General features: G+C 46.9%; 3 protein-coding genes across 3 annotated transcripts; 1 reads left to right on the forward strand and 2 right to left on the reverse strand.

The window, feature by feature from the left end:
* Positions 1-27,902: 27,902 nt before the first annotated feature.
* Positions 27,903-30,112, forward strand: LOC125533610 (galactose mutarotase-like). Its single transcript, XM_048696993.1, has 5 exons — positions 27,903-28,077; positions 28,918-28,967; positions 29,084-29,207; positions 29,279-29,386; positions 29,472-30,112. The coding sequence occupies exons 1-5, from the start codon at positions 27,903-27,905 to the stop codon at positions 30,095-30,097; spliced, it is 1,083 nt and encodes a 360-aa protein (XP_048552950.1). The 3' UTR covers positions 30,098-30,112.
* Positions 30,113-31,013: 901 nt separating this feature from the next.
* On the reverse strand, positions 31,014-32,422 carry LOC125533611. The gene is made up of 3 exons (XM_048696995.1): positions 32,201-32,422; positions 31,485-31,547; positions 31,014-31,362 (listed from the first exon to the last, which is right to left on the reverse strand). The coding sequence occupies exons 1-3, from the start codon at positions 32,324-32,326 to the stop codon at positions 31,225-31,227; spliced, it is 327 nt and encodes a 108-aa protein (XP_048552952.1). The 5' UTR covers positions 32,327-32,422; the 3' UTR covers positions 31,014-31,224.
* Positions 32,423-32,874: 452 nt separating this feature from the next.
* Positions 32,875-34,896, reverse strand: LOC125533612 (pectinesterase-like). The gene is made up of 2 exons (XM_048696996.1): positions 33,900-34,896; positions 32,875-33,781 (listed from the first exon to the last, which is right to left on the reverse strand). The coding sequence occupies exons 1-2, from the start codon at positions 34,894-34,896 to the stop codon at positions 33,087-33,089; spliced, it is 1,692 nt and encodes a 563-aa protein (XP_048552953.1). The 3' UTR covers positions 32,875-33,086.
* Positions 34,897-71,918: the final 37,022 nt, after the last annotated feature.

Raw genomic sequence — 71,918 nt, forward strand, 5'->3', positions numbered from 1 at the left:
TGTCGAGGGCACCACGCCCTCGTACTCCGACCTGACGGCCTTGTCGCCAGCCCTCTTCCCCTTCCGCAGCCTCCCTACGCCAGCCGCCCAAGGAGACGCCCCCGGGGAGTTCAAGGAGCCGGCGACACGGATGATGGGGTCGCCGGTGCCGCGCGGAGCGGCGCCCGACACCTAGTCGGACCCGCCATCCCGCCGCCCGCCACCCTCATCGTCGCTGTCGCTCCCCTCCTCGTCACTCTAGCTCGAGGGGGAGCCTTCGCTATCGGAGGAGCTGTCTACGCAGCACTTCGCCCGAGTGCCGAAGCACCCGAAGGCCTTGACGGAGAGGAGATCGCCCTCCATCAGCTTGAAATGGAGGGTAAACCCCTCCATCAGGCTGTGGATCCGGGCGAACGTCTTCCACCCTCGGTCAAGATACATCACATTAGGGGCTGGGAATGCAACGCGGACTCGCGTGCCGCTGATCCCACAGCCCCTCATGTGCAGCCTCAGTTTCTCGGGCGGGTCCAACTCCATCGCGCTCGCGAACGGAGCTGGGAGCCGGAGGCGACGACGAGGCGCCCGGCGCAGCCTGACGAAGAACTCGCAAGGGTTGTCCCCTATATGGACCGCCGCGGGGAGAGGAACCGCTGGCGGAGGCGAAGCTGGCGCGCCGCCCCGTCCGCCTCTTCCCCGAGCGCCTCAACCTCGTCCTCGACCTCGTCCACGACCTCGCCCCCTCCCTCTTCCCCTTATGGCTGGTTCCGCCACCACGGGCGCGGGAGAGGGAGAGGTGCGCTATCTGGCGGCGACCCTTGCCGCCACCGACGATGGGCCAGGGTTCCCTTTCTCCATGGCGGATAAGAGAAAGGGGAGCAGAAGCTGAAGAAAGGAGGAAATGGGAGAGTGCGGGTTCCTGTGCTCCCCTCCCGCTCTTTTAAAGGAGCGAGGTGGGGGCTCGGCCGCCCCGCTCAGCGAATCAAGGCACGGGAAGGGCAAGGAGTCAGGCCCGACCCGCTGCCTCTGCTCGCGACGGCCCAGTTCCCCACTTCCACCGTCCGCGACTCCAAGCGCATGGGAGCCGCGTGGCAGGGATGCAGAACCAAGGCGACGGATGAGGCGGCCTCGAAAAGCCGCGCACCGGCCCCGTCCAGTAAATGCGCCACGCCCCCACGCCTACCTCCATTTAAGGAGGAGGGCGTGAACCGTCCCCTTCATCATGCGCGTCACCCACGACGCCGCGTTTGACGCGCGCCGTCCTGGGCGTGCGCGGTGGAAGCGGAGAGATATGCAGCGTGACCTAGGCCGCGCGTGCTCGTGCACTGTTTTGGGCCTGGCCCAACAGCGCTCGGCACCGTGTCTGGCCCAGGCCCGGGGGCTCCTGTCGGTGTACTAGAGTAGGGGTACCCTAGTACCCCGAACTTGTGCACGGGCAGTCGCAGCACCCCCGCGGCAAGGCTTGCCGGGCGACCGCCAAGACCCTCCGCGGCTACTTCGAAGACCATTCAAGAACAAAGTACTCAAGACAAGACCCCGGAAAGAGGAGCTTGCCGGGAAGGCTATCAGAAGCGTCACAAGGCCCCGACAAGAGGAGCTTGCCGGGAAGGCCAACCAAGGCATACCAAGAAAACTTGCCGCGACGCGCTACGCGCCCCGGCAAGACCTGGTGAGCGACAAGCTCCCGGGCGCGACAAGACAACAACTGCGGCAAGGCGCTTGCCGCGGCGAACTGCCTCTCCGAGCCCGCGCTCCAGCACACCCGCCCACGTGTCGCTCTCCCGAGCACACGTGGCGGGAGGCCGTGCAGCTAGGGGTGCGTGGTGGCGAGCAGGCGCTGACAAGATCACCATCGTGGCAAACGGTGCCGTCCCTAGCGGTCCCTTTCGGTACTGTTTAGGCGACATAGACGGGCATTTAATGCCCTTGTCCCCTGCCGTCAGGGTTAGGTTCGATAACACTGTAGCGGGTAGCTGTGCCCACTACAGCACCTAGCTGTGCCTACTGCGGCACCTTTCCGTTTTTGCCCTTGACCCCTGTTGCTCTATGTCGGTAACCCCTTGCATATAAAAGGAGGCCCGTGTGCAGCGAGGGGGAGGGGGACGGCCAGTTCATACACACGCGACCGGTCTCGCTAGCAGCTGGAGTGTACTGTAGCACTCCGCGCTCCCGAGCAAGAAATCAATACCAAACCATAAAGCAGGAGTAGGGTTTTACGCATCCGTGCGGCCCGAACCTGGGTAAATCGCTCGTGTGCTTCGCCTCGATTTACTCTTTGCACGACCAACCACCCGCGTGCTCCGCCTCGATCTGCTCTTTGCGCGACCTCCGCCCCTGCCGAACCGAAAGGGACCCGGTCCGCCGGTCCCATAGGTGCCCGTGGATCAGAAACCCCGGCAGTTCCTTTGCCTTCTCTTCTCGCTCTCATTTGCGTATTTTAGCCACCATATATGCTAGTGCTTGGTGCAGCTCCACCTCATACCTTTTACCCTTCCTATAAGCTTAAATAGTCTTGATCGCGAGGGTGTGATATTGCTGAGTCCCCGTGACTCACAGATTCCTTCCAAAACCAGATGCAGGGACCGATGATACCGCTCCAGGAGATTCGACTGAGCTCAAGTGGGAGTTCGATGAGGACTCAGGACGATACTATGTTTCTTTTCCAGACGATCAGTAGTGGTGCCCAGTTGGGGCGATCGGGAACTTTGTTGCATTTGGGGTTGTTCTTTATTTTGCTTCCGTAGTCGGACCTTGATTGTATCTGGATGAATGTAATGATATTTATGCTATTGTGTGACGTGGCGAGTGTAAGACAACTATGTACCTTTTTCCCTTATTCATTACATGGGTTGTGTGAAGATTACCCCACTTGCGACATTGCTTACAATGCCGTTATGCCTCTAAGTCGTGCTTCGACACGTGGGAGATATAGCCGCATCTTGGGTGTTACAAGTTGGTAATCAGAGCCTTCCCCGACTTAGGATCCCCCTGCTTGATCGAATCGTTGGCGTTGTTGAGTCTAGAAAAATGTTTTGAGTCATTTAGGATTATATATATCGGAGAGTAGGATTCTTTTACTCCTCAGTCCCTTCGTCTCTCTGGTGAGGCATCCTGACATAGAGTTTTGACTCTTCTCTTCTCAAATTTCAGTAAAAAAATTAGGATCACGCGGGTATCTTGGAATCGTTCCGATGGTTTTGTGACGAGAACATTGTTCTTGGTGCCTCCTGACATTTAGGGGTTGTGGCAGTGTCCCGGGGAGTTGAGCTCCGAGGTGTTGTTGTCACAATTTTATCATTGCAATTCTGGAATACCTGAGTTTCGCTGACATCGAAAATCTCTTTTATGCAGTTGTTAGTGAGATAACCTCGACGCCACCCAGTACCGGGGCGGGAGTTCAGGAGTATTGCCATAACTCGTATAACTGATGCTTTTCGAAGGTTGAGGTAAATGATTTCCGAAGGTTTCTTGGTTATGTGTTGAAGGATGGATACAGCTAGATGTAGGATTTGCTAGCTTTGGGTGAGATATTATGTTTCCCCTGTATCCCCAACACCTGATTGCATAACCGGGAGAATTTCGGGAGTTTCATAGGTGGGAGTTCATGTAGCTCTAGTATTTCTTCCGCGAATATTTGGTTTGTGATTGGGTAATCCTCACCAAGTATTTGTTCTTATCCGTACCTTGTTGTTTTATCCATATACCTCTATCTAAGTGGCCTCTCAATTTATGGAAGTGTGACCATATAATTGGAATTCATTCGTTCATTTTGCTCGGATGTTAAGACTATATGTTGCAATTTCGATCCATTTGATTCAGCTTGAATATATGTCTATCATGATGCTAACGGATGTCACCATCTTCAGGATGGCTCCTCCAACGCGTCAGAATCCTGAACCGCCACCACCACCTCCTCCTCCGGAGGCATGGCAAGCTGTGATGGCCGCTACCAATGCAAACACGCAGCTGATCATGCAACTCTTGCAAGAACACAACCAAGGGAATCAAGGCCATGGCAACAATCAGAATCAGTTTGCTACACTCAACCAGTTCCTCGCAAATTAGCCAAAGACCCTCAGTAACTGTGTCGAGGCAACACACGCTGATGATTGGCTCGTGGATATCTCAAGCGTTTCGAGTGCAGCAACTTCAGGCCTGAGGACTTTGTCAAGTTTGCCTCGTTCCAACTCAAAGACCAAGCTGCATAATGGTATCAGCAGTACAAAGATTCCAGAGGAGGTCGTGTGATTACCTGGGATGAATTCCGTCAAGACTCCAAAGCTCACCACATTCCTCAGAGTGTTGTTGAGAGCAAGTATGAGGAGTTCCGCAATCTGAAGCAAGGCGGCTTGTCTGTTTACCAGTATAACGTCATGTTCCAGAAGCTCGCTCGTTTCGCTAAGCAAGACGTCCCTGACGAGAAGAGCATGATTTATCAGTTCAGAGGTGGCCTCAGAGAAGATCTCCAACTAGCTCTTGTGCTTTTCGAGCCGCAGAAGTACGATGAGTTTTACAACATGGCACTGAAACAAGAGACTACTCAACTCAAGTGCGATGCTTCCAAGAAACGAGTCAGGGATGCAACTCCTTCTTCCTCAACTCAAGTGGCAACTAAGCAGCAAAAGTATTGGTTGCCTCCTCCTCCTCCGTTCCGTCAGCCTTATCAGCAGAAGAGCAAAGGTGGCAATGGATCTTCCCACCCACCCAACCCAGGCTTTCAAAACCATACTTTGTCTCAAGCTCCAAGATCAAGTGCTCCGTATCACCGTCCGCTTTCAGAGGTCACGTGCAACAAGTGTCAGCAGAAGGGTCACTATGCCAACAAATGCTTCAATCAGAGGCGTCTTCCTCCCCCTCCTGTGAGATCTGCTAGCACCGCAGTGGTCAAGCATAATCCCAAGTTTGCAAAGGTCAACATGATGAATGCAGCTCAGGCAGAGGACTCGTCAGATGTGATAATGGGTAACCTTCCTGTTAACGATATTCCTGCAAAAGTTCTTTTTGACACTGGTGCATCGCATTGTTTCATCTTGAGACCATTTGCATCTAAGGATGAGTTGGCTTTCCAAGATTTGCATAGACCGTTAGCAGTTGTCTCACCGGGTAAATGCTTGCACGCAAGCTACGTGGTTCCAGATGTTTCTATCACGTTGGGCGACTATAAGTTTTTGTCTTCTCCAATGGTCCTTGGTAACTCGGATATTGATCTTATTCTCGGAATGGATTGGCTTTCTAAGCACAAGGCTCAGCTTGATTGTGCTGCCAGGCAGATTCAATTGACACATTCGTCTGAGGATGTAATCATTTTTGCCGCTCGTGATGATACCATTCGATTGTTTTCTCTCAACGAGAAGGGCGAGCTGGATGCCATCTCTCAGACTCCAGTCGTTTGCGAATATCAAGACGTCTTTCCAGAAGAGCTTCCAGGAATGCCTCCGCACCGGCCAGTTGAATTCGTCATCGATCTTGAGCCTGGCACGTAACCTGTTTGCAAACGTCCTTACAAGCTTGGACCTGAAGAGTTGAAGGAGCTGAAGAAGCAACTCGATATTCAAGAGCGTATGGGTCTCATCCGACCTAGTTCTTCTCCGTGTGGTTGTGGAGTTCTTTTTGTGAAAAAGAAGGATGGAACGGACCGACTTTGTGTTGACTACCGTCCATTGAACAAGAAGACCATAAAGAACAAGTACCCACTTCCCAACATCAATGAGCTTTTCGAACAACTCAAATGTGCTCAAGTATTCTCCAAGCTTGATCTCCGTATGGGCTATCATCAGATTCGCATTCGTGAAGAAGATATCCCCAAGACAGCATTCGGAACAAGCTATGGTTCATATGAATACACTGTCATGTCTTTCGGCCTAGTCAATGCTCCGCCAACTTTCTCTCGCATGATGAACTTCATCTTCAACGCCTAAACAAATGACTTCGTCTTGGTCTACTTCGATGACATTTTGGTATTTTCCAAGAATAAGGAGGATCATGCCAAGCACTTGAGATTGGTTCTGGATAAACTCAGAGAACATCAGTTCTATGCGAAGTTTTCAAAGTGCGAGTTTTGGCTCGATGAGGTTCTCTACCTTGGGCATATCATCTCTGCCAAGGGCATATATGTTAATCCTGAGAAGGTGTCTGCAATTGTGAATTGGGAACCACCTCAAAATGTGAAGCAACTCCGCAGCTTCCTTGGGCTCGCAAGCTATTGTCGAAGGTTCATTGAGAACTTCTCTAAGATCACGCAGCCTCTTTCCAACCTTCTCCAGAAGCATGTGAAGTATGCCTGGTCGCCTGAATGTGACATCGCTTTCAACACCCTGAAAGAGAAGTTAGTCACTGCTCCAGTTCTAACTCCTCCTGATGAATCGAAACCGTTCGAGGTCTTCTGTGATGCTTCCCTTCAAGGTCTCGGTGCAGTGTTGATGCAAGAGAAGAAAGTTGTGGCCTATACCTCTCGCCAGTTGAAGACCAATGAAAAGAACTATCCCACTCATGACCTCGAGTTGGCGGCAGTTATCCATGCTCTTTTAACTTGGAGACATCTCTTGTTGGGAAGAAAACTGGACATCTTCACTGATCACAAGAGTCTCAAGTACATCTTCACTCAGTCAAACCTCAACCTCAGGCAGACTCATTGGGTCGAAATGATTCAAGAGTATAATCCGAGTATTGAATATACTCCAGGCAAGGCCAATGTAATTGCTGACGCATTGAGCAGAAACGCTTACTGCAACAGTTTGATTCTCAAGCCTTACCAACCAGAGCTTTGTGAAGCTTTCCGCAAACTCAATCTCCAAGTTGTTCCTCAAGGATTCCTTGCCAACCTCCAAGTCTCTCCTACTTTGGAAGATCAGATTCGTGAGGCTCAACTTCTTGATGCTATGGTGAAGAAGGTGAATTGGGATTGCCAAGAGTCAACCCAAGTACAAGTGCTATCGTCTTGATGACAAGGATACTCTATTCTTCGAGGATCGCATTGTTGTGCCTAAAGGTGACCTTCGTAAAGTCATTATGAATGAGGCTCACAATTCACTCCTATCTATTCACCCTGGAAGTACAAAGATGTACCATGACCTCAAGCAGTCGTATTGGTGGACTCGAATGAAGCGCGAGATTGCTCAGTTCGTGAATGAATGTGATGTATGCAGAAGAGTGAAAGTAGAACACCAACGACTAGCTGGTCTCCTCCAACCTCTTGCCATTCCAGAATGGAAGTTTGACCATATTGAGATGGACTTCGTGACTGGATTTCCAAAGTCCAAGCATGGCAATGATGCTATCTTTGTTGTCATCGACAAGCTCACCAAAGTGGATCATTTCCTTCCTATCAAAGAATCTATCACAGCAGCTCAGTTGGCAGAGCTATATACCTCCAGGATTGTCTCTCTGCACTGCATTCCATAGTTGATATCTTCAGATCGTGGAAGCATCTTTACATCTAAGTTCTGGGATTCTTTCCAGAAGGCCATGGGCACCAACATTCGCTTCAGCACAGCTTTTCATCCTCAAACCAGTGGCCAAGTCGAGCGAGTAAATCAAATTCTTGAAGATATGCTCAGGGCTTGTGTCATCTCTTTCGGTATGAAGTGGGAAGATTGTCTTCCATATGCCGAGTTATCCTACAACAACAGCTTCCAAGCAAGTTCGGGCAAGGCCCCATTCAAGATTCTCTATGGCAGGAAGTGTCGTACTCCTCTTAACTGGTCAGAGACGGGCGAATGCCAACTTCTTGGCAACGACTTGATCACAGAGGCAGAAGAAATGTGCAAAGTCATTCGTGAAAATCTCAAAGCCGCGCAATCGCGCCAGAAGGGTTACTATGATAGCAAACATCATGACTTGGCTTTCGAGATCGGAGACCATGTCTACCTCCGCGTCTCTCCAATGAAAGGTACTCGTCGCTTCGGTATCAAAGGGAAGCTTGCCCCTAGATAGGTGGGTCCTTTAAAGATCATTGGCAAAAGAGGCGATCTCGCCTATCAACTTGAGCTTCCTTCCAACTTTGCAAACGTGCACGACGTGTTTCACGTGTCTCAACTCTGCAAGTGTTTCAAGACTCCTGAACGCACCATCAACTTCGAAGAGATTGATCTCCAAGAAGACTTGTCTTATCATGAGCACCCCGTTGCTATTCTTGAAGAAATTGAGCGCAAGACTCGCAACAAGTCTATCAAATTCCTAAAAGTCAAGTGGTCACATCATTTCGACCGTGAAGCCACCTGGGAACGCGAGGGCCACCTCCGTTCTGAGTACCCGGAGTTTTTCCAGTCCTAGATCTCGGGACAAGATCCTTTCGTAGTGGTGGAGTGTTGTAACACCCCGTATGTAACTTGCCATATTTGTATTCCAACTCTTGCCATTTCCGGCACTAAGTTATGATTTTTCCTCGTTGTCGGTTTTTTGTCTTTGTCATGCATCTCATATCATGTCATCATGTGCATCTCATCTGCATACGTGTTCGTCTCATGCATCCGAGCATTTTCCCCGTTGTCCATTTTGCATACCGGCGCTCCTATGTCCTCCGGTGTTCCTTTCTACCTCTTTTTGTGTGCGGGTGTTAAACGTTTTTGAATTGGATTGAGACATGCCAAGCGGCCTTGGTTTACTACTGGTAGACCACTTGTCAAGTTTTGTGCCATTTGGACTTCGTTTGATACTCCAACGGTTAACCGAGGAACCGAAAAGGCCTCGTGTGTGTTGCAGCCCAACACCTCTCCAAAGTGGCCCAAAACCCACCTAAACCCCTTCCATCATCTAGGTCATTCGATCATGATCGCGTGGCCGAAACCGTGCTCAATTTGGAGCCTCCTAGCTCCTCCTACCTATAAAAAGGCCTCTCCCCCCGAAATCCTGGGTCTCTTCCACCCCTAACCCTAGATCCCTCATCCTTCCGCGCGCCGGACACATCGCCGCCGCCGCCAATCGCCTGCCGCCACGTCACCGCCGCCGTCTTCTCTCTCCTCCGTGCCCGCCGCAGCCCACCGCGGCCCGTGGCCGGCCCTCCCTGCCGCCCGACCGGGCCGCGCCCTGCGCCTCGCCCGGTCGCTCGCCGCCCGTCGGCATCGCGCGCCTCGCCGCCCGTCGGCATCGCGCGCCTCGCCGCCGCGAGTTCCGGCCGCCAGATCCCGCCGCCTCTCCGCCTCGTCGCCCTCCTCGCCGGCGTGCTCCATCACCGCCGCCCGAGGCCGCCGAGCCCCCTCGCCGCCCCTTCCTCGCCTCGCTGTCGTCCAAGTCCAACTCCAGCGAGCTCCATCATTGACTCCGGCGAACTCCGGTGAACCTCGAAGTCCGTGCCCCGATCCGGATCCAGATCTGGAAACCCTAACCTCGGTTGACCTTTTGCCCTCCTTTTCAGTAATTTTTGCATATGTTCATCGCATCATAACTCTGCAACCGTGGTTCCGTTTTGGGCGTGTAGCATATCAAATTATGGAGCACCCTAGCTTGACTCAATCTTTGTCCTGTCAATATTTTTATGCCATGTATTCTTGTTGCTACAGAGTGATCCATGCCTCTTTTGAGCATGATCAGTAAGGATGTTTTGTAGATATTGTTGTGCTCTATCCATCCATGTCTTTGTTTGCAATTATGGAGCACCCTAGCTTGACTCAATCGAGCTCTACTTTTGTTATAAAATGTTCCTGGCAGAATGTTTACGTGTTAAGCATTTTTGCCGAGGTTGTTGTAGTTGATCCATGCATGCTATGTTGTTGTTCTTGCCATGTTTAGCTTCTATGCCATGTCTACTTGATGGGTGTATGCTTAGTTTGTCATGCAATGCCTTGTGGTGAGTGCATCGAGCTCGTAAACATGCCTACTTAATATCTGTTTTTCCATGTGTCAGTTTTCTACCAAGTCTGAATCTGTTAACGATAATTGCTATGTTCACATGGTTGCCATTGTATTTTCTGATCCCTTTTGGCTTATGGTCAGTAAGGGACTTTTGTTGTATGCTTTGAGTAGCTTCATGCCATGCCTTGCTTTGCCATTATATGTTCCTGTAGCATGTTGATATCTTGCTATAAATATTGCTTCCTGATGTTAAATTCCTGGCATGTTGTTATTTTCACCAAGTTTGTAACGTGATATTTTTTGCACTTTTTCTATGCTTGTTTGAACCTGCTATTGAGTGAATTAGCCGTAGCTCAGTGTTCATCTTTTGTCAAGCATCTTGAGTGGATACCTGCCATGTATTTTGTTGCTATGTTAGAGTGCAGTAGCTTGTTGTTCTTGATGCATTTAGATGGCCTCGTGCTGTTAATCGCAAATCGGTGCCATATTTGTTTTGCTTGTCATTTCCAAACCGTGCATCCAATTCCGGTGATCTTTATATCGATTTCGACTGAAATCAACTACTCTTTCCTGTGGCACTCTTGGTTTTCCAAGTTGAGGCCAGGTTCAATCATTCCTTTCCGAAGCATGCATAGGCATCGCATATCACATCCCGCATATCATGCCATGTTTTGCATCATTGTTGCTTGCGCATTGCACGTGGTTGATTGTGTCTCCCTTTGCTTGTGTTCTTGCTTTGGGTAGAGCCGGCAGACGAGTACATGATCGAGGATCCTGTTGAGTTCGCTTACGAGGATCAAGCTAACGTCAACTCGGAGAACTTTGTAGGCAAGATGACCATACCCTCGAAATCACTTCTATCTTTGCTTGCTAGATGCTCGCTCTTTTGCTATGCCTATGCTACGATACCTACCACTTGCTTATCATGGCTCCCATATTGCCATGTCAAACCTCTAACCCACCTTGTCCTAGCACACCATTGTTTGGCTATGTTACCGCTTTGCTCAGCCCCTCTTATAGCGTTGCTAGTTGCAGGTGAAGATTTGAGTTTGCTCCTTGTTGGAACATGTTTATTTGTTGGGATATCATTATTATATCTTGTCTATTTTAATGCATCTATACACTTGGTAAAGGGTGGAGGGCTTGGCCTTATGCCAGGTGTTTTGTTCCACTCTTGCCGCCCTAGTTTCCGTCATACTGGTGTTATGTTCCTTGATTTTGCGTTCCTTACACGGTTGGGTTATAATGGGAACCCCTTGATAGTTCACCTTGAATAAAATCCTCCAGCAATTCCCAACATTGGTTTTACCATTTGCCACCTAGCCTCTTTTCCTTGGGTTCCGCGGACTCAAGGGTCATCTTTATTTTAAACCCCCGGGCTAGTGCTCCTCTGAGTGTTGGTCCAACTTGTCAGCCACCGGTGGCCACCAGGGGCAACTCTGGGCTGGCCTACCGGAAGTTTGGATAATCCGATGCGCCCTGAGAACGAGATATGTGCAGCTCCTATCGGGATTTGTTGGCACATTTGGGTGGCTTTGCTGGTTTAGTTTTACCATTGTCGAGATGTCTTGTAACCAGGATTCCGCGTCTGATCGGATTGTCTTGGGAGAAGGAATATCCTTCGTTGGCTGTGAGAGCTTGTGATGGGCTAAGTTGGGACACCCCTGCAGGGATTTGAACTTTTGAAAGTCGTGCTCGCGGTTATGGGCAGATGGGAATTTGTTAATGTCCAGTTGTAGAAAACCTGACACTTAACTTAATTAAAATGAATCAACAGAGTGTGTGGCCGTGATGGTCTCTTTTCAGCGGAGTCCGGGAAGAGAACACGGTCTCGTGTTATGCTTGAACGTAGATTGTTCTAGGATCACTTCTTGATCATAGTTCATCGATCGTGCCTTTGCCTTCTCTTCTCGCTCTCATTTGCGTATGTTAGCCACCATATATGCTAGTGCTTGCTGTAGCTCCACCTCATACCTTTTACCCTTCCTATAAGCTTAAATAGTCTTGATCGCGAGGGTGTGAGATTGCTGAGTCCCCGTGACTCACAGATTCCTTCCAAAACCAGATGCAGGGACCGATGATACCGCTCCAGGAGATTCGACTGAGCTCAAGTGGGAGTTTGATGAGGACTCAGGACGATACTACGTTTCTTTTCTAGACGATCAGTAGTGGTGCCCAGTTGGGGCGATCAGGGACTTTGTTGCATTTGGGGTTGTTCTTTATTTTGGTTCTGTAGTCGGACCTTGATTGTATCTGGATGAATGTAATGATATTTATGCTATTGTGTGACGTGGCGAGTGTAAGCCAACTATGTACCTTTTTCCCTTATTCATTACATGGGTTGTGTGAAGATTACCCCACTTGCGACATTGCTTACAATGCGTTTATGCCTCTAAGTCATGCTTCGACACGTAGGAGATATAACCGCATCGTGGGCGTTACACTTATGATATATAATCCCATTTGCCCTAGAAAAATTAAGGAGAGGACTTTCGGGATGGAACGCCGATACGTCCATTTTGCATCATGTTTTCCTAATGTTATTTATAATGTGTTCACCCATAACAATGGTTTTTTGGAGTAATTCTAATGCCTTTTCTCTCATAATATGCAAGGTTTACACAAAGAGGGAGAATTCCGGCAGCTGCAAATCTGGACCTGGAAAAGCTACATCACGCCACCTATTCTGCACAACTCCAAATGAGCTGAAACTTCACGGAGAATTTTGGTGGAATATATGAGGAACATTGGATCCAATAAGTACCAGAGGGGGCCACCAGGTGGGCACAACCCACCCGGGCGCGCCCTGGTGGGTTGTGCTCACCCAGGCCCACCTCCGGTGCCCATCTTCTGGTATATAAGTCATTTTAACCTAGAAAAAAAATTAAGGAGAGGACTTTCAGGATGAAGCGCCGCCGCCTCGAGGCGAAACTTGGGGCAGGAGCACTTTTGCCCTCCGACGGAGCGATTTCACTGGGGGAACTTCCCTCCCAGAGGGGGAAATCATCGTCATCATCATCACCAACAACTCTCCCATCTTGGGGAGGGCAATCTCCATCAACATCTTCAACAACACCATCTCATCTCAAACCCTAGTTCATGTCTTGTGTTCAATCTTGTTACCGGAACTATAGATTGGTGCTTGTGGGTGACTAGTAGTGTTGATTACATCTTGTAGTTGATTACTATATGGTTTATTTGGTGGAAGATTATATGTTCAGATCCAATATGCTATTTAATACTCCTCTGATCATGAGCATGTTTATCATTTGTGAGTAGTTACTTTTGTTCTTGAGGTCACGGGAGAAATCATGTTGCAAGTAATCATGTGAACTTGATATGTGTTTGATATTTTGATAGTATGTATGTTGTGATTCCCTTAGTGGTGTCATGTGCACGTTGACTACATGACACTTCACCATATTTGGGCCTAAGGGAATGCATTGTGGAGTATCAATAAGATGATGGGCTGCGAGAGTGACAGAAGCTTAAACCCCAGTTTATGCGCTACTCCGTAAAGGACCGATTGGATCTAAAAGTTTAATACTATGGTTAGAATTTATTCTTAAACTTTTCTCATAGTTGCGGATGCTTGCGGTGAAGGAAATATGCCCTAGAGGCAATAATAAAGTTATTATTTATTTCCTTATTTCATGATAAAGGTTTATTATTCATGCTAGAATTGTATTAACCGGAAACATAATACATGTGTGAATACATAGACAAACATAGTGTCACTAGTATGCCTCTACTTGACTAGCTCGTTAATCGAAGATGGTTAAGTTTCCTAACCATAGACATGAGTTGTCATTTGATTAACGGGATCACATCATTAGGATAATCATGTGATTGACTTGACCCATTCCGTTAGCTTAGCACTTGATCGTTTAGTATGTTGCTATTGCTTTGTTCATGACTTATACATGTTCCTATGACTATGAGATTATGCAACTCCCGTTTACCGTAGGAACACTTTGTGTGCTACCAAACGTCACAACGTAACTGGGTGATTATAAAGGTGCTCTACAGATGTCTCCAAAGGTACTTGTTGAGTTGGCGTATTTCGAGATTAGGATTTGTCACTCCGATCGTCGGAGAGGTATCTCTGGGCCCACTCGGTAATATACATCACTATAAGCCTTGCAAGCATTGTAACTAATGAGTTAGTTGCGGGATGATGTATTAAGGAACGAGTAAAGAGACTTTCCGGTAACGATATTGAACTAGGTATTGAGATACCGACGATCGAATCTCGGGCAAATTGGTTTCAATTAATAGCGACAATACTGAGGAGATGATGGAGCGCTCCCACCCCCACCCCGGCGATCTCCACCCCCTTCCGGCGATCTCCTCCACTAGCCACTAAATTCTAGTTCCCTTCCAGTGGATCTCTTTGGCGCTCCGAGATCTACACGTTCATACCCATCTTCAATGGGTTCCATGGAGGGTTCCACCCTTGGCTTGGACTTCTCCAAGGGTTTGGCCTTTGCGGAGAAGGTTTTCAAATCTACGGGCTTTTCGGTACACCCCATGGAGGACTCCTACATCTTCACCATGGTGGTTTCGTTTGGATGCCATAATTTTCGTTTGAACGAAGATTCTGTGGCTGCAGCTCTGGAAGCAGCTATTGGTGGTTCGGGCATTGATTTCATGGTATTTTTGATAAAGGACAAGGTATTTGGATTTCAAGTCTCTTGCAAGGTTGTTGCCATGATTATTCTTCGCCTTCGGTCTTTTTCTTGCGATCAATTCAAATGCTACTTTCATCTGTGGAGTAACGGTGGTCCTAATTGGAGTCGTGAGTTCAAGATCTGGAATTTAGAGTGTGATGATGAGTGGATCCTAGTGAGTCCCTCCAAGAGACGTGCGGCACTAGGGGTTTTAGCCATGCATTCTAAGCCATCTAAGTCTTCCTTCAAATCTGCTCATTTAATTGGCAAAAAGCTCTCATTTGCAGTTTTTCAGAGCTATGGTGCTTGCCAGGATTATCGTTATCCAGCTACGGAAAGTTGCATTCGTGATATTCAACAGGCGGGATACTCAATTTCTTCTCATGAGCGGGTTATTATTCGTCCAACATTGTCGGCGACTCGCCGGTGGACGTCGGCGAGACCATCTATCTCGTTTGGTACGGTGCATGATCTTAGGCCCCACGCTGATCGCACGCCACCCATCTCGGGCGGGAATTCTGTTCCTTTGAATGAGGACGTGTCGGGCCATGTTGGGCCCGCTTCTGTGGCCTCAGAGGGCCTTGATCAGTCATCATCCTCCGCTGAGGTGGGTCGGGCTTCGCCGGTTTCCTTTGGGGAGCAGCTGGATATCCACTCATCTCAACAAGCAAGGAATGATTTTGATAATTTAATTTCTGGTATGGTTGATGAAATTTCTACGTGTCAGAAGTGCCTTGAAAAGGGTCACTTCGCTTCTGAATGTACATCTATGCTCTGGTGTATCTCCTGCCTTCGGTCTGGTCACGTCAAAAAAGATTGTAACAAATTTGCTAGAATCTTGGGGCTCGTGTGGCAAGCCAAGCCCGTTAACGCTCCATCTTCCGAGGCGCGCTGCGGGAATATCTCTCTGACAAATCCTTTACCAAACTTGGACCTCCCTTGCACTTCCGCATTTACACCGTCGTCCAGTTCCATCAGCCCCGCCCCCAAGAAACCACCGACCTCGCCGCCTGCAACCCCCCCCCACCCTTGCACTCGCCGTCTTTGGAGGCGGAGCTCTCGACTCAGATGGCCAACTTCCATCTAGATCCCCTGCGGTACGTACCTGCTGGTCACCATATCGTTGATGGTGGAGAAGATCGTCTGCCGCGAACCTTTGTGACGCCACATATCCCAATTGTGCGCCGCCATGAGGAGTTCATGCTTGCGGAGGTAATGCCTATTCCTCAACCAGATGAGATTGGTGCTGCTAGAGAGGAAGTAGTGCAGTGGTTGCAAGGGCATGGTGTTCATGTTCGGTCAGCCCAGCCTTGGGTACGGTCTGTTGGGCTTTTTGAGCTTCGAGATGCTGCCGTCAGATTTTCTTTGCTGCAACTTCCGCCTCAGCCGCTGGGTAATGACCTGTTTTGTGCGATTTATGAAGCATGACGAGGGGGAAAATTTTAGGGGCGTTCAGGGTTTTCGTCAGGGACTTCTTATGTTTCTTGGTATTCCGCTGGACCTTCGCAACACTGAATGCATTAGGGCAGCTGTGAATACTTTTGGCAAATTTCACCATTGGATCAGTGAGGACCCCTATTTGGTTCGCTCTTTGGTTTTTGCTTCATTCCCAGAGGATATTCTTGTGCCACGTGATGTGGTCTTCATGGATTTTGCGGCCTATGGTGGGGCGCGGGTTTCTTGGACTGCGCCTCTATACATTTTGGGGGCGAACTTTGCTGAGCAAATGCCCCAGGATGAAGATTGGATGCCCATCAATGGAAATCCGCATCCAGTTCTGGGTGTTCCTTTCCCTGAGTTACCCCAGTTTAACCTTCATGCCTACCCCGCCTTGGGGTGGAATGCAGTCCCTCCTCCGCCGCCAGAGCCTGTGATCATTGAAGTAGCTGAGGACAATTGGGGAAATGGCCAAGACAATGCTGAGCCTGAACCTGTTCAAGATCAAGAATCAATGGTGGTGGATCTCTCTGCCCAACCAAGCTCTTCTACTGACCAAGGTCCACCCGTCATTGTGGTGGAGGATGATCTATCTGAAGCAACTATGTTGCCTGTAGTCAATGAAGATGCAGCAAACAATTGGGCTATTGTGGTGTATCAGCCTCCTGCTGTCACGGAGAAGATTGCTCTACCTGCGATTCCTTTTGGGCCTCCTTTGCCCCCGGAGATGATTTGGAGGAGGTCTTTTGAGAACCTTCTGCAAGCTCCTGTAGCGTTCTCTGTGCCCAGGCCAGTGCTGCTGCAGCCTTTGTCGCCGGTTGTTCTGTCTAAGAGGAGCTGGGATTTGGCTTTCAGCGATTCGGACCTGCCACGACTTACATGGAGGGAAGAGGAGCCAGCTAGGCCAGTTGCCAGGGCGCTTTTTTTCTGATCCTGTTGATGTGCAACCTGTGCAGGTTCCCCCTTCTGCTGCGGTTAAAGCTCGCAGGCCCCGAAAGACTCTGGCGCCAACTCCAATTGTCGACACCATAGTTCGACGCTGCACCAGAAGCTTGGCCCAGCGTGATGGTTTCAAGCCCACATTCCAAGAGCTCGCACTACAGCCCAAGAGAAAGAAGCCCAAGGCCAAGCCTTTCACGGCCCACATGTATGAAGAGCCTGCTTCTGATGAAATTCCTCCTGAAACCCCTGTTAGTAGACTCCAAGAAGTTGGACGCGAGCTTCAGATTGATGCTGCTCTGCTATCTGTGGATGCACTTATGGTGGACCCACCTGCTGTAGCTTCGCCTTGATATAATGATTAGAGTGTCCCTGGCATATTAGGTTTCGCAAGCCCTTAACTTTGCTTTATCTTTATTTTTTGGCAATTTTCTGCTTCTGGAACCTTGGTGCTTGGTAATGTTGGGACAGACTAGACTGTGCTATGTTAGACATGTGGTATTGTGTGCCATGTGGTTTCTGATCTTTATCTTTTGCTATAATGAGTAATACTTGTAGAAACTGGAATGTTCTGTGTTGGAATGTAAGAGGTCTGAACTCTGAAGCTAGACAGAGAGCTGTTAGGCAGAAAATTGAGGAAAGCCGATGTTCAATAGCTTGTCTGCAAGAAACAAAATGTGCTTCTTTTGACTCTAGGACAATCAAATCTTTCTGCCCTAAAAGATTTGACTCTTTTGTCTATTCTCCTTCAATTGGAGCCTCTGGTGGAATTATTGTTGTCTGGAATTCTACAGTTTTTAGTGGCATTGTAATTGAAGTAAAGCAGTTTGCTGTGGTTGTTCAGTTTACTTCCAGGCAAAATAATGAAACTTGGACTCTTGTGGCTGTTTATGGCCCTTGTCAGGGTGTAGCCAGGGACAACTTTGCGGATTGGTTATACAACCTGGTCATACCTATCAATGAGCACTGGTTGCTACTTGGCGATTTCAATTTCCTCTGATCTGTGGATAACAGAAACTTACCTGGGGGGGACATAAATGACATGTTCATTTTTAACGAGATTATTGGTCACCTGGGCCTCCTTGAGCTTCCAATCAAAGGCAGATCCTACACATGGTCCAATATGCAGGACACCCCACTTCTTGAGCAGCTAGACTGGTTTTTTACTTCTGTAGATTGGATTTCCGATTACCCCATGACTGAAGTTCTGCCCCTGGCTCGGACTGCATCCGATCATGTGCCTTGTTTAGTGTCCATCAAGACTTCCATTCCAAAATCAAATATCTTTAGGTTTGAAAACTATTGGATTGAACTGGAGGGTTTCATGAACTATGTTGAATCTTTTTGGAAGCAGCCCTCTCGGAAAACACACATAACTGCTAAAATTGCAGACAAATTTAAATGTTTGAGAATGTGTCTTAAGAGATGGAAAATGAATACTTCCAAATTGAGGTTATTGATTAGCAAATGCAATCATGTCATCTTCCTTCTAGACGAATTAGAGGAGTGGAGGCCTCTCTTTATTCAAGAGAACAATTTCAGAAGAATTGTCAAAACCCATCTGGAAAAGCTCCTGCACTTACAGTTTCTGTACTGGAAGAAGCGATGCTCTATCCGGTACTTTAAGGTGGGGGGAGAAAACACTAAATTCTTCCATGCTATGGCCACTGAGAGGCACAGGAGGAACTCTATAGCTAGTTTAAGACTACCTGATGGAACTGTAGTCTCTGATCACTCCCAAATGGCTGGAATTCTCTGGAGTTGTTTTAAGAATAGAATGGGCACCTCCAGAGGGATTGTGATGGGTTTTGATTTGTCTACACTTATCTCTCCAGTGTCTGGCCTTGAGGTGCTCACTAGGCCTTTTGAAAAGGAGGAAATGGACAATGTGGTCAAGCATATGCCTGTGGATAAAGCACCTGGTCCTGATGGATTTAATGGTTTGTTTTTTAAGAAATGCTGGCACCTTATTTCTGGGGAATTTTATGAGCTAGCTCAGGCTTTTCATGAGGGAGTGGCTGTCTTAGAAAACATCAATAGTTCTTTTATTACTCTGGTGCCCAAAAAACTTTCTCCTGAGGAAGTGGGTGACTTCAGACCTATCTCTCTCACTAGTATGGGGCTTAAATTTTTGTCCAAAATGGCTGCAAATAGATTTCAAGCAATGATTATGCAGTGCATCCATAAGAACCAATATGGTTTCATTAAGACCAGAACAATACAAGACTGTCTGGGTTGGACTTTTGAATACTTGCATCAATGCCATCAGTCAAAAAGGCCAATAGTAATCCTCAAATTGGACTTTGAAAAGGCTGTTGACTCTATTGAGCATGAAGCTATCTTTCAAATTCTTAGATATAAGGGCTTCAATGATAAGTGGATTCTTTGGATGAAACAGCTTCTTACCACTGGTACTTCTTCTATTCTGCTCAATGGAGTCCCTGGGAGGAAGTTTGTTTGTAAGAAAGGAGTTAGACAGGGTGACCCTGTATCTCCCCTGCTATTTGTCATAGCTGCTGACCTGCTACAAACAGTCATTAATGATATGTACAGGAAGGGACTTCTGCATTTACCCATACCCTACCATGATACAGACTACCCTGTGATCCAGTATGCAGATGATACTTTGATCATCCTCCCTGCAGACAGGGCTCAACTACTGGCTCTGAAAGATATGCTACAGGTGTTCTCTCAGTCCACTGGTCTGGATGTCAACTATCAAAAGTCCTTTATTATTCCAATCAATGTTGACAATGCTGTAATGAAGGATTTGGCAACTGCTTTTGGCTGCAAAATTGGTACAATGCCATTTACTTACCTAGGATTACCTGTGGGGACCACAAGACCCAAAATGGTAGACTTCATGCCACTGGTGGACTGTATGGAGAGAAGAATGACTGCCAGTTCTTCTTTCCTTAACCAAGGAGAAAGGCTACAGTTTCTAAACTCTGCTCTATCCTCTTTACCAGTTTTCTTTATGGGTAGTCTTGCCCTCCCAGCTGGTATTCTGAAACAGTTGGAAAGAATTCAAAGACAGTGCTTGTGGAGAAAGCATAGAGATGAGCCAGCCCCATCTCTAGCTGCTTGGGAACTAATATGTAGGCCAAAAAACAAAGAAGGTCTTGGTATTCTTAATCTGGGGGTTCAGAATGTGGCTCTCCTCCTCAAGCATGCCAGTAATTTCTTGAACAAACGAGAAATTCCCTGGGTATCCCTAGTTTGGGATTCATATTATTTTGAGAGAATGCCCCAGGGAACAAATGATTGTGGCTCCTTCTGGTGGAGAGATATTTGTAAAGTCATGCAGCATTTTAGGGACTGCTCCTGGGTGCAGATCAATGAAGGGGACACTGCTCTATTTTGGTCTGATAACTGGGACCTTGGCTCTGAAACATCTAGTTTGCAGGCAAGATTCCCAAGGCTTTTCTCTTTTGCCAAGGACCCCTGGGTCTCAATTAAGGATATTTTTAATACCCATGATCTGCACCAACTTTTTCATCTTCCCTTATCGGCTCAAGCTTTTGATGAGTTAAATCTGATAAAGGATTTAATGGACTCACATAGAAGAGACCCCAGCTCGAAGGACTGTTGGTTCTGGCAGGGCTCTTCCAAGTTTTACAAGCCCAAGATGTTTTACTCACACTCCTTTCAGACTGAGTCCTTCAATCCTTTGCTCTGTTGGATATGGAAATCCTCCTGTACTCTCAAAATCAAGGTCTTTGCTTGGATGCTTATTATGGACAGGTTGAACACCAAGGATATGGTTCAGAGAAGACACTGGCACATGGAGGATGGTGTCCACTGTAGGCTATGCCCTTTGCAGGCTAGGGAAACCAGGGATCACTTGTTCTTCAATTGCAATTTCAGTGTAAGGGTCTGGAATTATCTGCAAATTGATTGGTCTACTGGCACCTCCATGATTGAGCTGGTTACTCAGGCAAGGAGAAATTTTGAAAGGCCTTTCTTCTCTGAAGTGGTATTCATTGCTTGCTGGCATATTTGGATCATCAGAAATGCCAAAGTGTTCAGAAATGAGAGGGAAAGTTTCAATAAATGGAGGTTTGCTTTCAGGCAAGATATTAGCCTCATGCAGCACAGAATCAGAGCTGCTTACAAGGATGACCTGCTCAAGTGGATTTCTTACCTCCCCCCTTAAGCTAGTTTGGTAGGGCTTTCTTTTTTCTTCTTTCTTGTAACCTGGTTACTCCTTGTAATCAACTTGTTGTATCTGTTATTTTTCAATAAAGTTTTGATCTGCTGTGGGGGTTTTGACCCACAGTTCCCAGTCAAAAAAAAAATCTCGGGCAAATAACATACCAATGACAAAGGGAACAACATATGTTGTTATGCGGTTTGACCGATAAAGATCTTCATAGAATATGTAGGCGCCAGTATGAGCATATAGGTTCCGCTATTGGTTATTGACTGGAGACGTGTCTCGGTCATGTCTACATAGTTCTCGAACCCGTAGGACCGCACGCTTAACGTTCGGTGACGATTTGTATTATGAGTTAATGTGTTTTGATGTACCGAAGGTAGTTCGGTGTCCCGGATGAGATCGGGCACATGACGAGGAATCTCGAAATGCTCGAGATGTAAAGATCAATATATTGGACGACTATATTCGTACATCGGAAAGGTTCCGAGTGATTCGGGTATTTTTCGAAGTACGGGAGAGTTACGGGAATTCGCCGGGGAGTATATGGGCCTTATTGGGCTTTTAAGGGAAAGAGAGAGGAGAGGTTGCACGCCACCCAATGCTTAGTCCGAATTGGACTAGGGGGAGGGGCGGCGCCCCCTCCATCCTTCTCTTCTCTTTTCCCTTTCCTTCTCCCCTACTCCTACTACTTGGAAGGGCTCCTAGTTCTACTAGGAAAGGGGTAATCCTACTCCCGGTGGGAGTAGGACACCCCTAGGGCGCGCCATAGAGAGGGCCGGCCCTCCCCCTCCTCCACTCCTTTATATACGGGGAGGGGGGCACCCCTTGGAGACACAACAATTGATCATTGATCTTTTAGCCGTGTGCGGTGCCCCCCTCCATCATAATCCACATCGGTCATATCGTAGCAGTGCTTAGGCGAAGCCCTGCATTGGTAGCATCATCATCACCGTCATCACGCCGTCGTGCTGGCGGAACTCTCCCTCGAAGCTCTGCTGGATCGGAGTTCGTGGGACGTCATCGAGCTGAACGTGTGCTGGACTCGAAGGTGCCATGCGTTCGGTACTTGGATCGGTCAGATCGTGAAGACGTACGACTACATCAACTGTGTTGTGCTAACGCTTCCACGTTCGGTGTACGAGGGTACGTGGACACACTCTCCCCTGTCGTTGCTATGCATCACCATGATCGTGCGTGTGCGTAGGAATTTTTTTGAAATTACTATGTTCCCCAACAGTGGCATCCGAGCTAGGTTTATGCGTAGATGTTATATGCACAAGTAGAACACAAGTGAGTTGTGGGCGATACAAGTCATACTGCTTACCAGCATGTCATACTTTGGTTTGGCGGTATTGTTGGATGAAGCGGTCCGGACCGAAATTACGTGTACGCTTATGCGAGACTGGTTCTACCGACGTGCTTTGCACACAGGTGGCTGGTGGGTGTCAGTTTTTCCAACTTTTGTTGAACCGAGTGTGGCTACGCCCGGTCCTTATGAAGGTTAAAACAACATTAACTTGACAAACTATTGTTGTGGTTTTGATGCGTAGGTAAGAACGATTCTTTCTCAGCCCGTAGCAGCCACGTAAAACTTGCAACAACAAAGTAGAGGACGTCTAACTTGTTTTTGCAGGGCATGTTGTGATGTGATATGGTCAAGATGTGATGAAATATAAATTGTTGTATGAGATGATCATGTTTTGTTAAAGTTATCAGCTACTGGCAGGAGCCTTATGGTTGTCTCTTTATTTGTATAAGATGCAAGTGCTATGTAATTGCTTCACTTTATCGCTATGCGATAGCAATAGTTGCAAAAGCAATAGCTGGTGAGACGACCATGTGACGACATGTTGATAAAAGATCAAGATGATGGAGATCATAGTGTCATGCCGGTAACAATGGAGATCATGACAGTACTTTGGAGGTGGAGATTAAAAGCACAAGATGATGATGGCCATATCATGTCACATATTATGATCGCATGTGATGTTTATCTTTTATACATCTTATTTTGCTTAGTTCGGTGGTAGCTTTATAAGATGATCCCTTACTAAATTTCAAGGTAAAAGTGTTCTCCCTGAGTATGCACCATTGCCAAAGTTCGCCGTGCCGAGACACCACGTGATGATCGGGTGTGATAAGCTCAACATTCATCTACAACGGGTGTAAGACAGTTTTACACACGTAGAATACTCAGGTTAAACTTGACGAGCCTAGCATATGCAGATATGGCCTCGGAACACCGAGACCGAAAGGTCGAGCGTGAATCATATAGTAGATATGATCAACATAGTGATGTTCACCATTGAAAACTACTCCATCTCACGTGATGATCGAACATGGTTTAGTTGATTTGGATCACGTGATCACTTAGATGATTAGAGGGATGTCTATATAAGTGGGAGTTCTTAATTAATATGATTAATTGAACTTTAATTTATCATGAACTATGTCCTGGTAGTATTAGCATATCTATGTTGTAGATCAATAGCTCGCGTTTAGCTCCCCTGTTTTATTTTTGATATGTTCCTAGAGAAAAATAAGTTGAAAGATGTTAGTAGCAAAGGTGCGGACTAGCTCCGTGATTTGAGGATTATCCTCATTGCTTCATAGAAGTATTATGTCCTTGATGCACCGCTAGGTGATAGAACTATTGCAGGAGCAGATGCAGACGTTTTGAACGTTTTGACAAAAGCTCGGTATGATAACTACTTGATAGTTTAGTGCACCATGCTTTACGTCTTAGAACCAGGACTTAAAAATGTTTTGAATGCCACGGAGCATATAAGATGTTCCAAGAGTTGAAATTGGTATTTCATACTCATGCCCGTGTCGATAGGTATGAGACCTCTGACATTACTCTGACCCTACAAGATGGAGGAGAATGGCTCAACCAGTAAGCATGTGCTCAGATTGTCTGAGTACTACAATCACTTGAATCAAGTGGGAGTTAATCTTCCAAATAAGATAGTGATTGACAGAGTTCTCTAGTCACTATCACCAAGTTGCTAGAACTTCGTGATGAACTATTATATGCAAGGAATAACGGAAATGATTTCCAAGCTCTTCGTGATGCTGAAATCGACGAAGGTACAAATCAAGAAAAGCTATAAGCCTTGCAAGCATTTTAACTAATGAGTTAGTTGCGGATGATGTATTACGGAACGAGTAAAGAGACTTTCCGGTAACGAGATTGAACTAGGTATTGAGATACCGACGATCGAATCTCGGGTAAGTAACATACCGATGATAAAGGGAACAACGTATGTTGTTATGCGGTTTGACCGATAAAGATCTTCATAGAATATGTAGGAGCCAACATGAGCATCTAGGTTCCGCTATTGATTATTGACCGGAGACGTGTCTCAGTCATGTCTACATAGTTCTCGAACCCATAGGGTCCGCACGCTTAACGTTCGGGGACGATTTGTATTATGAGTTTATGTGTTTTGATGTACCGAAGGTAGTTCAGAGTCCCGGATGAGATCGGGGACATGACAAGGAATCTTGAAATGGTTGAGACGTAAAGATCTATATATTGGACGACTATATTCGGACATCGAAAAGGTTCCGAGTGATTCGGGTATTTTTCGGAGTACCGGAGAGTTACGGGAATTCGTCGGGGAGTATATGGGCCTTATTGGGATTTAAGGGAAAGAGAGAGGAGAGGCTGCGCGTCCCCCCAATGCTTAGTCCGAATTGGACTAGGGGGAGGGGTGGCACCCCCTCCATCCTTCTCTTCTCTTTTCCCTTTCCTTCTCTCCTACTCCTACTACTTGGAAGGGCTCCTAGTTCTACTAGGAAAGGGGGAATCCTACCCCCGGTGGGAGTAGGACTCCCCTAGGACGCGCCATAGAGAGGGCCGGCCCTCCCCCTCCTCCACTCCTTTATATACGAGGAGGGGGGAACCCCTTGGAGACACAACAATTGATCATTGATCTTTTAGCTGTGTGCGGTGCCCCCCTCCACCATAATCCACCTCGGTCATATCGTAGCAGTGCTTAGGCGAATCCCTGCGTCGGTAGCATCATCATCACTGTCATCACACTATCGTGCTGACGGAACTCTCCCTCGAAGCTCTGCTGGATCGGAGTTCGTGAGACGTCATCGAGCTGAATGTGTGCTGAACTCGGAGGTGCCGTGCGTTCGGTACTTGGATCGGTCGGGTCGTGAAGACGTACGACTACATCAACTGCGTTGTGCTAACGCTTCCTCTTTCGGTCTACGAGGGTACGTGGACACACTCCCCCCTCTCATTGCTATGCATCACCATGATCCTACGTGTGCGTAGGAATTTTTTTGAAATTACTACGTTCCCCAACATGCGGGAGGGTTAATCATAAGTAGGAGGTTTGTTCAAGTAAGAACATCACCTAAGCACCGGTTCACCCACATATCAAATTATCAAAGTAGCGAACACAAATCGAACCAACATGATGAAAGTGACTAAATGAAATTCCCGTGTACCCTCAAGAACACTTTGCTTATCATAAGAGACCGTTTTGGCCAGTCCTTTGCCTCAAAAGGATTGGGCTACCTTGCTGCACTTTTGCTAGTACTATCATTACTTGCTCGTTACAAATTATCTTGCTATCAAACTACTCTGCTACTTACAATTTCAGCACTTGCAGACATTACCTTGCTGAAAACCACTTGTCATTTCCTTCTGCTCCTCGTTGGGTTCGACACTCTTACTGATCGAAAATATCTACAATTGATACCCTATACTTGTGGGTCATCAAACGCCGCCATCTCGAGGCGAAATCTGGTCAGGAGCACTTTTGCTCTCTGGCGGAGCGATTCCGCCGAGGATACTTCCCTCCGGGAGGGGAAAAGCGAAGCCATCGTCATCACAAACAACCCTCTCATCATGGGAGGACCAATCTTCATCAACATCTTCACCAACACCATCTCACCTCAAACCCTAGTTCACCTCCTGTATTCAATCTTTGTCTCAAAACCTCAGATTGGTACCTATGGGTTGCTAGTAGTGTTGATTACATCTTGTACTTGATGCTAGTTGGTTTATTTGGTGGAAGATTATATATTCAGATCCATGATGATATTCAATACCCCTCTGATCTTGCACATGAATATGATTTGTGAGTAGTTACTTTTATTCTTGAGGACATGGGAGAAGTCTTGTCATAAGTAATCGTGTGAATTTGGTATTCATTCGATATTTTGATGATATGTATGTTGCTGTTTTCCTTAGTGGTGTTACGTGAACGTCGACTACATGACACTTCACCATATTTGGGCATAAGGGAATGCATTGTGGAGTAGTAATTAGATGATGGGTTGCTAGAGTGACAGAAGCTTGAACCCTAGTTTATGCGCTATTCCGTAAGGGCTGATTTGGATCCATATGTTTCATGATATGGTTAGATTTATCTTAATTCTTTTTTCGTAGTTCTGGATGCTTGTGAGAGGGGTTAATCATAAGTGGAAGGCTTGTTCAAGTAAGAACATCACTCAAACACCGGTGCACCCACATATCAAATTATCAAAGTAACGAACATGAATCAAACAAACATGATGAAAGTGACTAGATGAAATTCCCATGTGTCCTCAAGAGCGCTTTACTTGATATAAGAGAAAGTTCCGGCCTGTCCTTTGCTACAAAAAGGATTGAGCTACCTTGATGCACCTTTGTTATCGTTACTACTATTTGCTCGTTACAAATTACCTTGCTATCAAACTATCTGTTACCGACAATTTCAGTGCATGCAGATAATACCTTGCTGGAAGCCGTTTGTCATTTCTTTCTACTCCTCATTGGACTCTACACTCTTATCGAAAGAACTAGGATTGATCCCTTATAGTTGTGGGTCATCAGGAGTCTGAGGACCTGGGGTGTCCAGAAGGTTTATGTCCTCTCCAGGGACCCGGTCCTTGGGAACATGTGGGTTCCAACAGAGGCACATTAAGGTCTAGGGTTTTACCCTTGATGAAATTTTCCGTGTTGGGTGGCTTCATAGGAGTGGTAGCATGGTCCCCAACATCCTTGAATACCTCGACCCCTCTTAATAGTGCGGTTGTCCTGTGACTCAAATAAAATAAAATAAATCTTTGAGTCTTCAGAAAACTGGTGCCCTTTTCCCTTTTTGAATTAGGGGGTCAGCCATGTCCGTAGACAACTATTGAGAACGACATTAGACCTCACAAACCCCATTGTCATCAACACCAAAATACCATTGAAGGAACAACACACTTTCAAGTTAAAAATCCAAAAATGTTTTAATTCATGAATCACAAATATGATTTATGATCCATCTTCGCGTAGATTTGTCTCGACAAGAGCTTCGATACCATATCCCATATGTATATGTTTTGACAATAAAATTCACCTTAAAGTTGTCATCCCATGATGTATGAAGTTTGCGGTGTATTGGTACCAAAATTGTTCAACAACCAGCCAACCACATTATTTTCTAGCAAGTTAGAGTAACCTAGCAAGTACCAACGAAAAAAGAGTAGTTGAAGCAAGCTCACATGTGGTCTTTTTTTAAGGTAACCCTATTTAAAATCCAACAATAAAAGCATACTGTCAATCAGGATAATGGCTTGAGAGATAAAAATTAAAATAAAATAAAATTAAAGACTAATGTCATGCATATGGGTCATTGTTGCATGCATGCAACCATGCCGCACCTCTCCCTAGTCCACTCATTTTTTAAACCGTGTTTACGCTTGAACTGGAGTCCTTGAACTGCCAACCAACCGTGCATTTTTTTCCTACAGGTTCTTGGAGCCATTAGTCATCGAGCATGCAGATCTCTAGAAAAAGTCCACTAGACGAGATCTTCTCACTTCCTCGATAGCGAGTGCTCCTAGTTGATATAACTGCCCATCCGTTCTACTACGTGTGATCCACTCGGTTTAGTGCCCGCACCTTCTAAGCCATCGTCTTCTTCCTGTGTGCTAATCCAATGGCTAGGGTTCTGCCGTTTCTCGCGCTCTTGTACCTTGTGGCCTCTACGCTGGTTTACGTCAGCGAAGCGAGGAAGATGGTTGGGATATACATGCTCAAGAAAGGGGATTTCTCCGTGAAGGTCACCAATTGGGGCGCCACTATCATGTCGATCATCGTCCCCGACAACAAAGGTATGATGAGCAGATGATGTTCCTTCATTTCAATACAATATAAAATCAAACATTATTCTTTTGTTGGTACCCAGTAATCATGCAGCCTCTTAGGATGACACATGTTGGGTTTTTTCAAGGGTTAAGTGATATCAAAATAAATTTGTGGCGTTGATGTCCATGAATATATCCATAGATGAACAAAAAAACCATTTCCATGCGCAAATTCGATGAATATTCATGCCAATTGGGTTTTATTGGCGTAATAAATTATAGCATTACGAATGAAGAATAAGCAAAATGTTTTTTTTACAAGAACATAGGGGAGTTAGATTTCCCAATTATATATTTCCCATTCATATATAGATGATGTTTTAGGCACTAACACGATCTCTAGTGTGCATTTTTATCATTAATTTCATAGGCTCGTGTTAGGAGAAAAATATCTTGCACCTCTCTTTCATGTGCCCATTATTAGTAAAACTTAATAAAGTTCGAATATGCATATTAAAAAGTTATCTACTTACAAAAGGAAGGGTTGTGTGATAAATCTTTGATGGCCCACATTATATAAAGGTTTTAATTCCCTTTGTAAAGAATTGCATTCCATGCCGACTCATAAATAATCGGATTACCAACCCTGAGTTTTGCCCCATACACAATTAAAACACCGCACCTATACACATGTGGGTTTGGCTATCCAAACTCCTGAGTATTCCTCAAAAGAAAAAGAACTCATGAGTAAAACTGCCATGTTTAATAGCTTCCTTCATTTTTATTTTTATTTTGCGGGTAGCTTCCTTCATTTGTTGTGAGCTTGTTTTTGTGTGCGAGGCTTGATATGCCGAAATGATTTTGTAGGGAATTTGGCCGATGTTGTGCTGGGTAAAGACACCCTCGCTGAATATGTTGTAAGATCATCGAATTCCATCTTCTCCAACTAATCTACATATGAGCCCAACGTCTTAGGATTATTGTTATCACAATTTCAATTCGTTTCCTCTGAATATTTCCTCTTGCGGACCAGAACGATACGGCCTACTTCGGGCCGCTGAGCGGGCGCGTAGCACAACGAATGGCCAGAGGCCGGTTCGTCCTCGACGGCAAAGTATACCACACGTACATCAACGACGGCAGGAACGCCATCCATGGTATGCATTGTTCGATTCTGTCAAAGAGCTACCCGCGATAACACGCGGTAATTAATTTTCTGTTGTTATAGGTGGCCACAGGGGATTCAGCAAAGTCATATGGACGGTGAAGGAGTACGTCGCCGGCGGCGACTCCCCGTATATCACGCTCTACTACCGCAGCTTCGACGGGGAGCAAGGTCGGAGAAACGATACGACCCATTTTACCAAAGAAAATGTTGCATGTAATGTGATCAATCATGCTTGCAACCAATTATTAACCAGGATTCCCCGGAGACTTGGACGTGTACGCGACGTACCAGGTGTCGAGCCCGTACGTGCTGAGCATCCGCACGAACGCGACGGCGCTGAACAAGGCGACGCCGGTGAACTTCCTGCAGCACGTGTACCTCAACCTGGGCGGGCAGGGCAGCGGCGACGTGCTGGGCCACACGCTCCAGCTCTCCGCGTCCCGGTACACCCCGATGGACGAGGAGCTCCTCCCGTCGTCGGGCCGCGTCGACCCGGTGGCCGGCACCAACTACGACTTCCGGACGCCGACGCCCATCGGCGCGCGCATCCGGCAGGTCATGGGCGGCAAGGGCGTCCGCGGGTACGACATCAACTACGTGATCGACGGGGCCGGCATGCGGAGGGTGGCGGCGGTCCGGGACGGCGCGTCCGGGCGCGCGCTGCAGCTGTGGGCCAACCAGCCGGCCATGCAGCTCTACACCGGCAACGGGCTGAACAACACCAGGGGGAAGGGCGGCATCGTGTACCGGCAGTACGCTGGGTTCTGCCTTGAGACGCAGGCGTACCCGGACGCCGTGAACCACCCCGAGTTCCCGTCCGTGACGGTGAGGCCCGGCCAGGTGTACAAGCACGACATGCTCCTCAAGTTCTCCTTCTAACTTTGTAGTAGTACATTCCCATCGAGAAAATAAAATAAAAATTTGGCGTGTATGATGTGTTGGGTTTGGGCAAGGGCATCGGGTATCTTCTTTGCAAACGGGGCTGGCTGGCCCGTATGCTGCAACCAACAACGGGCCCAACTTGTGTAAGCAAAAAGTTGACTCTGAGGATCACGCCACGCTACACTCCGGTGTCGTGTCGGTGCACCGAGTGCGACGACCAGCATTGCCATCACAAGTTTGGCAGCGCGCAGGCAGTATGCGCAAGCGGCCAAGAACCGAAAGCGCAAGGAAGCCATGGTGACGCGGCACACGCCACAGCCTCTGCCACGGGGCTCACGCGCGCATCAGGTGACACGGCGACCCGCTACGTTTCCGGAGGGTCAGGTGGCAAAGGCGAAACCCTAACACGCATGGCGCGCGACGCCATGGCCACAACATCGGTTTTTCTTTTCTTTTTTTTTTCTTTTTGAGAACGGCTACAACATCGGTTGCGTGCACTGTTTACAACGGAAACGCTTTCCGCTTTTGCGACATATGTGGACATAACGTCGATTGCTTTAACAACTTATGGATTTCTTGTTAATCTCGGTCACCAGTGCACGTTGCTAAGCATGAACCTGAGCAAGAACACGCAAGAGGGTTGTGTGTGTTTTGCATTAAGATATAGTAGTAGATATCGGAGATGGTGCTGCGCTTTCAGTTATGTGCAACATGAGCGAAGTGCTATCGTGATTTCTAGTTCTTTGCTAGAGAGTGTGGCTTGAAGATTGGATTTTTCATACAAGGCTTCCAAATGTGAAATCTTCAACAAATTGCCTAATTTTCTCGTGAAATATTCAGGCATTCGATGAATAGACCGCGCCAACGTCGGAACATGAGACATGCATAGTTTGCTGTTGACACGCATTGGAACGAACAAAGTAAACGCCATAGCATTAAACGAAATGGATGGTTCATTCGGCGGAACATCACGGAGGAGGAATACAGGTCCCCCTTAGGTTCACATACGAGCAAACAAACACACGATTTTTCATGGTTCAACATGACCAGATGGGCAGGACGCTACTACAACGGGGGGCAGTTACTACAACTTCTTGAACCGTCCGGATTGCTCGTGCTCACGCTCACTTCCCTGATGGCGGCACGGTGGTCTGGGGCTGCTCCTTCACATTGGCGGTGGCTGTTGGAGGCGTTGCGGTGGTCGGGGCCTTGTCCTCCTTCTCCGGTGCCAGTGGCAGACCATCAATTTTGTAATAGGAACCCTAGAACATATACTTTCCGAACTTAATTTGTGAACGATTTTTGCTTGCACTTTAGATAGAGTGGTGGTAAAATAACATGAGAGGAATCAAAGGTAAAACAATCAAAGGAATGATGCTACTACCTCGGTGAAAATCTTGAAAGCCTCTTCAGGGGACTTGGTTTTCAGCACGTACAGAGCTTCCTCCTGCATGCAGTGAAACGAGTTAGTCAAACTATGGTAATTGGACCAGGAAATTGAGACCGCTGAGTTAATTCATACAGCTGCGGCGGCGGCAGCAAACTATGCTAGTAATAAGTAAGTTGCTCCCCAAATATGTGAGTAGTAAATCATCTGGCTTTTGCATCTACTCCATATATGATGTATTTCTAATATTTTTGAATTAATGTATCTCCTCTAGTTAGTATTCAATTAATATATTCAGATTGAAGCTTTGGATCACGGATCTAAATTTCTCAAGATCTTACTCACAACTTCTTGTCGATCTATTTTGCCCATACATCAGGCATACTATGTATTAGTGCTAGACTGGATAACACAAACAATATCTATGAGCATACGAGCAAAATACATAAGATCTAGCAAGGGATCCAAGTGTGAATCCATGAAACCAACTGTAATCTGCCTAAAAAAAATGTAACCATCATGATTTCCTATGGCTAGAATTGTATGGATCTATTACTACAATCCTAACACAAAAATGCAGAAAATTACTATAAAAAAGATTCAAAAGGAGAAAAGCGCGCGAAACCGTGATTTCAAAAAAGCGCGCGAAAGGCGATGCGATTCAAGAACCATATGTAAGTGGGTACTGAAATTGAGCATAGGTTCATGTATACCCTGGCGCGCGCCATTTGCTCGCTGGTGAGGGTCGGGGCCTCTAGAAGGTCATCATCGTTCCGGATGTAGAAATCGTCCTCGTTGTCGGCGTCGTAAGCGTACTCCTGCCTCCTGATCGAGCCCATCCTCTTGGGATCACTTGGGAAGTTTGGGAGAAGATGGAAAGGGGATAGCAGCACACAATGCAGGGAGGGTGGGGAGGATGGGGGTCCTTTTGTAGGCGACCGGAGGCGAGTGAGACGGTGGGGAGGGGATCATACGTGCATAGTGAGAAGTGACACGTATCGGGCCAGATCGGCGGCTCTCTCCTCTATCAATTCCAGTTCATTGCAGTTTGTAATCTCCCTGCCGCGTCCGGCCGGACGTCACGCATTAGGGGATGGTTGAATGCCAGGCCGGAGCGCATGCATGATAATTTGGTGAGGCGTAAATGCTAGCTTGCTTTGGAAGTTTGTTTTGACCCGGGTTAAACTTAAACACAAGCTAATGCGTACGTGGAGATTATTTTTTGAGAGGTTCGGTCGGTCCCTTCTGTCTCGGCGCTGTCACGTATACTACGTAGTAGCAGTCCAAAATAAGAAGTTGAGATGTGCAGCAAACATGAGCATAAAATAATGGAGTAGTAGTAGCAACGCAGACGCAGTTAATGGGCATCTGAATGATACATTTTCCAGTTAATCAATGTCACAACTCACAGCATACACTTAATCATTTACCAGGGAAAAGAGAACTCCAGAAAAGAACAGAAGGTGATAACGGAGCAGCGAAGGTTTGCTGATCTTGCAAGCATCAGTCATCACACGTTCCGTACACACATTACGTTTACCTCGATCGGTATCTCATGTACAGGGGGCAGGCGTTGCATGCATGCATATGCATGCGCGTTTAGACCTTGAATCCGAGGTAGTTGGGCATGCCGGTGAACTTGAGCCATGTCGCCCCGTCGATGAAGGGCCCTGCGGTGAACTGCTCGGCCTCCTTGTTCCCGATGACGCGGAACCCTGGCCAGGTGACCCTCTTGCTGGTGCCGGCGCCGGGGCCGCGGTTGCCGAACTCGGCGTAGTAGAGCGTCTTGAGCGCGAAGTCGCCGTTCCACGGCATGTACCCCTCGGGCTTGATGAAGTCGGCGATCATGCTCTCCATGATGACCAGCCGCGAGAACTCCTTCCACGGCCTGCCCAGGTAGGACGGGATCTTGAAGCGGTCCGCGAACAGCTTCTGGTCCGGCACCAGGCGGCAGTTCTGGATCACCAGCCCGGACTTCATGTTGGGGTCCGTGCGGCCGTGCGCAGTCACCGAGTTCTGCTGGTTGTCCATGGGCCGGCGCGTGATGATGAGGCAGTTCTGGAACACGGCGGCCGAGTTGCCGAAGATGAAGTCGATGGTGCCGGAGATGACGCAGTTGCGGAAGAACTGGCGCCGGGCGTGCACGTACAGCGTGTCCTGGAACGCGTCGAACCGGCAGTTGAAGAACGCCGAGAGGTCGCCCTGCACCCGCAGCGCCACCGCCTGGTGCTTCTCCGCGCCAGCCGTGTTGTGGAACCCCATGTTCTTGCAGATGAACCCGGCCGCCTCAATGGCTGCAGCATGCAGCAGACAAGATACGTACGAGTTAATTACTACCTGCATTGCCCTGTGCAACCTAACCTTACTCGTGCTGCACCAAATGCTAGCTAGCTATATATAGCTAGGGCTCACAGAAGGTGGCGGTCTTCATGGTGGTGATGCCGTCGGCGAAGCTCTTACTGCCGGTGACGCGGCTTTGCTTGGGGCCGTCGCCATACATGAATATGTTGACCTTGTCCTTGGGGACCATGACCATCTCTTCGTAGACCCCAGCCTTGACGTAGATCACGTACCGGCCAGGGTGATCCTTGGGCATGGAGTTCACGGCGTCCTGGATGGTCTTGAATTTGCCGCTTCCGTCCTTGGCCACAACCGCGTTCGGCGCTGGCAAGCCACCGGAGGCCAGTAGCTTCCTTTCTGGAGCCTTCATCCACGCGGGGTACTTCGACTCCTCCGCAGACAAGAGGCGGCGGCGGGAGTCGGTCTTGAACACGTCGAGGTCGAGCTTCTTGAAGATGGCGCCGAGGCTGTTGGTGATGGCGAGCGCGTTGCTGCTGAGCTCCGTGGCGTTGCGCAGGATGCCCTGCATGTCCGCCTTGAGCTTCTCGTCGGCGAAGCCATCGGCGCAGGTGTCGATAAAGGTCATCACACCGGTGATCCAGTGCTCGAGGTCGTCGGTGCGGCTAAGGAGCACCTTGATGTCGCCGCCGGCCATCTCGACCATGCCCTTGAGGTCGTCCACGGAGTCCTCCAGGAGCTCCTTGCAGTCCTGGCGCGCGCCCTCCGTCAAGGGGTCGCTCGACTTGACCTCCCCGATACTTTTTGACCGCTCCACCGCCGACTTGATCGACTCCATCGCCGACTTGGCAACGGTGGCGAACACCTCTTTGGGGTTCTCGGTGCCATTGGAGGCCGAGGTGAGGGTCTTCTCGCACGACTCCTTGTACAGCGTGGGGGCGCACAGAGACTTGACCGACTTGCCGGAGGTGGCAAGGTTGGCCTCACCTGGGACATTGAAGTTGTCGCCGGCCTTATTGTTACCGGAGCTGGTCACGGTGGCGACTACGCCCACCACGACCGCGACGACAAGGATGGCCCCCAGGCCTCCGAGGAGGAAGTTATTTGCCATTTCGGCCGGCGAGAAAGGTTGCTGAGGGACTGAAGGGAAAACACAATTTATAAGGGACGGATGCACGGCAATGGCAAGGGAATTCTTGATTCGAGCGCTGTTTGCGGCATGTCCTGTCCGCAGGTGGTCGTTAGGTTTTGACGTACAGAAGAGCAGTGTCTATTTAGGGATCGCGTTGGCCCTGGTCAATGGGGTGACATTCTACGGACAGTTCTTATCTGTCTCTTCCCCGCTGACTGGTCATTGTCTGTCTGCTTTCTAAAACCGGTCATGCTTGTCTCTCAAAAGGAAAATGCGACATGCAGTCCATTTAAATAGCGTGCAGTATCATAAATTAGTATCATGCATATGATACTTGTCTATGATACTACCTTCATAATGCGACATGCAGTTCATTTTAGCTGCTGGTCTTTTTCTTATGAATAATCCTACATGCGCTGGGTAACACCCCCCGCCCCCACCCCCAATCAAACTCTGCCACATGTGCCAGCTCGTAAACTCTGTAAAAAATTATCCGTGTGGCATCACTGTTTTCTTATTCAAAAAGGCTGAAGCCATGGACAATGGTACACCTATATAAGGATAACTCTAATCGAACCCTAAAAGTTAGAGGAGTAAACCTTAAGGCATCTCCAATGCAAGAGTGCTTGTTCAGATGCTTAGGCAATAAAAAATAATAATAACTAAAGTAGCATTGATGTAGGAGTCTATCTCCACAGCATCGTTTAATTGAACACTAATCTTTTCTTTAAGAAAAACAACATGACTCTGTTGCATATTTTATTAATTTTCAAATAAATTATACAACGTTCCAAAAAGAAAAGAGAAAAACTAAAGGAAAAGAATTATACAGGCAACCAACTACCACAAACTCACTGGGTGAAGACCCAAGAGTGAAATGAATACAAACAATGAGACCAAAAAACTATATAAACAAGAAAAGTAGTATCATCATCTGAACTCCTTCACCCATTGTAGCAGAGCAGCGAAGGATTTGCGCGTTGCTCTATGAACCAGCCATTGGATTTCATTTTTCATTCTTTTCCTGCAGGCATAGAGGCTTGGGGGTATGTTCTTCAAGATAAAGTCATTTCTTGTGTTCCATATTGCCCAAGAAACATGAATGATAATATCCATAGCAAATGGTAAATTGATATGAGCGCGTAGCCTGGAAATGTGTACTTGGATATCCTCATTTGCCGGTGTCCAATTTGGGCATATGTATTTCCAACAGTGTTGTGTAAATCTGCAGCTGAAGAAGAGGTGACCTCTAGATTCTAGAGTAAAGTCCTAGCCGCCCCTCCTCCTCCCTCCCAACCCTAGCCACCCTCCTCCCTAGACGCCCCTCCTCCTCTTCCCTTCCTCGCCGCCGCCTGAGGCAGCCGCCGGGCAAGACCGGGGCGCCAAGGATGGTGGTGGCAGGGCCTCGGTTGCCCTGCCTCTGCGTGGGGAACTCCGGATCTGGAGCGGAGGCTCCATTGGCAAGGCACGGCCGGCTAGCAACCGTGCGAGCGGTGGATCTAGCGTCCCGGCCGCGCGAGCGGCGGGATCCGGTGGTCGTTGACGGCCGGCGGCGGTTTCTGCGGTGGCTGGTGCACGCGATCTGGTGCCTCCCCTCCCCCCCTTTCGTCGTGCGGGCCATCCTTATCGGGCCGCGCTTCCTTGGGTCGCCGATTCTGTACAGGAGGCGCTGCTGGTGGCGGGGATCTAGTGCGGGCGGAATCCCTGGTCGGCCATGGCCGGCCGCGTCAATGGCGACGCCTGAGGGCGTCGTTCCCCTCCTTGGAGGTGTCGGTATAGACTGATCCCCTCACTTATCCTTTCCCTAGGTCTCCTGGGCGAAAGCCCTAACTTTGTTGGGCGGCGACGGCGCTCACGTCGCAGTTCCCTTCTTGAAGGCATCGCTTTGGGAACCTTGTAGCTGGGTGGCGCTTGTGGGTGGTGGGCAACGGTGGTGGTGCGGCCCTATCCTAGCATGGATCTGCGTCTGTTGCTTGGAGATGGACTCGCGTAGGTGGAGGTCGTCGTTTGGCGTCATGGTGGCGTCGATTGAGGAGTTACCTGCCAAGGTTGGCACCTCAATCTGCTCTGAAGATGGACCAGTGGAAGATGGCGGCGACGACACATGTGAGTGCGTCGGACCGGTTTGTGACCCGGACCCGGTATGTGGCTCGGTCGGGGCCTCCGACTTTTAGATGTTAGGCTTAGGTGAGAGGTATGGGTATTTGGCCCAGCTTGCACCCTTCATCATATGGATTGGAGTAGCGGCAGATGTTGCCAAGATGGCAGATTCAGGCATATTGTTATACTACTTTATAAGATTCTCGAGAATAATCAATAAAATGGCCGCATGCATCTCCTAGATGAAGAGGCCGGGGTCATCCTCTTTTTCTAAAAAAAATTCTAGAGTAAAGTCATTACACATCACACATGTGTAATCTTCAAGGAAAAAAGTCTTTTGCTGAAGGAGTTCTCTGGTACTTAATCTGTTCAAATACACCGGACGTCGCATCTATGCATGCACTGATTGAGGCTTATGCTGACGGCGGGGAGCAGCAGCAGCATCATCATGCAACGGGGAACAGAAGGAATGAGAGTATCTGCCGCTGTTGCGTCTTCTCTTCACCAGACAGAAGGAATGCAGCGATTCACTACTGACAATATCCGATTTGCGATGGTTAAAGCTAGGATGCCTACATCTACTATGCAAATCAAAATTTGTTGTGTTTCAGTACAAGTCATTTTGAAGGGAAAAAGAAAGGAAGATTGCAGACCATTCATGATCGAGAAGTCACGGCCGTTGTGGTCACTGGGGTCGTCGCTCTGGTCGATGTGTGGCGCCAGCTGTTGGGAAACGTGGTAGAAAACAAAACAAAATTGTCCTACGATCAAACCATGAACACTATGAAGGTGCATTAACGGTTTAGATCAGGCGGCGGCGACGCTGGTGTACACGTGTGCTAGTGTGTATTGTGTGCTGGGTGTGCGCGAGTGCGTCCTTCTGTGCATGCCGCCGCACAGTGGTGAAGTGTGCGCGAGTGCGTTCTTCACGCGAAAGAAGTGTGCCCTCAATTTATTAGCGTGTGGGGTGCTATCCCGAGTGGTTTCAACTTTGTTTACTTATTTTCACCCACTGCCACATGGGCCAGCAGACGAAGATAGAGAACACGAGCTGACAAGGCAGCATCTGACTGGTTGACCGGTCAACTAAACAATATACGGAGCTATACGCTGACACAGTGACCATATAATCCCTCGGTATAGAGAGCTCGAGTGAGAGGGGAGGCCTGTGAGAGACAGTAGAGAGAGAGAAAGAGCTACTCCCTCCGTTCGATAATGTAGTGCCTACTTTTTTTAAGTCAAACTTTTGAAACTTTGACCAAGTTTATAAAGAAATTACTTATATCTACAATACCAAAGATAAATGATAGTATGAAGTAAGTACATGTTGTGATGAATCTAATGATCCTTCTAGATGTAAATGTTTTTCTCCACATATACGTGGTCAAACTTTTCTGAGGTTTGACTTTTCAAAACATCCATATGCTTAAGGACGTGAGAGAGTACCTAACTAGAGAGAGAGGGTGTGTGTGAAATAGAAAGAGTGACTGAAAAAAGTGTGTGTGCGTGTGTGAAAGAGACATGAACAACACACGATAAAAGTAGAGAAAAAGTGTGTGTGTCTTATGCAAACATATCACACATGCATCTTCGACAGCGGAAGTGAGGTGAGGAGATAGTGTGTGGTTGTTTGCAACCGAGAGAGAAAGACCCCTAGCACGTGGCCAAGAGAGGTCTGACAAACAAGGGAGAGATATCGAGAGAGACGTATGGAGAAAATGTAGACATGGGGAGGAGAGAGTGTATGATTGTGATAGAGAGATCCCCTAGAGATCTTGATGGGACTACATGGTGGGAGATCGAGTGACAAGGTGTGTGCGCAATAGAAGATACCCCGAGAGATATCGAGATAGACGTATGGATGGAAGGAGACAATACGTGTGTTCCTGATGGCTAGTGAGAGATAGTCATACTTAGGGGGAGTGCGTGCGCCTATGATGGAGTGAGGGATTATGGTACTTAGGGGGTGCATGTCACATAGAGAGAGAACAAGGGCGGAGAGTGTTAGATGGGTCTATGTAGCGCGAGCGAGATATGTGTATGTGTGAACCAGGGAGATATACCAAAAAAACAAAAAAATAGGGAGATATAAAGTTTGAGAGAGATAGAGGAGCCCCGATACGGTTGAGTGGTGCGTCAGATAGCAGAGAGGGGGAAAGAGATATTCCATCTGCTCGATAATGTAGTGCATATAAATTTTTTAGAAGTCGAACTTTGGAAACTTTGACCAGGTTTACGCAAATATTATTTATATGTACAATACCAAAGATACATCATACGAAACTACATCTCATGATGAATCTAATGATATATGTTCGCCGTTCTACATGTAAATGTTTTTCTCCACATACATGGTCAAACTTTGTGATGTTTGACTTTTCAATAAATCTATATGTCATGGATCGAAGAGAATGCCTAACTCGAGAGAGATCAAGTGCGTGTGAAGAAGAACGAGTGAGTGTGCAAAAAATTATGTGTGTGAAAAAGAAAGGGACAACAAACGATAAATTAGAGAGAGTGTGTGTGTTCGTTTCTTATACAAAGATATTGAAGGAAATATGCCCTAGAGGCAATAATAAAGTTGTTATTTATATCTCCTTATATCATAATAAATGTTTATTATTCATGCTAGAATTGTATTATCCGGAAACTTAGTACATGTGTGAATACATAGACAAACAGAGTGTCACTAGTATGCCTCTACTTGACTAGCTCGTTAATCAAAGATGGTTAAGTTTCCTAACCATAGACATGAGCTGTCATTTGATAAATGGGATCACATCATTAGAGAATGATGTGATTGACATGACCCATCCGTTAGCTTAGCACTATGATCGTTTAGTTTATTGCTATTGCTTTCTTCATAACTTATACACGTTCCTATGACTATGAGATTATGCAACTCCCGAATATCGGAGGAACACTTTGTGTTCTATCAAACATCACAACGTAACTGGGTGATTATAAAGATGCTCTACACGTGTCTCCGATGGTGTTTGTTGAGTTGGCATAGATCGAGATTAGGATTTGTCACTCCGATTGTCGGAGAGGTATCTCTGGGCCCTCTCGGTAATGCACATCACTATAAGCCTTGCAAGCAATGTGACTAATGAGTTAGTTGCGAGATGTTGCATTACGGAACGAGTAAAGAGACTTGCCAGTAATGAGATTGAACTAGGTATGATAATACCAACGATCCAATCTCGTGTAAGTAACATACCGATGACAAAGGGAACAACGTATGTTGTTATGTGGTTTGACCGATAAAGATCTTCGTAGAATATGTAGGAACTAATATGAGCATCCAGGTTCCGCTATTGGTTATTGACTGGAGATGAGTCTCGGTCATGTCTACATAGTTCTCGAACCCGTAGGGTCCACACGCTTAACGTTTTATGACGACCGGTATTATGAGTTTATGTGTTTTGATGTACCGAAGGAAGTTTGGAGTCCCGGATGAGATCACGGACATGGCGAGCAGTCTCTAAATGGTCGAGAAATAAAGATTGATATATTGGATGACTATATTCGTGATGAAAATATGCCCTAGAGGCAATAATAAAGTTGTTATTTATATTTTCTTATATCATGATAAATGTTTATTATTCATATTAAAATTTTATTAACCGAAAACTTAATACATGTGTGAATACATAGACAAATAGAGTGTCCCTAGTATGCCTCTACTTGACTAGCTCGTTAATCAAAGATGGTTAAGTTTCCTAGCCATAGACATGTGTTGTCATTTGATGAACGAGGTCACATCATTAGAGAATGATGTGATGGACAAGACCCATCCGCTAGCTTAGCACTATGATCATTTAGTTTGTTGCTATTGCTTTCTTCATGACTTATACATGTTCCTATGACTATGATATTATGCAACTCCTGAATACCAGAACAACACTTAGTGTGCTATCAAACATCACAACATAACTGGGTGATTATAAAGATGCTCTACAGGTGTCTCCGATGGTGTTTGTTGAGTTGGCATAGATCGAGATTAGGGTTTGTCACTCCGATTGTCGGAGAGGTATCTATGGGCCCTCTCGGTAATGCTCATCACTATAAGCCTTGCAAGAAATGTGACTAAAGAGTTAGTTACGGGATGATGCATGATGGAACGAGTAAAGAGACTTGCCGGGAACGAGATTGAACTAGGTATGAGGATACCGACGATCGAATCTCGGGCAAGTAACATACCGATGACAAAGGGAATAACATATGTTGTTATGCGGTTTGACCGATAGAGATCTTTGTAGAATATGTAGGAGCCAATATGAGCATCCAGGTTCCGCTATTGGTTATTGACCGGAGATGTGTCTCGGTCATGTCTACATAGTTCTTGAACCCGTAGGGTCCACACGCTTAACGTTCGATGACGATTTGTATTATGAGTTATGTGATTTGATGTACCGAAGGTTGTTCGGAGTCCCGGATGAGATCCCGGACATGACGAGGAGTCTTGAAATAATTGAGACGAAAAGATCGATATATTGGAAGGCTATATTCGGACATTGGAACGGTTCCGAGTGATTTGGGTATTTTTCGGAGTACCGGAGAGTTACGGGAATTTCCTGGGGGAAGTAGTGGGCCTTAATGGGCCTTACGGGAAAGGTGATAAGGGCCTCAAGGGGTGGCCCCCCCATGGCAAGTCCGGATTGTACTAGGGAGGGGGAGGCGCCCCCTCTCTTTCCTTCTCCCTCTCCTACTCCTTCCTTCTCTCCCCTCTTGAAAAAGGAAGGGGACTCCAACTAGGATTGGGAATCCTAGTTGGACTCCCCCTATAGGCGCGCCCCTCCTAGGCCAGCCTCCTCTTCCCGCTCCTTTATATACGTGGGCAGGGGGGCACCCCAAAGGCACTCCAAGATTTATCTTAGTCGTGTGTGGTGCCCTCGGAGGGGCGCGCCCATAGGGGGAGTCATATAGTAGATACGATCAACATAGTGGTGTTCACCATGGAAAACTACTCCATGTCACGTGATGATCAGACATGGTTTAGTTGATATGGATCACATGATCATTTAGATGACTAGAGGGATGTCTGTTTAAGTGGGAGTTCTTAAGTAATATGATTAATTAAACTTTAATTTATCATGAACTTAGTCCTGATAGTATTTGCAAATTATGTTGTAGATCAATAGCTCACGTTATAGCTCCCCGTTTATTTTTGATATGTTCCTAGAGAAAAATAAGTTGAAAGATAATAGTAGCAATGATGCGGACTGGATCCGTGATATGAGTATTATCCTCATTGCTGCACAGAAGAATTATGTCCTTGATGCACCGTTAGGTGACGGACCTGTTGCAGGAGCAGATGTAGACGTTATGAACATTTTACAAGCTCGGTATGATGACTACTTGATAGTTTAGTGCGCCATACTTTACGGCTTAGAACCGGGACTTCAAAAACGTTTTGAACGCCACGGAGCATATGAGATGTTCCAAGTGCTGAAATTGGTATTTCAGACTCATGCCCGTGTTAAGAGGTATGAGACCTCTGACAAGTACTTTTCCTACAAGATGGAGGAGAATAGCTCAGCTAGTGAGCACGTGCTCAGAATGTCTGGGTACTACAATCGCTTGAATCAAGTGGGAGTTAATCTTCCAGATAAGATAGTGATTGACAGAATTCTCTAGTTACTATCACCAAGTTACTGGAACTTCATGATGAACTATAATATGCAAAGGATGACGAAAACAATTCCCGAGCTCTTCGCGATGCTAAAATCGGTGAAGGTAGAAATCAAAAAAAGCATCAAGTGTTGATGGTTGACAAGGCCACTAGTTTCAAGTAAAAAGGGTAGGGGAAAGAGATGGAACTTCTGTAGCGACCAAACCTCAAACAGTCTGCTCTCTGCGCTTCAATGTCATCCTTGGATCAGTAATGCTGACACGCACAGTACTTGAATGGATTTATAACAGAGTAGCAGTCACAGACACCTTACCCGTCGTCTGAAAAGTCTGCAACATGAACGTTGCATCACGAAACGGGTCAGCACATGAAATATGCTGGCAAAGTAACACATAGAGAGTAATGAAAGAATAAGGCTATAGTACATGCATATTTGGCTGGTGGAAAGCTCTATGGTTACAGTTTTGCATAAAGCCAATTTTTCCCTACTGCAAAGAAATAAATTTTATTTAACTATCATGGTAGTTGTTAAACATTGAGAGTGTAGACACCCTCTCAATCCCAATTAAGCATCATCATTAAAACCCAACAATATTAATTAGAGTAACATGATGAGATTCACATGAAAATCCAAGTACTAGATACTCAAACTGTCCATAACCGGGGACACGACTAACCATGATTAGTTTATACACTCTGCAGAGGTTTGCGCACTTTTCCCCACAAGACTCGATCTCCTCCGTTGGGATTCTCGCACTACGTGGTGTTTGAGAAACGGATGATCGAGACACAGTCTTTCAGAAGTGCTAGCACCTTACGAACGGGTAGACCGTTACACCTACTTTCCCCTACATCTACTAGTCTACCACTGTAAGAGTTCGCACGACTTAATCAACTATGCTAGAGCCCATAGTAGCTTGTGGCTGCACACGAAAGTTTCTAGTATGAATGATCTCATGATCCCTTTGAGTCTGGGTGGCGGTCCATAAAGAAAAACAGGCAATCGCTGGAATACCCAGGTGCCTCAGTCCACCCAGATGTGTGTTTAAGTTGCCACCTTAAATAAACCATTAATTTAACAACCTCACATCTGTCATGGATACACTCACCCAATCCACGTCTACTAGCATAGAATGGCAATATAAGCAACGTAGAAGTAACTCCAAAGTGTTTGATAATAAAACAGGTAATAGGTACTACCTCATCTACTTCCCAACCCACAATTTAATTAGATCCTACTCATGCAATGTTTGAGGATTGATCTAATGCAATAAAAACTGGGTAGTAGGTGGTATGATCAAAGTGTTACTTGCCTTGCTGATGATCCACGAAACCTAGCGATTCGAAGTAGCAAGCGGCGCACTCTGGGTACTCTATCGCAAACAAACAAGCATACAATAAGTACTCATCTAATACACGGCTAAAACTCAAATAAGAGATCTAACAAGAAAGTTCAACTTAAGAACTCTGGTTTGCAAAAAGAATCAAATCAAACGAAGCAACGAAAGTCAAACGGCGAAAGAAACAAGCTTTGTTTACTAATCTGCACCTAAGGCAAATTTTACAGAGGCAAAAACTTGTTTGAGTTGGTGAAATGGAAAGAGAGTTTCGAGATGAAACTCCAGGCGCTTGAATCGCCTGATTCCGATAAATGAGCGAAACGTTATACTAGAACGAAAATCAGATCAGAAATCGCGATCAGAAATAATCGCGGAAAATTCGAGAAAAAGAAAAACGACGTACAGATTAACGAACGAACGTTTGTTTTTTGTAACTAAACAATGAACGCGTTCGTTAAAACGAACGAACGAGCGAAAGCTCACTAAATAAACTAAACCGGAAAAAACCGATCAATCTAAAAAAACGGATCTAAAAAAACCGACGAAAAATCAAACGGAAAACCGAACGGTTTTTCAGGGAAAACAGGCGGCGGCGGCGGGGTCAACCTCGGCGGCGGCGGGGTCCGGCGGCGGCGCGACGTGGGGCGGCGGCGGCGCGGCGGCAGGGCGGCGTGGGGCGGTGCAGCGATGCGGCGGCGGGCTTCAGCGGCTGCGGCAGCGCGCGGCAGCGGCGCGGCGCTAGGGTTAGGGTTCCTGGCGGCGCGGCGGCTTGGGCTAAACGGGCTCGGGGTGGCGCTATTTAAAGGCCCGGCCAGAGGAGTCCTGGCCGAACACGGCCCAAAGTCGATTTCATTTTTTTAAATAATTACACGCAGAAAAACAATTAAAAGAAATACTAAATAGACTCCCAAAACCCCAAAATAAATTTTCCCCGGCTTCTAAAATCAAGCCGAACATGATGAACATTTATTTGGGGCCTAAATGCAATTTTGAAAAACACGCATTTTTCCTAAATTCGAATAAAATAGCAAATAACTCCAAAATAAAATCTTATTTGATTTTATTATTAAATCTTCAATATTTCTTTATTTTGGGAAAGTCATTTTATTACCTCTCTCATATTTTTGTTATAGAAATAATTGAAGATAAAATAAATAAAATCAACTGACCCTATTTTCAAAATTTGAGAAAACTCAAATATGAAAATAACGAAATCCCCAACTCACTCTGAGGGTCCTTGAGTTGCGTAGAATTTCTAGGATCAAACCAAAAGCAAATAAAATATGATATGCATCGATGATCTCATGTATAACATTCCAAATTGAAAATTTGGGATGTTACAAACCTACCCCCTTAAGATGAATCTCGCCCTCGAGATTCGGGTTGGCTAGAAAATAGGTGAGGGTGGTCCTTCAGAAAATCTTCCTCTCGTTCCCAGGTGGCTTCATCCTCGGTATGGTGGCTCCACTAAACTTTACAAAACTTGATAACCTTGCTGCGGGTGTCTCGGTTGGCATACTCAAGAATCTTGATTGGTTTCTCTTCATAGGTCAAATCACTGTCCAACTGAGTCGCTTCCAGAGGTATTGTATCTCTCAGCGGTATATCAGCCATCTCTGCGTGGCACTTCTTCAACTGGGAAACGTGGAATACATCATGAACTCCTGACAATCCTTCGGGCAATTCCAACTTGTAGGCTACTTCTCCCATACGCTCCAAAACCTTGTATGGTCCTACAAAGCATGGTGCTAACTTTCCCTTAACTCCAAAACGCTTGACTCCTTGAAGTGGAGATACTCGAAGATAAACTCGGTCTCTGACTTCGTAAACTATCTCCTTGCGTTTAGAATCTGTGTAGCTCTTCTGCCTAGACTGGGATACCTTGAGGCTTTCGCGAATCAATTTCACCTTCTGTTCAGACTCCTTAATCAAATCCGGTCCAAACAACTGGCAGTCTCCAACTTCATCCCACGACAATGGGGTCCTGCACCTCCTTCCGTACAAGGATTCGAAAGGGGCCATCTTCAAACTGGATTGATAACGGTTGTTGTAAGAGAACTCTGCATATGGAAAATTGTCGTCCCAACTAGATCCGTAATCTAGCGCGCAAGCTCTCAACATATCCTCCAAAATCTGATTGACTCCCTCGGTCTGTCCATCTGTCTATGGATGAAAAGCTGTACTGAACTCTAGCCTGGTACCCAAAGTTTCGTGCAACTGATTCCAGAACTTTGAGGTAAACTGGGTTCCTCTATCTGATACAATACTCCTTGGAACTCCATGCAGACATACGATCCTGGTCATGTATATCTTTGCCAACTTAGCACTGGTGTAGGTAGTCTTCACTGGGATGAAATGAGCTACCTTTGTCAAACGATCGACTACAACCCAAATCGAGTCATAGCCTGAACGAGTTCTGGGCAATCCCGTAATGAAATCCATGCCTAACTTATCCCACTTCCATTCGGGTATTGGCAATGGCTATAGGAATCCCGCTGGCTTCTGATGCTCTACTTTTACTCTCTGCATACATCACGAATTGCTACATACTCCGCAACGTCCTTCTTCATTCCGGTCCACCAAAAAGTATCCTTCAAATCCAAATACATCTTGGTATTTTCTGGGTGAATCGAGTATGGTGAGTCATGGGCCTCTTGGAGAATTAACTTCCTGATCTCCGGGTCATTGGGCACATAAACACGGTCTTCAAACCATAGGGTATCGTGCTCATCCTCACGAAATCCTTTAGCTTTTCCTTTGCTCATTTTCTCTTTAATAGAAGCAATCTCCTTGTCAGTCTTCTGAGCTTCTCTGATCTTACCAATCAAAGTGGACTGAATCTCCAATGCTGCTACATAGCCTCTCGGAACTATCTCCAAACATAGCTCATGAAGGTCCTCGGCTAACTCCTTCGGTAAATCTCCCGCCATTAAGGTGTTGACATGGCTTTTATGACTCAACGCATCGGCTACTACGTTAGCCTTTCCGGGATGATAATGTAATCTCATGTCATCATCCTTGATGAGCTCTAACCATCTTTTTTGCCTGAGATTTAGCTCCTTCTGTGTGAAAATGTACTTCAAACTCTTGTGATCCGTGTACACTTCACAATGGTTTCCAATGAGAAAATGTCTCCAAGTCTTTAATGCATGCACTACGGCTGCTAACTCCAAATCATGCGTGGCATAATTCAACTCATGAGGCTTAAGCTGTCGTGAGGCATATGAAACAACTCTTCCCTCCTGCATAAGCACGGCTCCAAGTTCTCGACGTGAAGCGTCACAATACACCTCATAGTCCTTGTCCTGATCCGGCAAAATCAACACTGGTGATGTAACCAAACGTTTCTTCAACTCCTGGAAACTGGCCTCACATTCCTCAGTCCATTTGAATCTGGTATCCTTCTTCAACAACTCCGTCATAGGTTTTGCAATCTTCGAGAAATTTTCAATGAATCTCCGGTAGTATCCTGCGAGTCCAAGAAAACTCCGGATCTCTCCAACTATTGTTGGGGCTTCCCAATTTGTCACAGTGTTAAACTTGGTGGGATCTACTGCTATACCTTCTCCGGATATAACGTGTCCGAGGAATCCAACTTCCTTCAACCAAAACTCACATTTGCTAAACTTGGCATATAACTGATGTTCTCTGAGCTTCTCGAGTACCAAGCGCAAATGCTCCTTATGCTCCTCTTCATTCTTCGAGTAAACCAAAATATCATCTATGAACACTATGATGAACTTATCCAAAAACTCCATAAACACTTTGTTCATCATGTTCATAAAATAGGCAGGTGCATTAGTTAGACCAAATGACATAACGGTGTACTCGTACAGCCCATACCTGGTGGTAAAAGCCGTCTTAGGTATATCCTATTCTTGAATCTTCAACTGATGGTATCCTGATCGCAGATCGATCTTGGAAAATATGTTGGCTCCTTGCAATCGATCAAACAGATCACTGATCATCGGTAGTGGGTACTTGTTCTTGATTGTTACTTCATTCAATCCTCGATAATTTACAACCATCCTTAATAATCCATCCTTTTTCTCCACTAGAAGTACTGGTGATCCCCAAGGCGAAGAACTTGGGCGAATATAGCCTTTATCCAGTAACTCCTTAATCTGCTTCTTAATCTCCTCCAAATCCTTTGCGGGCCTCCTGTATGGTCTTTTAGATATTGGCCCTGTGCCTGGCAAAAGCTCAATCAAGAACTCAATGTCTCTATCCGGTGGCATGCCTGGCAACTCCTCTGGAAATACATCAGGAAAATCCTTTACCAGCGGTACTTCCTCCTGTACAACTCCTATTAGGGAATTTACTTGAGTCCTATTAGGCACATGTCGGGATACATACTTGATCCTTCTTCTTCTGGGGTGGTAAGCAAAATCGACTTACTGGCGCAATCGATGTTTCCTCCATACATCGACAGCCAATCCATACCCAGAATTACATGCAAACCTTGTGATTCCAAAAATGATCAAATCCGAGGGAAACACATGCCTACCTATACTCAATGGCACTTGAAAACACCCTCGGCTGGCCATATACTCCACTCCTGGTGAGCTTACTAGCATAGGTGTTCTAAGAACCTTGGTGGGCAGGTTATACTTATCCACAAATCCCCATGAGATGTATGAATGCGATGCACCAGTATCAAAAAGAACGATTGCAGTAAAAGACTTAACCAAAAACTTACCGATTACTACATCCGGCTAGTCTTCAACCTCCTCCACGTTTATGTGGTTCACTTGTCCCCTATTGAAAGGGTTTGGCTTCTTCTCAGATCTTCCATTGCCATTTCCATTCTGGGATTCGGGACATTCATTGGCATAATGTCCGGTCTTCTGACACTTAAAGCAAGTGACTTGGCTCAGGTCTCTCTTGGCTGGGGTTGATGGGTTGGTATGGTTCTGGCCGTTGCTTCCTCCATTCGCATTACCATTCTTGGGGCCATTATGATTATGCGAACTTCCTCCTCCCTGAGTGTGCTGAAAAGGTCCTCCCAGTTTAGGGCTAAAACATGGCTTCTGCTGAGCTCCAGAATTGTACTTCCCTTGTCCATACTTCCTCTTGCGGTTCTCAATCTGCTGTTGCTTCCCTTCAATCATAAGAGCACGATCTACCAACTCCTGGTAGTTGTTGAAGCTTGCTACCATCAACTGCATGCTCAACTCATCATTTAGTCCTTCCAGAAACTTCTCCTGCTTAGCTGCATCCGTAGCAACGTCATCTGGGGCATAACATGCTAGCTTACTAAAGTCATCCACATACTGGCCAACTGTCCGTCCTCCTTGGTGTAAGTTGCGAAACTCATGCTTCTTCATGGCCATAGCTCCTGCTGAAACATGGGCAGTACTGAAAGCCTGCTGAAACTGGTCCCACATGACAGTGTCGATAGGGTAAGTGGCGGTGAAATTCTCCCACCATGATGCTGCGGGTCCATCCAACTGATGTGCGGCAAATTTCACCTTTTTCGCATCTGTGCATCCTTCCGTGGTCAACTCCCTTGCTATCTCGCGGAGCCAATCATCTGCTACTATAGGCTCGGTGCTACTAGAGAACACCGGCGGATTCAGCCTAAGAAAACAGGTTAAGTGATCAACAGGTGGTGGTGGTGGTGGGTTGTTGTTGTTCCCCTGATTCTGATTCTGGACTAGCAACTCCATCAACGTATTCTGCTGCTGGATCAATTGAGTGAGCTCCGGTGGGAAGGTAAATCCAGGGTCATGTCTCGGAGGCATCTGATGGGTTTAGAAAAGATGAGATTTAAGAATAGAGAGGGTCTAGAGAGAAAACACTACCCATATGCACATGAGGCAAAGGCAAACAATTCACTTCATTCAATCAAACAAGGGCATACAATCGGTCTAACTATCGCAAAAGTGCTCGGACTACTCTATTTACATGGGGGAATACTACTACTGATGGGGTGGTCTACTAGAAATATTCTTCGGTTGCAGACTCCATGATATCTGCTCCAGCTTCATCAACATAGTCATCATCGCTATCGTCTGGGTCCGAGTCAGTGTCGTCGATGATGATGTAGTCTTCCGGGTGAATCTCCTTGGGTTCTTCGTCTTCTTCTACTGGTGTAGGGTCTCCCATGAATATTCCGATCTTCTTGATCAGGTCATCATTCTTCTCCACTAATACTTTGATTTCCTCCATGTAATCTTCACGTGTGGCCTTGAGTTCTTCCTCCAGTTCCGTGATTCTTGTCCTTGCCTTCTTCAGATCTATCATGTCTGCGCACATCTGGTTCTCCTGACGTCGAATGTGCTGGTTTAACTCCTGGATGAAAGCTGCGATTGATCTATCCTGCTTGGTGCTGATCATCTCCCAGTGCTCATCTCGGCGCCCACAAATCTGGTAGATAGTATCCTTGAGATCATTGCGGTAAACTTCTCCAATACGTCCCATGGTGATGTGAGCTGCCATGCTCTTTCCTAGACTCCAGGTTGGTGCATCAAAGGAAAACTCTATGGGCTCAGTGACTGGCATGAACGTCCTTCCTGGAACTTGAACTTGAATCATCCAGCGCTCCTCTTCAGGTAAAGTGGCGTTGTAGGTTCCGGTGAAGCTTGGTACTCCGATGTTCAGATATCTAGTGACTTCCTTCAAGTGACGTCCAAAGGGTGTATCTTCATCCGGTTGCATGAACTTGTTCCTTGCATCCGCCATCCTAAAAGAGTAGAGAAGATGAGAAGTCAGAAATGAGAAAAGTGAGTAGTGATCTAGGGCTTTAGCTTAGTGGTCGTGTCCTACAGTCAGCGTGTGCTCTGATACCATCTTGTAGCGACCAGACCTGAAACAGTCTGATCTCTGCGCTTCAGTGTCATCCCTGGATCAGTAATGCTGACACGCACAGTACTTGAATGGATTTATAACAGAGTAGCAATCACACACTTAGTACATCGAATGTCTCAAAAGAGAACTTATTATAATAAATATGGCTTAAGGCCATCTAATGACGATAACAGCGGAAGGCTTGGAAGATAAGTGAGTCCATCAACTCCAACGGCATCACTAAGTATAGAACCACGACCTAAAGGCACCTTACTCGTCGTCTGAAAAGTCTGCAACATGAACGTTGCAGCCCAAAACGGGTCAGCACATGGAATATGCTGGCAAAGTAACACATAGAGAGTAATGAAAGAATAAGGCTATACTACATGCATATTTGGATGGTGAAAAGCTCTATGGTTACAGTTTTGCGTAAAGCCAATTTTTCCCTACTGCAAAGGAATAAATTTTATTTAACTATCATGGTAGTTGGTAAACATTGAGAGTATAGACACCCTCTCAATCCCAATTAGGCATCATCATTAAAACCCAACAATATTAATTAGAGTAACATGATGAGATTCACATGAAAATCCAAGTACTAGATACTCAAGCCGTCCATAACCGGGGACACGGCTAACCATGATTAGTTTATACACTCTGCAGAGGTTTGCGCACTTTCCCCACAAGACTCGATCTCCCCCGTTGGGATTCTCGCACTACATGGTGTTTGAGAAACGGATGATCGAGACACAGTCTTTCAGAAGTGCTAGCACCTTACGAACGGGTAGACCGTTACACCTACTTTCCCCTACATCTGCTAGTCTACCACTGTAAGAGTTTGCACGACTTAATCAAATATGCTAGAGCCCATAGTAGCTTGTGGCTGCACACAGAAGTTTCTAGTATGAATGATCTCATGATCCCTTTGAGCCTGGGTGGCGGTCCATAAAGAAAAACAGGCAATCGCTGGAATACCCAGGTGCCTCAATCCACCCAGATGTGTGTTTAAGTTGCCACCTTAAATAAACCATTAATTTAACAACCTCACATCTGTCATGGATACACTCACCCAATCCACATCTACTAGCATAGCATGGCAATATAAGCAACGTAGAAGTAACTCCCAAGGGTTTGATAATAAAACAGGTAATAGGTACTACCTCATCTACTTCCCAACCCACAATTTAATTAGATCCTAATCATGCAATGTTTGAGGATTGATCTAATGCAATAAAAACTGGGTAGTAGGTGGTATGATCAAAGTGTTACTTGCCTTGCGGATGATCCGCGGAACCTAGCGATTCGAAGTAGCAAGCGGCGCACTCCGGATACTCTATCGCAAACAAACAAGCATACAATAAGTACTCATCTAATGCACGGGTAAAACTCAAATAAGATATCTAACCAGAAAGTTCAACTTAAGAGCTCCGGTTTGCAAAAAGAATCAAATCGAACGAAGCAACGAAAGTCAAACGGCGAAAGAAACAAGCTTCATTTACTAATCTGGATCTAAGGAAAATTTTACAGAGGCAAAAACTTCTTTGAGTTGGTTAAACGGAAAGAGGGTTTCGAGACAAAACTCCACACGCTTGAATCGCCCGATTCCGATAAACGAGCGAAAAGTTATACTAGAACGAAAATCGGACCAGAAATCACGATCAGAAATAATCGTGGAAAATCCGAGAAAAAGAAAAACGACGAACAGATTAACGAACGAATGTTCGTTTTCTGTAACTAAACGATGAACGCGTACATTAAAACGAACGAACGAGCGAACGCTCGCTAAATAAACTAAACCGGAAAAAACCGATCTATCTAAAAAACAGATCTAAAAAAACCGACGAAAAACCGAACTGTTTTCCGGGGAAAACCAGCGGCGGCGGCGGGGTCAACCTCGGTGGCGGCGGCGGCGCGGCGTGGGGCGGCGTGGCGATGCGGCAGCGGTGGGGGGGGGGGGCGCTAGGGTTAGGGTTCCTGGTGGCGCGACAGCTTGGGCTAAACGGGCTTGGGGCGACGCTATTTAAAGGCCCGGCCGGAGGAGTCCTGGCCGAACACGGCCCAAAGTCGGTTTCATTTTTTTTAAATAATTACGCGCAGAAAAACAAATAAATGAAACACTAAACGGACTCCAAAAATCCCGAAATAAATTTTCCCCGGCTTCTAAAATCAAGCCGAACAGGATGAACATTTATTTGGGGCCTAAATGAAATTTTCAAAAAAACGCATTTTTCCTAAATTCGAATAAAATAGCAAATAACTCCAAAATAAAATCTTATTTGATTTTATTATTAAATCCTCAATATTTCTTTATTTTCGGAAAGTCATTTTATTCCCTTTCTCATATTTTTGTAATAGAAATAATTGAAGATAAAATAAATAAAATCAACTGACCCTATTTTCAAAATTTGAGAAAACTCAAATATGAAAATAACGGAATCCCCAACTCTCTCCGAGGGTCCTTGTGTTGCGTAGGATTTCTAGGATCAAACCAAAAGCAAATAAAATATGATATGCATTGATGATCTAATGTATAACATTCCAAATTGAAAATTTGGGATGTTACAACTTCTAGAAGAATGGCAAGCAAGTTCCCACTCCCGTGAAGAAGCCCAAAGCTAGACCTAAGCCTGAAACTGAGTGCTTCTACTACAAAGGAAATGGTCACTAGAAGCGGAACTCCCCCAAATACTTGGCAGATAAGAAGGATGGCAAAGTGAACAAAGGTATACTTGATATACAGATTATTGATGTGTACTTTACTATTGTTCATAATAGCCCCTGGATATATGATACTGGTTCAGTTGCTATGATCAGTAACTTGGAACAGGAGTTACAAAATGAACAGAAACTAGTTGAGGGCAAGGTGACGATGTGTGTTGGAAGTGATTCCAAGGTTGATAAGATCATCATCACACACTCCCTTTACCTTCGGGATTAGTGTTGAACCTAAAATAAATGTTATTTGGTGTTTGTGTTGAGCATAAATATGATTGGATCATGTTTATTGCAATATGGTTATTCATTTAAGTCAAAGAATAATTATTGTTCTATTTACATGAATAAAACTTTCTATGGTCATACACTCAATATAAATGGTTTATTGAATCTTGATCGTAGTGATACACATATTCATAATATTGAAGCCAAAAGATGCAAAGTTAATAATGATAGTGCAACTTATATATGGCATTGCCGTTTAGGTCATGTTGGTGTAAAGCGCATGAAGAAACTCCATGCTGATGGGCTTTTGGAATCACTTGATTATGAATCATTTGATGCTTGCGAACCATGCCTCATGGGCAAGATGACTAAGACTCCGTTCTCCGGAACAATGGAGCAATCAACTGACTTATTGGAAATAATACATACTGATGTAAGCGATCCGATGAGTGTTGAGGCTCGCGGCGGGTATCGTTATTTTCTGACCTTCATAGATGATTTGAGCAGATATGGGTATATATACTTGATGAAACATAAGTTTGAAACATTTGAAAAGTTCAAAGAATTTCAGAGTGAAGTGGAAAATCATCGTAACAAGAAAATAAAGTTTCTACGATCTGATCGCGGAGACGAATATTTGAGTTACGAGTTTGGTATTCATTTGAAACGATGTGGAATAGTTTCACAACTCACGCCACCTGGAACACCACAACGTAATGGTGTGTTCGAACGTCATAACCATACTTTATTAGATATGGTGCGATCTATGATGTCTCTTACCGATTTATCACTATCGTTTTGGGGTTATGCATTAGAGACAGCTGCATTCACGTTAAATAGGGCACCGTCTAAATCCGCTGAGATGACACCATATGAATTGTGGTTTAGCAAGAAACCTAAGATGTCGTTTCTTAAAGTTTGGGGCTATGATGCTTATGTGAAAAGGTTTCAACCTAATAAGCTCAAACCCAAATCGGAGAAATGGGCCTTCATAGGATACCCAAAGGAAACTATTGGGTACACCTTCTATCACATATCCGAAGGCAAGATATTCGTTGCTAAGAATGGATCCTTTCTAGAGAAGAATTTTCTCTCGAAAGAAGTGAGTGGGAGGAATGTAGAACTTGATGAGGTAATTGTACCTTCTCCCGAATTGGAAAGTAGTTCATCACAGAAATTAATTCTAGGGATTCCTACGCCAATTAGTGAGGAAGCTAATGATGATGATCATGAAACTTCAAATCAAGTTACTACCGAACCTCGTAGGTCAACCAGAGTACGGTCCGTACTAGAGTGGTATGGTAATCCTTTATGGAAGTCATGTTACTAAACCATGACGAACCTACGAACTATGAGGAAGCAATGATGAGCCCAGATTCTGCAAAATGGCTTGAAGGCCATGAATTCTGAGATGGTATCCTTGTATGAGAACAAAGTGTGAACTTTGGTTGACTTGCCCAATGACCGGCAAGCCATTGAGAATAAATGGATCTTCAAGAGGAAGACATACCTGATAGTAGTATTACTATATACAAAGCTTGAATTGCCGCAAAAGGTTTTCAACAAGTTCAAGATGTTGACTACGATGAGATTTTCTCACTCGTAGCGATGCTTAAGTCTGCCCAAATCATGTTAGCAATTGCCACATTTTATTAAATATGGAAAATGGATGTCAAAACTGCATTCCTTAATGGATTTCTTAAAGAAAAGTTGTATATGATGCAACAAGAAGGTTTTGACAATCCTAAAGGTGCGAACAAAGTGTGCAAGCTCCAGCAATCCATCTATGGACTGGTGCAACCATCTCGGAGTTGGAATATATTGATACGTCTCCAACGTATCTATAATTTATGAAGTACTCATGCCATGTTTACAATAGTTTTATATGATTTTGGTATGATTTGATTAGAACTAACCTGGACTGACGCTGTTTTCAGCAGGACTACCGTGGTGTTGTTTTTGTGCAGAAATAAAAGTTCTCGGAATGCGATGAAAATCATCGGAGAATTTTTTGGAAAATATAAAAAATACTGGAACGAAGAGTTACCGGAAGGGAGGCCCATGGGCCCCATGAGGGTGGAGGGTGCGCCCATGTGCCTCGTGGACTTCCTATGGGGCCCCCTGACTTGTTCTCGACGCCAACCTCTCCTATAAATACCCAAACCCCCAGAAAATAACCTAGATCGGAAGTTCCGCCGCCGCAAGCCTCTATAGCCATGAGAAATAAATCTAGGCCCTCTATGGCACCCTGCTGGAGGGGGCCATCATCACCGGAGGCTATGGAGGAGGATCCCGGAGGGGCCATCATCGCCATGAAGGCCAAGATCCAAAGGGAGAACCTCTCCCCATCCAGGGGAAGGCCATGGAGGTGGAAGCACAAGGGGGAGAACCTCTCCTCCTGTCTCTCGGTGGCGCCAGAGTGCCATCGGGAGGGGAATCATCGCCACGGTGATCGTCTTCATCAACATCACCATCCTCATCTCTTTTACACGGTCCACTCTCCCGCACCCCGCTGTAATCCCTACTTGAACATGGTGCTTTATGCCTCATATTATGATCGAAAGATGTGTGCCATCCAATGATGTTTTGAGTAGATATCCTTTGTCTTTGGGTTGATTGATGATCTAGATTGGTATGAGTTGTATGTTTTATTTTGGTGCTGTCCTATTACGCCCTCCGTGTCGCGCAAGCATGAGGGATTCCCGCTGTAGGGTGTTGCAATACATTCATGATTCGCTTATATTGGGTTGCTTGAGTGACAGAAGCATAAACCCGAGTAAGGGGGGTGTTGCGTATGGGATAAAGGGGACTTGATGCTTTAATGCTATGGCTGAGTTTTACCTTAATGATCTTTAGTAGTTGCGGATGCTTGCTAGAGTTCCAATCATAAGTGCATATGATCCAAGAAGAGAAATTATGTTATCTTATGCCTCTCCCTCATATGAAATTGCAATGACGACTACCGATCTTGTTAACGATTACCTAGGATAATTCCGCACACCGACCCATCATTATTCCACACTTGCTATTTATAATAATTATTAATATATTCTAACTTTATGATAATAGCCCCTACTTCTATATTTTATCTCTCCGATACCATGCAAAGTTATCCTCTTCATACCCACAATGTAGTTTTATTTATCGTTTCTAGTTGGAAGAAAACATTCGGTGTACATAGAGTCGTATCAGTGGCAGATAGGACTTGAGAGAATATTGATCTTACCTTTAGCTCCTTGTGGGTTCGACACTCCATACTTATCACTTCCACCATTGGGAATTGCTACGATGATTCCTTGCACTTGGGGATTATCATATATGCTTTGATAAAGTGATCAAAGCATATGGTTTTATACAGACTTGAGGTGAAGCCTGTATTTACAAGAAAGTGAGTGGGAGCACTACAACCTTTCTGATAAGTATATGTGAATGACATATTGTTGATCAGAAATGATGTAGAATTTTCTGGAAAGCATAAAGGAGTGTTTGAAAGGAGTTTTTCAAAGAAAGACCTCGGTGAAGCTACTTACATATTGAGCATCAAGATCTATAGAGATAGATCAAGACGCTTGATATATTTTTCAATGAGTACATACCTTGACAAGATTTTGAAGTAGTTAAAAATGTAATAGTCAAATAAGGAGTTCTTGCTTGTGTTGCAATGTGGGAAGTTGAGTAAAGACGCAAAACCCAACCACGGCAGAAAATAGAGAGAGAATGAAAAGTCATTCCCTATGCCTCAGCCATAGGTTCTATAAAGTATGCTATGCTGTGTACCAGACCTATTGTGTACCTCACCCAGATTTTGGCAAGAGGGTACAATAGTGATCCATGAGTGGATCACTGGACATCGGTCAAAATTATCCTTAGTGGAATAAGGATATGTTTCTTGGTTATGGAGGTGACAAAAAGTTCGTCGTAAAGAGTTACGTCGATGCAAGTTTTGACACCGATCTGGATGAATCTGAGCCTCAATCTGGATACATATTGAAAGTGGGAGCAATTAGCTAGAGTAGCTCCGTGCAGAGCATTGTAGACATAAATTTTTTGCAAAATACATACGGCTCTGAATGTGGCAGACCCATTGACTAAATTTCTCTCACAAGCAAAACATGATCACTCTTTGGGTGTTAGTCACATAGCGATGTGAACTAGATTATTGACTCTAGTAAACCCTTTGGGTATTAGTCACATGGAGATGTGAACTAATCACATAAAGATGTGAACTATTGGTGTTAAATCACATGACGATGTGAACTAGATTATTGACTCTAGTGCAAGTGGGAGACTGAACGAAATATGCCCTAGAGGCAATAATAAAGTTGTTATTTATATTTTCTTATATCATGATAAATGTTTATTATTCATGCTAGAATTGTATTAACCAGAACCTTGATACATGTGTGAATACATAGACAAACAGAGTGTCCCTAGTATGCCTCTACTTGACTAGCTCATTAATCAAAGATGGTTAAGTTTCCTAGCCATAGACATGTGTTGTCATTTGATGAACGGGATCACCTCATTAGAGAATGATGTGATGGACAAGACCCATCCGTTAGCTTAGCACTATGATCGTTTAGTTTGTTGCTATTGCTTTCTTCATGACTTATACATGTTCCTATGACTATGAGATTATGCAACTCCCGAATACCGGAGGAACACTTAGTGTGCAATCAAACGTCACAACGTAACTGGGTGATTATAAAGATGCTGTACAGGTGTCTCTGATGGTGTTTGTTGAGTTAGCATAGATCGAGATTAGGATTTGTCACTCCGATTGTCGGAGAGGTATCTATGGGCCCTCCCGGTAGTGCTCATCACTATAAGCCTTGCAAGCAATGTGACTAAAGAGTTAGTTACGGGATGATGCATTACGAAACGAGTAAAGAGACTTCCGGTAATGAGATTGAACTAGGTATGAGGATATCGATGATTGAATCTCGGGCAAGTAACATACCGATGACAAAGGGAACAATGTATGTTGTTATGCGGTTTGACCGGTAAAGATCTTTGTCGGTCTTAAAACCGGCGGATCTCGGGTAGGGGGTCCCGAATTGTGCGTCTAGGCGGATGGTAACAGGAGGCAGGGGACACGATGTTTTACCCAGGTTCGGGCCCTCTTGATGGAGGTAAAACCCTACGTCCTGCTCGATTTATTCTTGATGATATGGGTATTACAAGAGTTGATCTACCATGAGATCGGAGAGGCTAAACCCTAGAAGCTAGCCTATGGTATGATTGTATGTTGTCCTATGGACTAAAACCCTCCGGTTTATATAGACCGGAGAGGGTTAGGGTTACACAGAGTCGGTTACAAGGAAGGAGATCTACATATCCGTATTGCCAAGCTTGCCTTCCACGCCATGGAGAGTCCCATCCGGACACAGGACGAAGTCTTCAATCTTGTATCTTCATAGTCTAACAGTCCAGCCAAAGGTTATAGTCCAGCTGTCCGGATACCCCCTAATCCAGGACTCCCTCGGTAGCCCCTGAACCAGGCTTCAATGACGATGAGTCCGGCGCGCAGTGTTGTCTTCGGCATTGCAAGGCGGGTTCCTCCTCCGAATATACCACGGAAGAATTTGAATACAAGGATAGTGTCCGACCCTGCAAAATAAGTTCCACATACCACCGTAGAGAGAATAATATTTCGACAAATCTAATCTGCTGACACGTTTCGGCAACATGATGTTATGTCATGGCCCGGTGATTATTCGAACCATTTTCTTTAACTAGCCCCGCACATAACGCGAGGCAGTTTCTTGACACGTCTTGTCAAAGCAGAGATCGTGTTCCCCTTATTACGGGATTCTCATCAATACGGGCGTGGGTAACCCAACCGCGCCATCGATTACGTCGCTTGGGGGATAAGCGAGTTTTACTAGGCTAGTGGGGGCACATAGTTTCGGCCACCCTTATAAAGGGACAAGGTTTAACCTTTTTCTACCCATGCCTTCTTCCTCCTTGCTCATCCATTCTTGCGCACCCGAGCTCCAACGCCCAAGTCCACATCCTTCCCCTCAACCTTCTCCAATCATGTCCGGAGCGGGAGGCAAATGGATGGCTTCCTCCGTTACAGAGGGACACATCAAGAAGCTGCGCGGAGCCGGATACTTAGCCGCGAATATCGCGCATCGGCTGCCCGCTGCGGGGAAGATCGTTCCTACCCCTGAACCTCATGAGAGGGTTGTTTTCCTCCACCACTTCCTCCGCGGACTGGGGTTTCCCTCCATCCATTCGTCCGTGGTCTCATGTTCTACTACGGGCTGGACTTCCATGATCTGGCCCCGAACTTTGTCCTCAACATTTCGGCATTCATCATCGTGTGTGAGGCTTTCCTCCGCATCCGGCCCCACTTCGGCCTGTGGTTAAAGACCTTCAATATCAAGCCGAAGGTGGTGGGCAGCCAACAAGAAGAATGCGGCGGAGCCATGGTGGGCAAGATGCCCAACGTTATATGGCTTGAAGGCTCCTTCGTGGATACCATAAAGGGGTGGCAAACGGCGTGGTTCTACATCACCGAGCCGCGCGATGCCAAATGGGTGGCTGCCCCCAAGTTTCGATCCGGAATCCCCACGCGGCTCACCTCCTGGAAAGAGAAGGGCCTGTCCTGGGGTTCATCGGTAGAGCTGGACGGACTCCAGAAATGTATCCAAAATATGGCCGGCAAGAAGCTCAAGCTTGTCAATATAGTCCAGGTCATGCTCATCCGCCGGATCCACCCGTGCCAACAACGGGACTTCAACTTGTGGGAGTTCGACCCGGCCCAGCACCAGACTCTGATTGAGCTCTTCGACACGACGCACAAGGATGTCTGGAAGGTGCTGTTCAAGGGCGCCGAGGTCCCTCCCTCCCTCCCTCATCGAGGACCGCGGGCTAAGCGCGAAGCGCCAAGCGCATTCAGTGAGTTCTATACATCCGGTAGGATATTTATTTCCCCTAGCTTAACCATGTGCGGGGTCTGAGCTCCATGCCTTTGACAGGACTGGGTGGAGACGTCGGGGCAGATTAACTGTCCGGCCCCTCTGCCCGAAGACACTTCGGACGCTCTCCTGACGGAGATGCTGACTCCGGCTCCTTACAAGGTGCCAGAGAAGACCAAGAAGGCCAAGGGAACCCGAAAGAGTTCCCGACGCTAGGCGTTATCAGACTTATCGTCCGATAACTCCGCGACGCACTCCTCCCCCGAAGACGAGGAGGAAGATGAAGATGCTCCCCCTCCAGTCAGGGGAGACAAGAAAAGGAAGGCCGCCCCAACCGGGGGGGGGGAAGGGTCCAAGAAGGGAAGGACTCTCCTTCCGGACTTCTCCACCACCACCGTCGAAGGAGAAGACGAGTGGCTGCTCAGGGCCAAGCCCCTAGCGAAGTCGTAAGTATTCAGATGCCAGAGTAACTCATAGCATACCTTTGTCGCACTGCCTCTCCTAACGCCGAATTGTGACTATGCAGACCGCCACGAGTCCGTATTGACTTATCGTCAGACGGCTCCCTGGGCTCGTCGGATATGGATAGAGATCCACTTCCGCCTGCCACGTCCCCTTGCCCTACGGACAACGCCGAGGTATTGTCTCAAGAGGCACTGGGTCGAGGGGTGACAGTCTCGGAGGCGCCTCATGGCGACCTTCCGGACTCCGGGAGCAGAGGGAACAAGGCCCCCGAGGGCTCCGAGTTCGGCCCTCAGCCGAACACCGTGCCGGAACCTCCAGTGGTTCCGGACTCGGGCAGGCAGCCTCCTTCCAAGAGGGGCAAGACGCCTCTGCCGGTGACCTCTGTCCATCCAGAGGCACCGGACAATCTGCTGGGAGCGCTTCGCAGTGCTTCCATCGACGAGGAGCACCGCACTATTATGAGTGTGGTGGTCCAGAAGGTTCAGTCCGCCAAGTGCGGACTGACTGAAGCATGTGCCAGCCTTCTAACAGGCTTTGAGGTAAGTTTTTGAAATATGGGAAAAATATAACCGCATAGACAGTAGCCCCCGATGCTCTGTTCGGTGTTCACAAAGAAAAGCCGAACAGAGGATCAAACAATGTCGCAGGAGTCTAACATAAGTATGCCAATATGCGTATGCAGGCTTCGCTGCTGGCATCTGCCGCACTGACTGCGAGGTCGCCGCACTAAAGCAGGACCTTAAAGGGTCCAAGGACGAGCTTGGCCTTGCCAAGAGGCAGCTCGAGGAGAACAAGGGTAAGTAGTACCTAATGCGATTGCAAAATGACAGGATCATCGTAAATTTGCCAGGGCCACAACCGTGGTGGCGACCCTGAAGCAAGCGCTATCCGAGGCCGAAAACAAAGTGGCCAAGGAGCGCACCGAGTGGGAAAGGCATGAGGCACGGGTGAGCGAGGTGCAGCAAGAGCTCCACGCTCTTATGACGAAGCACGAGGTGTTGGAGCTTGACTGGAAGACGCGAGAGTCCGAGCTTGCTGCGGCCCTCGAGAGCGCAAAGAATGCCAAGACCGAAACCCAAAAGGCCCTCCAGGAGATTGATGCGACGAACAAGATAGCGGCGGGTAAGGCATTCTATTTGCAAAGCAAGCATGTGAAAGTAAATTACTTGTTACTTACCCGAATCCGGAGCTCTCTAGGAGCATTCGCGGATTTGCCCCGCAGCGTGTCGGATGCCGCAACATTTTACCAGGCCGAGGAGGGAAGCTCAACGGAGAAGTTGTTCTGGGCCCAATATACTGGGACCGAACACCCGGTGCCTATGAGCGACCAGCTAAAGCAGCTGGTCGAGCTACACAAGGAGGCCGAACAGGCCATGAAGGGCTTTATAGTCCGGCTGTGGCCTAGCGACGCCCTTCCAAACAGCTACTTCAGCCTGGTGAGGCGGCTTGTGGATGCCTACCCATGGCTGGAAGTCGTCCAGCGGTCCGTCTGCATCGAAGGTGCACGCCGGGCTTTTGCCCGTGTGAAGGTGCAATGGGCCAAGCTAGACGCCGTAAAGCTGATCAAGGAAGGGCCGCCGGAGGGCAAGGAGCATCGCCACCCCGAGATGTACTATGAGGGTGTCCTGAAGGGTGCCCGTCTCGTAGCGGACGAGTGTACCAAAGATACAATATTTGAGTAAACTCGCTCGTGTAATCCTGTATTCACGAAAACTTGTTCATATGCGCTATGCAACGCTTGTTTGAATTTAAAATATTACCTTCTGTTCGGCTGTTTATCAAATCTGAGAGATGGCTAGTCGTCGGCTTCTGCCCCCATGCCATGAGTGCTAGGGTGTTCGGGATAAACCTGAGCACTCTTGTTCCCATTTTTGGGTCCTTCGAGGGAGGTGCTCAGCACAACGAACAAGGCAATCAGACTATAATGCGTTATCACTCTCACTTAGCCATAGAATTCTATAATTTTAAATTTTGGCGAAGCCCCTAGTGTTCGGAAGGCCGAACTCGGGGCGCGATACACGCCTTAAGCCGGACAAGGCCGACTCCTCTCTCTAAGCGGCATAAGTCTTTAAGGACTCGAAAACCTCTCGAACAGCGACCAGTCTCTCTCCTTATCATGACAGTCAGTTTTAGCTTTCTCTACCGAGGTGCTTAGCCCAGCAGAACCGGGGCACAATCGCAGTAGTTCTCCCAGTTCTACCTTAGCCGATATAGCGGAACGTAAGGTACCAAAACATGGGAGCCGGGCAAACCCAACTATTGACCCAAGACATGATTCGGACCTGATGCATATAATGCTATAAGTTCGGGGTGCCGCACCGTTGAAAGTGTCCGGACTTCTCATGCCGTATTGTGGGGTATGCTTAAGCCCCTAGCGTATTAGCCGTACCAGAGTGTACGAGTGCTGGATGTCATGAATGAACATATGTATAAAAAAAGAAGAATGCAATAATAGTCTTCATGCTATGCATTGTTTATTCAAAAAGGTGCGTTAAAGCAGAATGATACATGCAGTGCAATAAGCAGAAAGTAGGACTATGTCCCCTCCAAGGGCGAGCTGAAGAATAGTATTAAGGCAAGTATTACACTCGTTATCGTAATCCACCTGGGAGTTCCGTAGTGTGACGTAGCTTTCTGCCTCCTTGGTTGCTGCATCATGTGTTCGGCAATCATACTGCCGGACAGGGTTTCCAGAGATTAAAGTCTTGAAAGAAAAAAAATAAAGTGGGAAGCCCCTAGTGCGGTTTAAGCCGCGGCTTGGAGCGTGCCGCAGTCATGCCCCCCTCCCCGCCTGTGCCCATGGTATTTTTAATGCGTAATTATGTACGCGTGGCACGGATTTCACCGTTTGGCTGGGACCGGGGTGGGGGCCGCATTGCTATGCGAGCTCGGAACGTGCCAGGAGGTCCTGTTACCGATTACTCCGGGCGCGCTTGAAGGTGTCCGGGTCCTTAATCGCCGAACTAGTGGATTGCCTTAAGAGGCTGCTTTGTGCTTCTGCTGCGAGGGCCGTAGTGTGCTCCTCCGTGCGGAGAGAGCGCTCTGTGTTTCCATTGACTGTGATGACCCCCCGAGGTCCTGGCATCTTGAGCTTGAGGTATGCATAATGCGGTACCGCATTGAATCTCGCAAATGCGGTTCGCCCGAGCAGTGCATGATAACCACTTCGGAACGTGACTATATCGAAGATTAACTCTTTGTTTCGGAAGTTATCCGGGGATCCGAAGAACACTTCCAGTGTGACTGAGCCTGTGCAATGGGCCTCTACACCTGGTATGACGCCTTTAAAGGTCGTTTTTGTGGGTTTGATCCTTGAGGGGTCTATACCCATTTTGCGCACTGTGTCCTGGTAAAGCAGGTTCAGGCTGCTGTCGCCATCCATAAGGACACGAGTGAGGTGAAATCCGTCAATGATTGGGTCTAGGACCAGTGCGGCGAATCCGCCATGACAGATACTAGTGGGGTGGTCCCTGCGATCGAAGGTGATCGGATAGGAGGACCATGGGTTGAACTTTGGGGCGACTGGCTCAAACGCATATACGTCCCTGAGCGCACGCTTCCACTCCCTCTTGGGGATGTGGGTTGCGTATATCATGTTCATCGTCCACACTTGTGGAGGGAACCTCTTCTGTCCTCCGATGTTCTGCTGCCGGGGCTCTTCCTCGGCATCGCTATGTGGCCCCTTATCTTTGGTTTCGGCATTTAACTTGCCGGCATGCTTGAATACCCGACAATCCCTATTGGTGTGGTTGGCTGGCTTGTCGGGGGTGCCGTGTATTTGACACGAGCGATCGAGTATGCGGTCCAAACTGGACGGGCCCGGAGTGATTTTTTTAAATGCCTTTTTCTACTGACCAGGTTTAGAGCCTTTGAATCCGGCATTGACTGTCGTATCCTCGGTATTGTCGGTGTTAATGTGGCGTTTTGTTTGTTGCGACGTGACCTGCCATTGCCGTCCTTGGTATCCGAAGTACCATGGTTCTTTGATATGTTATTACTGCGAGCCAGCCAGCTGTCTTCTCCCGCACAAAAGAGGGTCATGAGTGTCGTGAGGGCTGCCATAGATTTCGGCTTTTCCTGACCTAGGTGCCGGGCTAGCCACTCGTCGCGGATGTTGTGTTTAAAAGCTGCTAGGGCCTCTGCATCCGGATAGTCGACGATTTGATTTTTCTTTGTTAGGAACCGTGTCCAGAATTGCCTGGCCGATTCCTCTGGCTGCTGAATTATATGGCTCAGGTCATCGGCATCTGGTGGTCGCACATAAGTGCCCTCAAAGTTGTCGAGGAATGCGGCTTCCAGATCTTCCCAACAGCCAATGGACTCTGCTGGCAAGCTGTTGAGCCAATGCCGAGCTGGTCCTTTAAGTTTGAGTGGGAGGTATTTGATTGCGTGTAGGTCATCACCGCGGGCCATGTGGATGTGCAGGAGGAAATCCTCGATCCATACCGCAGGATCTGTCGTGCCGTCGTATGATTCTATGTTTACGGGTTTGAAACCCTCTGGGATTTGATGATCCATTACTTCATCTGTGAAGCATAAGGGGTGTGCGGCACCTCTGTACTTGGATATATCGCGACGCAACTCCAATGAGTCTTGCCCGCTGTGTTCGGCCCGGCCGGATTTACTTTTACTGTATCCGGCGTGACGTTTATCATCTCGTATAGTGGTGCGCCCTCGTGATCCGTAGATCGATCTTGCATGTTTTGCTTTGTTCTCCAATACGTCTCGCAGGTCTGGCGTATTTCCCCATGCCTGTTTATTTGAATGGCGTCGGGGTGCAGGCTGAGCTTTTGGCTGAAATGCCTCTCTATCGCGGCCATGAGGTGGCCGATCGGCCGCGTCATACGCTTCTTCCTCCAGTCGGGGTAGCAACCTGCATTTTGGGTAACTCTTGGAGGGGCGTTCGAGTTTATATTCCTCGGCCGCGAGGACTTCAATCCATCTGTCAGCTAGTAGATCTTGATCAGCTTGAAGCTGCTGCTGCTTTTTCTTAAGTCTATTTGCCATGGCTATAAGCCGGCGCTTGAAGCGCTCTTGTTCGACGGGATCCTCTGGCACGACGAATTCGTCATCGTCGAGGCTTGCCTCGTCTTCGGAGGGGGCATGTAATTATCATCCTCCGCCAGTCCATCTACCGCTCTCTCTGGAGGGCTGGCCTCTCCATCCTCCTATCCTAGATCATGCTGGAGGGGATTGTTGCCATCTTCGGCATTATCCGGAGTGTTATTATCTCCTGTGTCGGTATCACCACTTTTGCTTTGGCGGGATTTAGAGCGGCGCCGCTGACGTCGGCGCTTGGGTTGCTTCTTGGAGGGGTCATCCTCCGCTGTCTCGTCGCCATTGCCTTCTTTGGTTGTGTCCACCATGTATATATCGTATGATGACGTGGCTGTCCAGTGCCCTGTGGGCAGTGGTTCCTCTTCGTCTCCCGCATCGTCATCCATACCGTCGATGTCTTCGGAGTCGAAGTCGAGCATGTCGGTTAAGTCGTCGACAGTGGCTACTAAGTGGGTGGTGGGTGGGCAGCGAATTTCTTCGTCATCCGCATCCCAATCCTGCCGGACATAGTTCGGCCAGGATCCTCCTGACAAGGAGAGAGACCTTAATGAGTTCAATATGTCGCCAAAGGGCGAGTGCTGAAAAATATCCGCGGAGGTAAACTCCATGATCGGCGCCCAATCGGATTCGCTAGGAACGGGCGCAGGCGGTTCAGAGTCCGTGGCCGGAGAAGGATCTGGCAGTCGGACAACATGGCTCTCGTATAGGGTAAGGTCGATGTTTGGCTCGATCGCCGCTGAGGGTAAGACCTTCGTGGCGGGGTCCATCCACCTGTCCATGGACGGCGCAACTGGCTCCGAATTGAGGGTCGGAGCGGCTGCCGGTGCGATCTCCTGAATACGGTCCGATGGTATAGCTAAATCGTACTCATCATGACCGTGTGGCGCACAAGGCAGGGGCTCGAATCCGTCGAAGATCAAGTCTCCGCGGATATCGGCCATGTCATTTAAGCTTCCAAACATGACCTGATGGCCAGGGGCATAGCTTTCGATCTGCTCCAGATGGCCAAGCGAGTTGGCCCGCACTGTGAAGCCGCCGAACACAAAGATCTGTCCGGGGAGAAAAGTCTCACCCTGGACTGCATCACTATCGATGATAGAAGCCATCAAGCCTAACGGCGACGACACAGAGGAACTCTCAATGAAAGCACCAATGTCGGTGTCAAAACCGGCGGATCTCGGGTAGGGGGTCCCGAACTGTGCGTCTAGGCGGATGGTAACAGGAGGCAGGGGACACGATGTTTTACCCAGGTTCGGGCCCTCTTGATGGAGGTAAAATCCTACGTCCTGCTCGATTTATTCTTGATGATATGGGTATTACAAGAGTTGATCTACCACGAGATTGGAGAGGCTAAACCCTTGAAGCTAGCCTATGGTATGATTGTATGTTGTCCTACGGACTAAAACCCTCCGGTTTATATAGACACCGGAGAGGGTTAGGGTTACATAGAGTCGGTTACAAGGAAGAAGATCTACATATCCGTATTACCAAGCTTGCCTTCCACGCCAAGGAGAGTCCCATCCGGACACGGGACGAAGTCTTCAATCTTGTATCTTCATAGTCTAACAGTCCGGCCAAAGGTTATAGTCCGGCTGTCCAGATACCCCTAATCCAGGACTCCCTCAATCTTCGTAGAATATGTAGGAGCCAATATGATCATCCAGGTTCCACTATTAGTTATTGACCGGAGATGTGTCCCGGTGATGTCTACATAGTTCTCCAACCCGTAGGGGCTGCACGCTTAACGTTCGATGATGATTTGTATTATGAGTTACGTGATTTGATGTACCGAAGGTTGTTAGGAGTCCTGGATGAGACCGCGGACATGACAAGGTGTCTCGAAATGGTCGAGACGTAAAGATCGATATATTGGAAGGCTATATTCGGACATTAGAAAGATTTTGAGTGATTCGGGTATTTTTCGGAGTACTGAAGAGTTACGGGAATTCGCCGGGGGAAGTAGTGGGCCTTAATGGGCCATACGGGAAAGGAGAGAAGAGCCTCAAGGGGTGCCCCCCATGGCAAGTCCGAATTGGACTAGGGAGGGGGCGGCGCCCCCTCTCTTTCCTTCTCCCTCTCCTACTCCTTCCCTCTCTCCCCTCTTGGAAAAGGAAGGGGACTCCAACTAGGATTGGGAATCCTAGTTGGACTCTCCCTATAGGCGCGCCCCTCCTAGGCCGGCCTCCTCTTTCCCCCTCCTTTATATACATGGGAAGGAGGGTACCCCAAAGGCACTCCAAGATTTTTCTTAGCCGTGTGCGGTGCCCCCCTCCATAGTTTTCCACCTCGGTCATATTGTCGTATTGCTTAGGCGAAGCCCTGCGTCGGTAACTTCATCATCATCGTCACCACACCGTCATGCTGATGAAACTCTCCCTTGGCCTCAACTGGATCAAGAGTTTGAGGGACGTCACTGAGCTGAACGTGTGCAGATCGCGGAGGTGTCGTGCGTTCGGTACTTGGATCGGTTGGATCGCGAAGACGTTCGACTACATCAACCGCGTTACTAAACACTTCCGCTTTCGGTCTACGAGGGTACGTGGACACACTCTCCCCGCTCGTTGCTATGCTTCTCCTAGATAGATCTTGCATGATCGTAGGAATTTTTTTGAAATACTACATTCCCCAACAATTCGGACACCGGAATGGTTCCGAGGTGTATCGGGTATTTATCGGAGTGCCGGAAGGGTTATCGGAGCCACCGGGGAAGTTACGGGCCTTATTGGGCCTTAAGGGAGAGAGAGGGAGCAGCCAAGGGCTGGCCGCGCTCCCCCCATGGGCCTAGTCCGAATTGGACTAGGGGGAGGGGCGGCTCCCTGTAACGCCCTCGATGCGGCTATATCTCCCACGTGTCGAAGAACGACTTAGAGGCATAACTGCATTGAAAGCAATGTCGCAAGTGAGGTAATCTTCACACAACCCATGTAATACATAAAGGAAAGAGGTACATAGTTGGCTTGCAATCGCCACTTCACACAATTACAAGAATAAAGCATTACATCATCCAGATACACACAAGGTCCAACTACAGAACCCAAAATAAAAGAAGACTACCCCAAAAGCTACACAGATCCCCGATCGTCCCAACTGGGCTCCACTATTGATCAACTGGAAACGGAATAACATAACGAACACGATCTTCATCGAGCTCCTCCTTGAGCTCGGTTGCATCACCTGCATGGTATCATCGGCACCTGCAAACTGGGTTTGGAAGTATCTGTGAGTCACGGGGACTCAGCAATCTCACACCCTTGTGATCAAGACTATTTAAGCTTATAGGAATGGTAAAAGGTATGAGGTGGAGCTGCAGTAAGCGACTAGCATATATGGTGGCTAACATACGCAAATGTGAGCGAGAAGAGAAGGCAAAGCATGGTCGAGAAATCTATGATCAAGAAGTGATCCTAGAACAACCTACGTCAAGCATTACTCCAACACCGTGTTCACTTCCCGGACTCCGCCGAGAAGAGACCATCACGGTTACACATGCGGTTGGTGCATTTTAATTAAGGTCAACTTCAGGATTTATACAACCAGACATTAACAAATTCCCATCTGCCCATAATCGCGGGCACGGCTTTCGAAAGTTCAAATCCCTGCAGGGGTGTCCCAACTTAGCCCATCACAAGCTCTCACGGTCAATGAAGGATATTCCTTCTCCCAAGACAATCTGATCAGGCTCGGCATCCCGGTTACAAGACATCCTCGACAATGGTAAAAGAAGTCCAGCAAGACCGCCCGATGCGCCGACATCCTGATGGGAGTTGCACATATCTCGTTCTCAGGGCAACACCGGATGAACACTACGTACAGCTAAAACCATCCCTCAAGTTTCCTCGAGGTGGCACCGCAAGTGGCTCTGTTTCGGACCAACACTTAGACAAGCACTGGCCCGGGGGGGGGTTAAAATAAAGATGACCCTTGGGCTGGCCTAACCCAAGGGAAAAAGAGGCTAGGTGGCGAATGGCAAAACCAAGGTTGGGCCTTGCTGGAGGAGTTTTATTCAAAGCGAACTGTCAAGGGGTTCCCATTATAACCCAACCTTGTAAGGAACGCAAAATCCGGAAACATAACACCGATATGACGGAAACTAGGGAGGCAAGAGTGGAACAAAACGCCAGGCAAAAGGCCAAGCCTTGCACCCTTTACCAAGTATATAGATGCATTAATTAAATAGGAGATATTATGATATCCCAACAAAATATCCATGTTCCAACATGGAACAAACTCCAATCTTCACCTGCAACTAACAACGCTATAAGAGGGGCTGAGCAAAGCGGTAACATAGCCAAACAACGGTTGCTAGGACAAGGTGGGTCAGAGGCTTGGCTTAATAATATGGGAGGCATGATAAGCAAGTGATAGATATCGCAGCATAGGCATAGCAAAAGAGCGAGCAACTAGCAAGCAAAGATAGAAGTGATTTCGAGGGTATGGTCATCTTGCCTGAAATCCCGCAAGGAAGAAGAACGAGTCCATGAAGAAGAAAAACGGACGTAGTTGAACGGGTCCTCACAAACGCGACGTTATCGGAACCAACCCGAAGAAGCAACACCGGAAAGAAGCACACAACATAGTAAACAACCAACACATGAACATGGCATGATATGCGGGATGCGGGATGCGGTGCATATGCATGATTTGGAAAGCAATGATTGAACCTGGCCTCAACTTGGAAAACCAAGAGTGGCACTGGAAAGAGGAGTTGATTTCGGTCGAAATCGATATAAAGATCACCGGAATCGGATGCACGGTTTGGAAATGGCAAGCAAAACAAATATGGCACCAGTCTGCGATAATCAGCAAGTGACCATCTAAATGCATCAAGATAAATATGCTACATCACTCAAACATGGAAACAAAATACATGGCAGGGATCCACTCATGATGTTTGACAAAATATGAGCACTGAGCTACGGCTAATTCACTCATTAACAGGTTCAAACAAGGATGGCAAAATTGCAAATGATAACAGGTTACAGACTTAGTGAAATTATCAACAAGTCAGGAATTATCATCAGGAAGCAATGTTTAAAGCATGATATCTACATGCTACAGGAATATATCATGGCAAAGAAAGGCATGGCATGAAGCTAATCAAAGCATATAACAAAAGTCCCTTAGTGACTATGAGCCAAAAGGGATCAGAAAATACAATTGCAAGCATGTGAACATAGCAAAAACATAAACATATTCAGACTTAGTGAAAAACTGGAGCATGTAAACAGATTAACAAGTAGGCATGTTTACGAGCTCGATGCACTCACTAAGAGGCATTGCATGACAAATTAAATATACACCCAGCAAATAGACATGGCATAGAAGCTAGACATGGCAAGAACAACAACATAGCATGCACGGATCAACAACAATAAGCTTGGCAAAATCGCTAAACATGTTAACAATCTGCCAGGAACATTTTTTAGCAAAAGTAGAGCTTGATTGACTCAAGCTAGGGTGCTCCATAATGCAAAAAAATACATGGATGGATAGAGCACCACAATATCTACAAAACATCCTTATTGATCATCCTCAAAAAAGGCACGGATCACTAGGAAACAACATTAACATATGGCATAAAAATAATGACTGGACAGAGACTTGGTGAAAATCTAAGTCCCTGAAATCAGCATCATTGAGTAAGCTACTTTGCATGCTTGTGCTAGTCACCACAAAGATCACAAAAAATACATGGCAAACACCTCTGTAAATATAACATGGCATACATCAAAACACATGTAGAGCTCA

Source organism: Triticum urartu, chromosome 2, assembly GCF_003073215.2.
Source record: "Triticum urartu cultivar G1812 chromosome 2, Tu2.1, whole genome shotgun sequence".
Taxonomy (NCBI): domain Eukaryota; kingdom Viridiplantae; phylum Streptophyta; class Magnoliopsida; order Poales; family Poaceae; genus Triticum; species Triticum urartu.

Excerpts from the sequence above, each read along its gene's own strand:
- LOC125533610 (XM_048696993.1), top strand. The coding sequence starts at position 27,903 with ATGGCTAGGGTTCTGCCGTTTCTCGCGCTCTTGTACCTTGTGGCCTCT. Across the intron at positions 28,968-29,083 it reads ACACCCTCGCTGAATATGTT|AACGATACGGCCTACTTCGG; the intron begins GTAAGATCATCG and ends CTTGCGGACCAG. Across the intron at positions 29,208-29,278 it reads CGGCAGGAACGCCATCCATG|GTGGCCACAGGGGATTCAGC; the intron begins GTATGCATTGTT and ends CTGTTGTTATAG.
- LOC125533611 (XM_048696995.1), bottom strand. The coding sequence starts at position 32,326 with ATGGGCTCGATCAGGAGGCAGGAGTACGCTTACGACGCCGACAACGAG. Across the intron at positions 31,548-32,200 it reads AGCAAATGGCGCGCGCCAGG|GAGGAAGCTCTGTACGTGCT; the intron begins GTATACATGAAC and ends CACTGCATGCAG. Across the intron at positions 31,363-31,484 it reads CTTTCAAGATTTTCACCGAG|GGTTCCTATTACAAAATTGA; the intron begins GTAGTAGCATCA and ends TATATGTTCTAG.
- LOC125533612 (XM_048696996.1), bottom strand. The coding sequence starts at position 34,896 with ATGGCAAATAACTTCCTCCTCGGAGGCCTGGGGGCCATCCTTGTCGTC. Across the intron at positions 33,782-33,899 it reads CATGAAGACCGCCACCTTCT|CCATTGAGGCGGCCGGGTTC; the intron begins GTGAGCCCTAGC and ends TGCATGCTGCAG.